General features: G+C 39.8%; 7 protein-coding genes and 1 pseudogene across 9 annotated transcripts in view; 3 read left to right on the top strand and 5 right to left on the bottom strand.

Annotated features, from left to right (window-relative positions):
* Positions 1-14,827: 14,827 nt before the first annotated feature.
* Positions 14,828-16,973, top strand: LOC126601239 (F-box protein SKIP2-like). Its single transcript, XM_050267920.1, has one exon. The coding sequence runs from the start codon at positions 14,969-14,971 to the stop codon at positions 16,571-16,573; it is 1,605 nt and encodes a 534-aa protein (XP_050123877.1). The 5' UTR covers positions 14,828-14,968; the 3' UTR covers positions 16,574-16,973.
* Positions 16,974-18,253: 1,280 nt separating this feature from the next.
* Positions 18,254-23,280, top strand: LOC126601240 (small RNA degrading nuclease 3-like). 2 transcript variants are annotated; one of them, XM_050267923.1, is made up of 12 exons: positions 18,254-18,445; positions 18,724-18,906; positions 18,994-19,083; positions 19,233-19,301; positions 19,794-19,934; positions 20,038-20,154; positions 20,257-20,326; positions 20,494-20,594; positions 20,939-21,073; positions 21,167-21,274; positions 21,499-21,606; positions 22,566-23,280. In XM_050267923.1, the coding sequence occupies exons 1-12, from the start codon at positions 18,413-18,415 to the stop codon at positions 22,959-22,961; spliced, it is 1,551 nt and encodes a 516-aa protein (XP_050123880.1). In that variant the 5' UTR covers positions 18,254-18,412; the 3' UTR covers positions 22,962-23,280. The 2 variants fall into 2 exon arrangements, with proteins under 2 accessions (XP_050123880.1, XP_050123879.1); XM_050267922.1 differs by having other exon boundaries at positions 18,280-18,445; positions 19,188-19,301.
* A 57-nt stretch (positions 23,281-23,337) lies between these two features.
* On the bottom strand, positions 23,338-28,916 carry LOC126601241 (phosphatidylinositol 3,4,5-trisphosphate 3-phosphatase and protein-tyrosine-phosphatase PTEN2A-like). Of its 2 annotated transcripts, none has more exons than XM_050267925.1 (13): positions 28,718-28,916; positions 28,007-28,334; positions 27,104-27,205; positions 26,962-27,018; positions 26,706-26,771; positions 25,944-26,120; positions 25,728-25,814; positions 25,566-25,630; positions 25,197-25,273; positions 24,689-24,735; positions 24,446-24,576; positions 24,140-24,206; positions 23,338-24,001 (listed from the first exon to the last, which is right to left on the bottom strand). In XM_050267925.1, the coding sequence occupies exons 2-13, from the start codon at positions 28,235-28,237 to the stop codon at positions 23,525-23,527; spliced, it is 1,584 nt and encodes a 527-aa protein (XP_050123882.1). In that variant the 5' UTR covers positions 28,238-28,334; positions 28,718-28,916; the 3' UTR covers positions 23,338-23,524. The 2 variants fall into 2 exon arrangements, with proteins under 2 accessions (XP_050123882.1, XP_050123881.1); XM_050267924.1 differs by having other exon boundaries at positions 28,007-28,291.
* A 106-nt stretch (positions 28,917-29,022) lies between these two features.
* On the top strand, positions 29,023-30,471 carry LOC126601243 (protein RER1A-like). The gene is made up of 4 exons (XM_050267927.1): positions 29,023-29,550; positions 29,755-29,935; positions 30,058-30,132; positions 30,226-30,471. The coding sequence occupies exons 1-3, from the start codon at positions 29,156-29,158 to the stop codon at positions 30,121-30,123; spliced, it is 642 nt and encodes a 213-aa protein (XP_050123884.1). The 5' UTR covers positions 29,023-29,155; the 3' UTR covers positions 30,124-30,132; positions 30,226-30,471.
* A 58-nt stretch (positions 30,472-30,529) lies between these two features.
* On the bottom strand, positions 30,530-31,403 carry LOC126602860 (uncharacterized; annotated as a pseudogene).
* A 1,636-nt stretch (positions 31,404-33,039) lies between these two features.
* On the bottom strand, positions 33,040-35,915 carry LOC126601242 (cysteine proteinase COT44-like). The gene is made up of 4 exons (XM_050267926.1): positions 35,400-35,915; positions 33,894-34,129; positions 33,647-33,787; positions 33,040-33,551 (listed from the first exon to the last, which is right to left on the bottom strand). Exons 1-4 carry the CDS (start codon positions 35,842-35,844, stop codon positions 33,273-33,275), a joined length of 1,101 nt encoding a protein of 366 aa, XP_050123883.1. The 5' UTR covers positions 35,845-35,915; the 3' UTR covers positions 33,040-33,272.
* A 5,617-nt stretch (positions 35,916-41,532) lies between these two features.
* On the bottom strand, positions 41,533-46,576 carry LOC126604659 (beta-1,4-xylosyltransferase IRX14-like). Its single transcript, XM_050271944.1, has 3 exons — positions 45,485-46,576; positions 44,671-45,231; positions 41,533-42,187 (listed from the first exon to the last, which is right to left on the bottom strand). The coding sequence occupies exons 1-3, from the start codon at positions 46,216-46,218 to the stop codon at positions 41,950-41,952; spliced, it is 1,533 nt and encodes a 510-aa protein (XP_050127901.1). The 5' UTR covers positions 46,219-46,576; the 3' UTR covers positions 41,533-41,949.
* Positions 46,577-69,969: 23,393 nt separating this feature from the next.
* The window catches only part of LOC126602859 (uncharacterized), a 575-nt gene continuing 12 nt past the window's right edge, over positions 69,970-70,532 (bottom strand). Inside the window, exons 1-2 of the mRNA XM_050269697.1 lie at positions 70,512-70,532; positions 69,970-70,296 (exon numbers count right to left, since the gene is read on the bottom strand). The exon at positions 70,512-70,532 is cut by the window's right edge and continues 12 nt beyond it. Of these exons, the coding sequence (XP_050125654.1) occupies positions 69,970-70,296; positions 70,512-70,532 (348 nt within the window). The remainder of the gene's footprint in view (positions 70,297-70,511) is intronic.

The following is a 70,532-nucleotide window of genomic DNA, read 5'->3' as shown; positions in this document are numbered from 1 at the left end:
TGATGCTCTTGAGCAAACCAAAGCTTAATGAGTCTAGAGAAGTTCAGAGTAAAGCTCGATCTTCATACAATGATGAATATAGTAGGGTCTCAAACCATCACACTGAAAATTACAAGGCTGAATAGTTAGGCTGCAAACAAGAGGCTAAATTCATCTCCACCTAAAAGTACAAGGACAACGTGCTAGGGTTTAACACCGAGTACCAAACCCGGGTGAAATTCAAGGAGTCTGTTTATCCAAACAAGTTTGGATCTTCATCATCCAAGTCCAACTACAACAACAATAAGAATCGCAATTCCTTTTAGAAATTGATGAGACATTCTGTTACCAAAGAGTTTCCAAAGAAAAGCAATTAATGTAAACGAAGTCAACACTAGAAGAATTTGGTGTGAAGCTGATGGTCAAAGGTTAGTGAACTTGACTTGTCGTTAGAATAAGCAAGAAGGTTATAGATAGAACAATCACCGAAGATTCATTCTAAACATTCACACGAATATCCTCAGTGGAAATATGTCCGAGAACATTGATTTGCTCCCACCAACTACCACCTACTGATCGTCGTCACCACCAGCACTTACTCACTTCTTTAGCACGCACTTCAAAAGTTTCGAGTAGTTGTCACTAAGATATGACTCTGCCCGCTATTCTTGGGGAACACATGTTACAGAGTGATATCACCGTTTCAGAACTCTAGTTGGTTTTAACCAATTCGTACCACTAAGATTTTTTTCGTTTCCCAAGATTTCGATATATAGCCAACTCCGCCCGTAATTCTTAGGGAATGCATGTTGCAAAGTAGCATCGCCATTTCGGATCTACAGTTGGTCCTTACTAGACTTCTGCAAACTGAGATCTCTAAAACATGTTGTTTCGAAGTAACACCGACTCTGCCCACCATTCCCGGTGAATGTACGGCGCAGAGTTTCGTCCTATGTTGAAAGTCGTCCAATAAATCAAACACGTCACCAATGAGGCAAAATCCCAACACAAATTCTTGAATTTCAGCCAAAATATGACAATTCAAATAGAGAAAGGTTTGCACAACTGCGCTGAATGACATCAAATCCGAGAGTCATGACAGACACACTACTACAGAGACATAAGATCCTAAGTATGCTCTAAAAAGAACAACGCTCTGATACCAATCTGATACGCCCCGACCCTGGTAGATATTCCCCGAATACCAGGATAGACATGTGTTGGCCGACACCCAAGGGTGACGAAAGCCATTAATTGATACAAAAGCTAAGAATAAGAAATAAATAAGGGTTATGAATTTAAAATACAATGAATTAATAATTTAGGAACGTGTTCAGAGCATACAACTAACTAGAGTTCTAAAAGAATTAATGTAAAATTTAATACATAAAAGGATGCGGGTCCTACACCGAGAGGACTCGAATATGCCAATGTGAAAGCGTTGACGTCGGGATCGTATGCCTCGATTCTAAATCCTGAAAAGGGTGCAAAACAAGGGTGAGTGGACCAAGTTCATATATATATATATGCATAATACGAAAACAGTTATAAACATACTAACCCCCAGGTTTATATATAATGAAAACTACTAGCATAATAAGTGATAGGTTTTCTGAAACTCTAGCATGCCATAAAGCATCTCAATAGGTATAACGCAGAAAAACATCATATAAATCATCGCGTGTATCGTCTCGTAGATCATCTCGTAAGTGCGGTGTACTACTAGTAGGATCACTGAATAATAATACTCCCAGCCCAATGCCTGCACCTAAATCTCTATGCCCGTAGCCAGAGATAACTCCATCCTGGCCCAATGCCTATCACCGTATCCCTCAACCTTTCGTTAAGGATTATTTCTCCCGGCCTAAATGCCAAGACCAGATCCTCGTCCCAAGCGGCATAGTGTCCACTAAGTACGCACAAATAGTTACGTCTCTCAGAAATCCATTTTATAGTATAAAGTCATCAATCATCTGTACTATGAAGAGGGTTTTTCGAAAACATGTTCTAGCATCCTATCGTCATTGATCAGATAGTCTACCAGATCATGGTTTTTATAAAAATACGATATATTAAAATATAGCTCAATATAGGCTAACAATTATTTCCTCATAAAAAATGATGAATGTTAAAGCTATGAAGTTCATGACCATTGAGACACGATCAGTAAAGAAGAAAACAGTCATAGGTAAGTCAACGACTAATCTTCCAGTCCAAAACTTAGGACAAGATGGCTAACCACAGGCACATAATCCTTATGTTGCCGCAACACCTAAAGCCACAAGTGCGACATGCCGAGATACGGAAGTAAATCTCGGCGGTCATCCTCGTGATGTAGAAATCCCCATTAAAATGACAAAAGGAATTTTTGTTGTTGAATTAGTGGAAGATTATGACGAGGACGATGGTTAGGCCTTTGATCCACCGACTAGGTCGTATCTTCGACAACGACTTGAAGAGCAATCTCGACAATTTGAGGAAATGTTCAGTCAAGAGGTGAAAAACATACTGGAAGAGATGCGTGATAATAACTTTATACACAACAGGTTGCTCGAAGTATTGGTTAATAAAGCCCACGAAGAAGGACCTGCCGATCGTTCCAGGCAGCCTCTATTTAAGAACAATCCCCTGCCAATAGTACAAGCCAAGACAAGATCTGCTTGGCTCAAAATGATCGATTTGGAAAAGAGAGGTGTGTCAAGTAGTAGATCAGACAGATTTGACCAAGGAACAGAAACGACATCTATTGATATGGTCGATGTTTAGAGAATGATTAATTTGGCCCAAAAAAATGGGCCGAAGTTTCCAAAATTCATTCACTCATCCAGCCTTTGTAGAAAAGTTCGAGTACCCCAAGAGATTCAAAATTCAGGACTTCAGCCTTTTCGCTGGAGAGTCATCTTTATCGTCGTTAAAGCACGTGGCTCGATTCACTGCCCAATGTAGGGACATTAACTTTGATTTCCATAAGCTTTGACTATTCAACTTCTTATTAACTGGCTTAGAATTCGCATGGTATATAAACCTTCTACCCAACTCTATCCAAAGTTGGGAGGAACTAGTCGAGAAATTTCACGAGCAATTTTATTGACCAGGGATGGACGTGTCAGTATCTTCTCTGGCCATGATGGCTCACGTGTCTGATGAGTCGCCAATAAAATACCTTACGAGGTTTAAGTTGGCCAGAAATTGGTGCCGAGTACCTCTCCCGAAAGTCGAGTTTGTTGGGCTTGCCCTAAACAACCTGGATGTGAAGTATAAAAAGAAATTCTTAGGGGCAAACTTCTGAGATATGTACGAACTGGCTCAACATGTCGAGCAATATGATTATTTACTCCGAGAAGAAAAGATCTTAAAGTCCTCATCCTGAGGAATGATCTATAAGAACCCTACGATCAGTTATGCATCGGTCGAATGCGAAGAATCTCAATATGACAGTATTGACACGGCTAAGATAGTGATCGACAAGCCATACATATGCAAAACATCAACTCATGCTAACTTCAAAGATGCCAAAACTCGCTCGACTTCTGAAAAGGCTACCATCAAAACGTCAAAAGTTTATAATTTTGACATCACCAAGGCCGACGCCATCTTCGACCAGTTGTTGCTCACGAAAATTGTCAAGCTTCGGCTATGGCATAACATTCCCAAGGCCGATGATTTAAAAGGCAAGACATATTGCAAATACCATAATTCGAACAAGCATACGACAAATAATTATGTCGTATTTCGTAATGCCATTCAAAGCTGGATCGACAATGGTAAGCTCAAGTTTCCCAAGAAACAAATAAGCATTGACACCAATCTTTTCCCTACGGTGACAGTAAGCATGGTAGATGCTCATCTACCTAGGGATAAAAGAAAAGGAAAGGCCAAGTTTGTTCCAATGCAATTAGTCCCAAAGCAGAACTCTCGACCACGATTGAAGATTAATTTATTTTCAAACAAGCCACCCAAAGATTTGAGAGGACCAGCTATTGTCGAGTTAATGTCGAACTCCAGTACAGAGGAAACTGACATGCCAATAGTTTTATGTAGTCGATGCAAAATGAGCGTCGTATTAGCTAAGCCAAAGGAAAAGCCACGTCGGATCAAAATACCGTAACAAATGCCCACAGCCGCAGTAGCATCCCAAAAGGTGCTCAGTATAGGCCAACGCCATAAAGTTTTTTATAGGCTTGGCCCTCAAGTACAAGATAACAAGCTATCTTCTGCTAGACGATGCCTTGATTTCGACGCGCTGTTTTACAATGATGATTATTATGCGTGTAACTCTGGCAATCCAAGTTCACCTGCGAACCAGCACACACTCAGACCTCCTAAGCCACACTATCAGCGCTAGTATACCTACAACTCCCCTACCAATACATATATAGCATTGTCTAAATCATAGAAATGTCGGAGCTAAAGAATAGATTGTATGGCCCACCGACGAACAGCTCAGAATACCTCGTCTACCAAATGGCCGGTAATAAAGATGATCGACAACCTCTGGCAATCATGACCGGGCTACTCCAAGGGAATAAGGTAATCGATTGTGACTTTGAAACCACGATCGAAGAATCTGAAAAAATGAATCAAACTCCTTCTTTGACCCAGGGAAATAAAAACTCACCTCGAGCACTTCTGGAAGGAAACCGAGAGCAAACTTCCACTGCTACCTACATAAGAACCGTTGATCAGAGTCAGATGGAATCTCTACCTACCGTCTCTCGATGAAGCTTTAGAATACATACGAGAGTTTCACAAGAAGCATTTGGCAAATGACTTATACGGCTTGCTGAAAGCATGACAAGATACTTTTAATCTCGTTCTAACTTGCCCTGATGCTGAACGGATCATCCAAATGACCTCGGATCCTGGGATGAAAGCCAGGTTCCAGCATATGTGAGGTTCGAGTTCTCAATTTTGAGGTAAATCCATATACTGATATTGACGTTTGCCAACTTCCCTTCTCTCTCGAAGACCTCCAATATTTGCGATACCATTTCGAAGTCTTTCAAACTGTCTCCCTCTTCAGCCTTACGACCGATAAAAAGCAATGCGTAGCACGATTAGATGCTTACCTTGACACGAGAGATGCCCACATTGCATATCAGGAGCAACTTGTATGACGTGTCGAGACCAAAACCCAATTCTAACGCTGAGCAAACCCGAGGTTAACGTGCAAAATGAGAAGGCTTAAGTGGACATACTGTATAAACATACCCCTATGCTAGCCGAAGACGATCAAGCGAATACTGTCCACACACAAGATACCTTGCCCGAAAGTTCAGAGAAAGAAGATCGTGACCCGATAGGTTATTCGGTCCTCGACAACATGGAAATCAGCATGGTCCATGTCTTACCTGCTGAGTTCCAACTAACCATATCTCAACCAAATTTCCTGGATGGCGACGTGGTTGCCGAGGAAGCCATACAAGTTGATTTTGTGGCTGCTGAAGAGATTGAAATGGCAATAAAAGAAGATAAACTCAAAGCAGCTCTTGCCGAATTGTTTCTTCGCTCTTCATAAGTTAATCTCCATCATTTAAAGCCGTTATATGTTACGGCTTATACTTAAAGATATCCGGTCTCTAAAATTTTCTTCGACTATGGAGCAATAGTCAACATCATGCCTGTTGCTTTCATAAAGGCATTACGTCGTTCCAACGACGAACTTATTCCAACAGAGGTCACCATGAGCAGTTTTGTCAGTGACAAATCCTAGACCAAGGGAACACTTTTGTTGAAAGTAAATATCGTAAGTCATAATCACATGATCGTGTTTTTCATAGTCGATTCGAAGATCGTGTATAATGCATTGCTCGATCGTGATTGGATCCATCAAATGAGATGCATCCCCTCATCATTATATCAGGTCCTCATATTCTGAGACGACAAATCGATCATGCTTCATCTGGCCAATAATCAGTCATTCGAAGCTAATATGATTTAGGCCCGCTATTATGACGATCATGTCGGCTACATCACCCTGCAAGGTTTTAACGAAGAATGATGGCCGACTCGAATCTCAGTTTAGAAAGCCATCGAGGTAGGCGCTGAGACTATTCACCAGGATTCAGCAAGACTCAGGTTGGCTGACATGATTTTCGATCCTGACGTCTGATACCAAACAAGACAGAAGCCGGGTCACAGTTTCATCCATCATGGAATGACTGTTGGCCCATTGGTATGCTATTTCCAAGCAACCGAATTCGGGCATGAACTTAGTAGAGTTTCTCATCGATGGAGACAACAATCCAGTTTTATCACTTGACAAGGTTCAAGTTACCCCGACCGAGCTCAAAGACAGTAGGCCCCAAGTCAAGGATCCTTTAGAAGAAATAAATGTTGGAACGGCCAAAGAACTGCGACCTTTATTTATTAATGCTTTGTTACCCTAACCTATGAAAACCGAGCTTTATAATTTACTCAAGGAATTTAAAGATTGTTTTGTTTGGAGTTACCATGAGATGCCTGGTTTAGTCAAAACGCTCGTCAAGCAAGTATTACGCATCAAACCTGGTTGTAAACCGTTCCACCAACCTCCTCGATGATTCTCGACATTAGTACAACTTGGCATAAAAGATGAACTCATTCGACTTTTAAAAGCCGGGTTTATTCAGACAGCTTGATACGTCGAATGGTTGGCGAACATCATTCCAGTTTTAAAGAAAAATGGTGCTCTACATATTTGTATCGACTTTCAAAATTTGAATTTGGCAACCCCTAAAGATGTACAATGCTAATTTCATATTTTCTAATCGACACAGCAGCAAACCACGAGATGTTATCCTTCATGGATGTCCACGCTAGTTACAACCAGATTTTCATTGTTGAGGCCAATGTCCACAAAACTGCTTTTCGTTGCCTGAGGGCACTCGAGACTTACGAATAGGTTGTCATGCTATTCTGCCTTAAAAATGTCGGTGCCATATACAAATGCGCTATGAATATTATTTTTCATGATTTAATTGGTACCATCATCGACGTCTATATCGATGATGTTGTAGTCAAATCGAAACATTGCCGAACACATTTAGATGATCTTCGCCAGGCTTTCCTTCATATGCGCCAACATAACCTTATAATGAATCTTGCCAAATGTGCCTTTTGGTGTATCGGCCGACAACTTCTTAGGTTTCCTTGTACATTATTGTGGCCCGAGGTGGACACAAATAAACCTCAAGCAATCATTGATGCCCCACCCCCGACAACCAAGAAGCAATTACAATCACTCTTGGGTAAAATTAATTTCCTCCGTCGTTTCATTTCTAATTCAGCAGGGAAGATGAAAGCTTTCTCCACATTCTTGAAACTTAAAAATTCTGACAAATTAAAATGGCGTGAGGAGCACCAAGATGCGTTCACACAAATTAAGGTCTCCCTCACTACCCCATATGCCCTTGTGCCACCTCGGTGCAGTAAACCCTTCAAGTTGTATATCTCGGCTGCTGAAAAGTCTGTTGGCTATCTTCTTGCATAAGACAATGACACGGGACGAGAACAGACCATTTTTTATCTTAGCTGGAATCTTGACTTGGCCGAGATAAATTATTCACCCATCAAGAAACTTTGTTTGGCTTTGTTCTTCGCTAAGTCCAAGCTCCGGCATTACATGCTCCCTTCCGTTACGCAGGTCATCGCCTAAGCAGACGTTATTCGATATATGCTTACACGGCTGATAGTGAAATCAGAAAATGGACAATGACATTGTCTGAATTTAGTTTGCAATACGTGCCCTAGAAAGCTGTAAAAGGACAAGTGTTGGCCGATTTCTTAGCTTAACATCCCTCTTCATACGATTTTGGGGGCAACAACGTCGAAATTGGCATGGTGGAAACACGTAAAAATTATTGGACGTTGTATTTTGATGGCTTTAGTACCTCGACCTTAGTTGGCATTGGAATTGTCATCCAATCCCCAAATCACTACTAATGGTATTTTTCTCTCAAGCTGGATTTCAATTGTACGAATAATCAGGCCGAATACGAAGCCCTTATCATAGGCCTTAACGTTCTTCATGACTTGAGGGCAACCTGCATGCTCGTCCTTGGTGATTTAGAACTTGTGATCAACCAACTTAATGGAACTTTTCGTTGTATGAGTTATACTCTGGCGCCCTATCACATGGTTGCCAGCTATCTGGCCGAATCATTTAAAGGCATCACATTCAAGATTCAAGCATATCTCACGAGTTCAAAATATTGACGCAGACAAATTGGCTCACATAGCCTTCGGAGCACAACTCATAGGGGGCGAGCTAGGCTAGGTCATACCATTAGTGCGACAACCACACCCGGCCTTAGTTAATCAGCAAGTTCTCCAACATGACCACGTGATCTGTACACGAGTTATGTCCCTACCTTCGTTGTTAAAATGAGAAGATCTTATAGATGTTTGCACAGTCGAGACATTACTTGACGATTGAAGTAGGTCAATTATGCAATATCTCGATAATCCTAGTGACAACCATTACCACAAGACAATGGTGCATGCCACAAATTACGTAGTGTACCAGAATGAGTTATACTGAAAAGGATGTTATCATTATGTCTCAGCCTGGAAGAGGCAGCCCAAGCGATTACAGAGGTACACGAAGGAATATGTAGGGCGCATCAATCTAGAAGTAAAACGCGTTGGTTGCTTCGCCGACGCGGATATTTCTAGCTGAGTATGTTGAAAGAGTGCATTGAATACGCGCGAGGGTGTGTACAATGTCAAATCCATGGGCCTATACACAGGGTCATGACCGAATTACTTCACTCGGTCACCAAACCAGGGCTGTTCAAAGGATGGGCAATGGATGTAATCGGCAAGATCACGCCATCTTCCGTATCGACAATGCATGCATGAATTCTTTTAGCGATTGACTACTTTACCAAGTGGGTTGAGGTAAAATTTTACGATGAATTAACATCTAAAGAAGTTTGTAATTTTGTGGAAGAAAACATTATGACCAGATTCGACGTACCAGACACAATCATAATGACAATGACATGATATTTACATCCAACAAGTTCAAGGAATACACGGCGAGTCTGAAAATTCGGCTTGACCAGTCTATGCCGTATTACCCACAGGCGAACGGACAAGCCGAAGCAAGTAATAAAGTTTTGATCGATATTCTTGGAAAAATAATAAAAGAAAAGCCCAACATGTGGCATTTGAAATTAAACGAAGTATTATGGGCATATTGAACTTCACATCGATCAACAACAGGGACGACTCCATAAGCTTTAACTTATGGGCACAATGTGATGTTATCGGTCAAGCCAAGCATAAACTCGCTACGAATCATCGAGCAAAGCAGTTTATTCAGCGCTGAATATAGTCAGGCCATGAGGCAAGAATTGGAAGACGAGGAAGCTCAGCTCGATGTCGATAACTTGCTAGTGGCGCAAAAAAAGATTGTTGAACGAGCATATAATCGACGAGTTAGGCAAAAGACGTTCGACAAAGATGAATTAGTGTGGCAAACCGTGTTACCAGTAGGGAATAAAGATCCTAGATTCAGAAAATGGTCGTCGAATTAGGAAGGACCATTTTTCATCCATAAAGTTCTCAGCAAGGAGGCATACCACCTCAGGGACCGAACTGGCTTAGTTCATAAATTACCAATCAATGGAAATTTCTTAAAGAAATATTATCCAATCACTTGGGAAATGCAGGAATAAAGAATTTTTATTGATTTTCAAAGGGCGTACAAGTTATAAGTAGTTAACCATCCTACAACTAGACGGAGTCCTAAGGAGTCGAAGGAAGAAAAACTTCAAGAACGACTTTCAGTTCTATCCACCTTACTTCGCCCATCGTAACCTCGGTTGAGGATTAGTAGTTGGGAGTTCAGCCGGTCGATGGTGCATCACCAATGAGGGTCTTTCGCTCTCGTCCTTCTAGACATAAAGGATGATCAGTTCAGTTGGGAGATAAAAGTTGGAATGAAAGAACATAAAATGAGATTATCAAATCTCTTCTTCCAGGACGATGATTGGATTATTTGGATTATGGGGAGGGGTTCTCTCGGCCATGGTGGACGCCTTCTCCAAGGCAGCAGCTACTAGGTCAACTTTAGGAGCAACGGAAGGCCCCGGAGTTGCAGGGATCCTCGACCAATGGGGCAACGACTAGTTCGACCAAGACTTAAATGGTAGGATGAACTTCAGTCGTCTGATCCATTAGAGGGTTTTGCGGTACTCCCGTCGAGTTCTGGATGATCGAAGAAGATAAAAAGACACTAGGAGTAGTTGCTCTTGTGGTTTGACTTGAAATAACATGTATCTCCCGCTCTCCCTTCTTTGCCTTCTTCTTGATACGCTTTTGGGGCTGGGTAACGGTGCCAATCATTTCTGCATTTGGGTGAGGCCATGTGCTCGGTCTAGTCGATGCGGCAGGGGCTGCTGTTTGAGTTGGTCCTATCGAGGGAGGTGCGATGGCCGCAACCTTCTTGGAAGGAATGGCAAGTTTCTTTTTAATCGCAACCATTACGACCATATCGACTCTTTTTATTAACCGACCACTTAGAAAAACCAAGCTTTAGTTAAAACAAAGTTTAAATAGACAAAATTGAGGAAATGTAACAAAGAAATGAAGAGATGTATACCTTGGACCGTTTCTTTGGATCTTGAGGGAAAAATATTTTGAGGCCGATCGTCAAAAAGCCTCTTTGAAGTTTCCTCGGTCGAATCACCAAACAAATCCTTGATGTAAGCATCCCACCAATCGGCGAAGATGTTGGTACAATGGGTTTCTGGAGTGTTCGACTAAAGGTGGAATTTTATACATCGCTTTTAGAACTCCTTCTTGGCTTCTTCGCACTCCCTCTTCGAAGAGCCACATAGGCGTTCTTGGCTCAAGAGAGAACGAGAAGTAAGGAGTGGTAAATGACAACCCTGAATGAAGCCTAGTTGACGAGCTAGGAAGTTGGGATGATAAACTTCCCAGCTAGCCCGTCGAGCGTCGTAACCAAAAGAAAGGTCGTGAACTAGGGCGAATGACCCCCAAGACCGTCGAAGGTTGGCTTCTTCTGCTTCCTCCCAAGCCAAGGATGGGAGTGTGATAGAAAACAGGTATTTCTGGCAATGGCAAACCAGAAATTCATCATCTGACAGATCTTCGAAGCCGAAGAAATACTTGAAGATTCCTTTGGTCGAGTGAACAAGAAAGGGGCGCGAGGCTAGTTAGAGACCCATCGCTTCAGAAGAATTGAAGTTTAGGATTTCTGGCCTCAATGTTGGAAAATAGACCTGCAGCCAGAGTTGGAAGACCCAGAGTAAGCCGTTCTGGTGCAGGTCGATTTTTCCAACAGAAGCCTCGGCCAAACCAGTTGAGCTTGGCAATGATGGTTTGGCTAAGGGCCAGGACATGAGCACTTGCTAGAGCTTCGGCCACTGACATGTTTTTGGCCAGGCACTTATTTGACTTGGTACAAAGACGAATTTATTATACCAATAAAACAAGAAGGCTTCATGCTTTCATTTCTTAAGAGCTTCTCCCTTCGAGCTGACGAAGTGAGTGATCAAAGTGCTGTAGTTGAAGAATTTCTTGTGCAATTTTTACACGTCTTCTTTTGACAGTCTTTGATTCTTCTCCGACAAAACTTCAACAACCCGTTCGTCAAAAACTGCCTTCAGGTTCAGGTCGAATTCGTACACGAAGATAGCGGCATCAATTGGAAGACCATAGGGAAAAGTGCCAAGTATGACCGTGATGTCTACCACAGTTGGATCGATAAGACCAAGATGAAGGATCATGGTGTTGATGGTTGAACACCAGAAGCTCAGGGCGTCCATCAGAAGTTTTCAGTCCATGGTGATTTCAAAGGTCGAGAGCTTAATGGCATCAAAGATGCCGAGAGTCTTCCACTCGTCACCAAAGTGTGGTTCCATTCAAGTGACCCAAGCAACCCATGTCGTTGTGGTCAAGAGCCAAGCTCCTTAGGGTTTGGCCGATTCCTATTTCAACCAGTCGTAACCTTGAAGCAAGGGTTCTAGGCAATAGGCCTTCAACATATGGGTGATGGTTTATGAGACGTTGTACTTAAAAAGGGGTCCTAGAATTTGGTGGAAAGCGCTCAAGTCATCCTCGGATCTGATAATTTTGATGGCGTTCTGATCGATAATGTCTCGACACTTGTCTCACTTCTCGGCAAGCTTGGTGATATAGGTGTTGGCAACCATTGATGAAGACTTGAAGTTTTTCTGGGTTTCAAAGTTGGGTTGCTTTTCTGGGTTTGAGAGCAAGCAGCAAGGAATTCTGGAGATATGAAAGCATAAAAAGGTCAAGTGAATTTGGATTGAGTATTTATAGGCACTTGGGAAGAAGAACATGTTGACTTTAGAAGAATAAGGGGTAAATTCAACCAAAATATTTCGTAATCATGGTAGATATTTGAGAATCTAGGTGAAAAGGCCGAAAAGCTCGCGGTTTGAGGATGCACGATTACATGTAATGTCAAGTTTATTGGCGAATGGACATTTCAATATCCGCACGATTGCGTTTGATGACGAGTTTAATGGCGAATGAACATTTCAGTGTCTGCACGCCTCAAATGTCATTATTGAGAGACAAATGTACCAAGGAGATGCCACGTGGCATGGAATCTGACAGGGTTAAGATCGTGCAATCACACCTAATAAATGCGCATAGGTGGTTGGGATATTCGAGGTTTTTCAATTTCTTTCAGGAATGTGCTAAGGGTTCATTTAGCTTCTTCAAGGTCGAGGCTCGGCCAGAAGTTATAGGCCGAAGACCTTAGAAGCGAGAGGGCCTAAAATATTATTTTAGGCCGAGCTTAGAGTTATTCTCGACCGAGTAGCATTCATCTAGAATCTTGTTGTGGGTTGTCCAGTAAGGGCGGCCGAATCCTACTGCGAGGATGATTGGTTTAGATAAGGGTGAGATAGTCGAAACCTAGTGCAACAAGGAGTCTTAAGGCTAAGACTGAGGATGCTGAGAATTAGGGGATGAATCTGGTTTGTTAAAGTGCTTGGTTCAAAGTTCTAGTGAAGTTAGGATTGGCCGAGACCTAATCAGATTAGGTAGAGAAGTTCTAATCCGAGTATGATTCTAGCTCGGCCATGAGGGGGTTTGCTACTATAAATAAAGAATGGAGTGCATCATTAAAGGCCTCTAATTCAACACACAAATTGCCCTGCGCAAAGCTTCTCAACAACCTTTGAGATTTTATCCTTTTCCCCCTTTTTCTCACCAACACATTTTCAGTTTAGATAAACAGCACTGTGAAGGCAACTGTCGACATCTTCAGTTTAGATAAACAGCACTGAAGCCGTAGAATCAGCCGATTAAGGAGCACCTTATGTTTCGATAAACAGCACTGCTTCGAGACTGACTGGTTATTTATCCAAGTCTCAGTCGACAAGGGTTTTCGAGTCCTTGTTGGTAGAGGTCATCTCATCAGCCTTCTCGACGAAGTGATGTGTTACACGTTACTAGGCTTGGCACGTTGAACACCGAGTTGTTTTATGATTGGGTATTTATAAATATCTTTTAGAGTTCGGCATTCTGAAGACCGAACCACATTCACCATCAAGACATACATTTATTTTAAGTACTTGTGTTTGTATAGTTTGGTGCCGGTTCAGCGTGCTTATACTTTTACGAATATAATCACCGTGACCGAACCCGACGCCGACAATTCGTGAACTTTGCAAGACTAGCAACCTTGTCTTCATGATCTAGAACCCAAAGGCCAAGACGGGTTCCTTCCTTGGCCGCAATCGGAAAATCAAGAAGTCAGCAGCACGCTCAACGTGACATTAATATATTTTACTCTCCGGCCGAGCTCGGCCGTCGAGTTGGCACGCCCAACACATAACTGAAGGATGTAGTTAGCTCATTAGTTACTCGGTCTGCATGCCACGTAGGCTTGGTAGTTTTTTAGAGTCAACACATGTGTTTAGCAATTTCAAGCATTATTGTTGGTTACAAAAGTTGACATAATAGTATTTGAGTATTATTCTGAAAAGTAGTTCAGTCAAAGCATAACATGGTTTATACACCTCCATCTAATGTGGCCAAAATGCATTTGATATACTAGCACATGACCGCTTCTATCTATGAATATACATATATGCCGAAAACTAACAAAATCATCGAAGTTGGATTCGCCCGTATGGTTTGGTGTATATTTTAATCTACAATAAACATGACATGATTAATAAAAAATCGTGATTACATGAAGAAAATTGACATGATTTAAATCATTTATTTACATATGTCGCTATCAAAGCGATGATTTCAATATTACCATTGTTTGCAAAATACTTTAACATCGATTCCTAACTCCCACTTGTTCCACATCATTCACCATCTTCAAACAACCAACCTTATCTTAGTATCTCATTTCGCTTTTTAGTATGTAGAAATTGTAAAAGTTCTTAATCGATGCAAGATGTTTCTTTAACCACATAGACAATACAACAGTTTGATCTCACCCAAAAATGGAGCAGATTGAACCCCGTCCACCATTAATAACGAAACCAATTTACATTGGTCTACTCCTTGTTAAACACAATTTTAAAAAAGTGCACAAAATTACTTGAGAAGAAAAAACAATGAAGGACCAAGTTGCAATAATCCATAATGTACAGGAGATAAATGATAAAATCTGTAATTTGACCCTGAAAAATTAAGAGTAAAAACAAAACAAAGGGCGCGTATCTGACGGCCAAGCATGAAAAACGATGGTCGGCCGTGGCCCGTGGAGATAGCGAGGACGCCACGGAGCATCCCATTTGACGGGTCACATGAAACGCACTCAACGCCCACTCTCTCTCTCTCTCTCTCTCTCTCTCTCTCTCTCTCTCTCTACGCGCCTATTTCCGAGAGTTCTATTTTATACGCTCACAACTCACAAGAAGAACTGACACGCACACACATACACACACACGCATTTTAAGATAACATTGAAAATACCAACCACCACCTCTCTCTTCCTCTGTCTCTCTTCTGGCGGCGCGTTCAATTCACTTGCAGCAGCGCTATGGGACAGTCCTCTTCGCTTCCTGAGGCTCCGGCGGAGCACAGCCCCAGAGAAATTTCAACGAGCCGACGGTTCAGCTTCAAAACGGTGGCGATTGCTTCATCCTCGACCGACGAAGACTCCGAGTTGTACGGGGAAGTCACTCAGGGCCCTGACTACACGTCTGATCTTCCCGACGAGTGTCTGGCGAGTATTTTCCATTTCCTCTGCGCCGGTGACCGGAAACGGAGCTCGCTCGTCTGCCACCGGTGGCTGAGAGTCGACGGACAGAGCCGGCACCGCCTCTCTCTCAACGCCCAGGCTGGGCTTCTTCCTGTCCTGCCTGCTATCTTCGCCCGCTTCGACTCGGTCACGAAGCTTGCGCTTCGATGCGATCGCAAATCGATCAGCCTGGACGACGACGCTTTGGTCCTGATCTCGATTCGCTGCAAAAACCTCACGCGCCTCAAGCTCCGCGGCTGCCGCGAAATCACCGACCTCGGAATGGCCACGTTTGCGCAGAACTGTAAGGGCCTGAAGAAGCTCTCCTGCGGCTCGTGCATGTTCGGCGCCAAAGCCATGAACGCCGTCTTCGAGCACTGCCCGGCGCTCGAGGAGCTCTCCGTGAAGAGGCTCCGCGGCGTCCACGACGGCTCAGAGCCGATCGGCGACAAAATTGCGTCGTCGTCGCTGAAATCGATAACGTTGAAGGAGATACTGAACGGACAGTGCTTCGGGCCGCTTATCGTAGGTTCCAAGAATCTCAAGACTCTGAAGCTAATCCGCTGTTTGGGGGATTGGGATACGGTTTTGGAAAAGCTTGGAAATGGGAACCGGGGTGTGATTGAAATTCACCTGGAGAGGTTGCAGGTGACCGATTTGGGGCTTTCCGCCATTTCGAAGTGCTCGAATTTGGAGGTTTTGCACATTGTTAAGGCTCCTGAGTGTTCGAATTTTGGGCTTATTTGTGTTGCCGAAAACTGCAAGCTGCTGAGGAAGCTTCACATTGATGGATGGAGGACGAATAGGATTGGGGACGAGGGTTTGATTGCCATATCGAAAGAGTGCCCCAACATACAGGAGCTTGTTCTGATTGGTGTGAATCCCACCTCTTTGAGCCTAACTGCAATTGCTTCCAATTGCCAAAAATTGGAGAGGTTGGCGCTCTGCGGTAGCGGGTCAATTGGAGATGCAGAGTTTGCTTGCATTGCTGCGAAATGCGTGGCGTTGAAGAAGCTGTGTATTAAGGGGTGCCCAATTTCCAATGTCGGGCTCGAAATGCTTGCTTGGGGTTGTCCCAGTTTGTCCAAGATTAAGGTCAAGAAGTGCAGAGGAGTGAGTGGTGAGGCGGCGGAGTGGTTGCGGGAACGAAGAGGATCATTGACTGTGAATTGGGAAGCTGGTGAAATTGGATCAATGGATGCTAGTGGGTGTGCAGGTGGAGCCGTAGAAAGCGATGTGGAGTTTCCGGTTGATCACGTAGCGGTTGCTATTGCTCCAGCAAGTAGCAATAGTCCATTGGCATTGTTGAGAACAAAGTTTGGGGTTTTTTCAGGTAGGAGTTTTGTTCCTTGCACATTCAGAAGGTGGTCAGCTAGTCAGAGTAGTTCCAGTTCAAACTTGTAGGTGATGTTCTCGTGGGCTACAGAAGTTGCCCTCGGGGCCTCAGCTCACGGTGGTACGTTGTTTACAGTGTATTCATGGCCTACTAGGGGCTTTTCGTGATGTCGTATTGAATTTTTGTTCGCAAGAAAATGCATGCAGAGAATTGCTGGCATTCAAGTTGTAATGTCTAGCTCAAATATCCAGAAAACAACTTCATCTTTTGCAGTTTGTTTTCGGAATTTGCTCACATCACGACTTGTTTACTTTTTCCTTGATACCATCGTTCATGTAAGAACTTGAAACCACGTTCTTTTTGATTGCGTTTAATCTGAGCGCAATGGAGTTATGTTCTGCTTCTATGTTGTGTAATCTTACAGTCCAAGTAACTGTGCTCAATCTAATGTGGCGATGTTTCGTGTGATTGCTTTCTTGATATGCCTGGGATGGTGTTGGTCTTTTATGCACGATGCGTTCGATAAGCGGTTTTTGATCATCCAAGGAGAATAGGAATGAGAAGAAAGCGCCTTGCAACGGTAGCGTTTACAAACTTTGCAGGTAGCAGTTACACAAGTATCTCTTGTTTACAAGCCTAGCTATTAAGTTAATGCTTTTGAATTGCCAGCGGTGGTATTGCTTTGCCCGCGTGAAAGACTCTTGAGAATATTGTTGCCAGCTTGTGCACCCGAACCTGACCTCCTTTTTCTTCCTTGAATGTCCCGTACGTTACATGTATTGTTTGTTGCCAGAGGATTGGCATCTTCCTTGCTACCTCCGTTGGAGATGCGTTATTTTCATATGAACTATGTTAATACAACATTGATCACTCGTTTGGACTTACATCACAACATGATTTCAAACGCCACGCTTGCAAAAATTAGTCAAATCAGACTAATTTTCAAATTAGAAATTTAACAATCGAATGTTTTAGTCGTTTTTGGACTAAAACAATCGAATGTTTTAGTAGAAATTTTCAAATTTCTTTATTTGCATCACGGAATCAGAAAGTTACATGGGCCCTAAACAAAATCAGGAATGCCATTGCTGAATTGTAAGGAGTTTGAGGTGGTGTGGATGAAAACGATGAAGCAATTTTCAAACCAAAACAACTCAATCTTACTTAACAAAAATGGAAAAAATAAATAAATAAAAGAATAAGAGAGCTTAAAAATATGAGAAGAAAAGTGAATCAAATCAACTAGTTCCTCCTTGTCAATCTAATTCTTGATTTTAAGTGTTTGATTATGAATTTCAAGAGAAAACTTTTTCCTGTGTGTAATTAGACGTATGGGAAAGTTAAAAAGTGAAATGATTCACTTACTTATATTTTAGTAAACGCATGGAACTTGAGAATTAAATAAATGAAAAACGGAGACCAACAGCTATAGTTTTGTGTAAATCCGTAAGTAATCCAATCCATTTGAATTAGAATAATGAAAAATGGATTTGGGATTATTTTAGCAAGCAAGTCGGATTTGAAGATTGGAGTAAAAAATGAAATGTTCATGCTAACCTTTAGTTTCTATTTGTTGGAATGGATGAAATGAGACTATATGAGAAGAAAATGATAATTTCAGGAAATAAAATGAGAGAAAACTAGCTATAAGAAGTGAAATGCGATTAAATGGCAGTTTCACGAGCAAATCAATTAATAAGCCAAAATATGTTTGGTCTTTTGCCATGGAGTGCACCGGAAAATATCGAAAACACCCTTGAGGATCCTCCTTTGTAAGTAACATAAGCTAAACCCTATAAGCGAAAAACCAAAAACCCTCTCGCTGCCCCCTTTTTCAGCCGCCCGCCACACGAACTTCGCGCCGTTGCTCTTCGCCTTGCATTTGGTCGTCACCGGAAAACGCCCCAATGGATGATTTATTCGCTACTGCAGAGAAAAAGGTTCCCTCTCTCCCTCTCTCTCTCTCTCTCTCTCCCTCTCACAACTTCATACTCTTGGTCTCTAAGCTGAGCTTTCACCTCACAAATTTCTACTCAATTCGAATGCTTTCGTCTGTTCTACTTTCTGGGCTGCCGATAAAACTGATTAAAAGCCAAATTATCAAATTTTAAGTTTAAGCATTATTGGGTTGTAACTTATTTGGTTTAATTGTGAGAAAAGTTGGATGCTTTTGTTTTGTGTGAATTTTGTTGAATTTTTCTGAATTTGTGGTGGATAGGTTCTTGTGGAAATTGTGAAATTGTCCCAAAAGAGAGGGATGAAGGGTGATAAAGGAGACTGGAAGCAGTTTTTAAGTAGTTATGATAAGAAGTTTGGGGCTAGCTTGAGTGATCCCGGTAGGCGGTCCAACGATGTACTGACTGCATTTTTGAAGACTTTGAACAATGAGGATGATTTGAAGGTAATCAGCTGTGTCCAGTTTGTATGTTAATTTGATAGAACAGTTGTTTAATTCGGATGGTGATTGTTGCCCCTTTTGTGTTTTCAGGTTTTGGCTAAAGTTGTCCAATGCCATACAACCCGCCAAGCCGTGGAGCAATTGTTAAAGAATTTTCCGGAAAATGAATCCCCGGAGCAGGTATCTTTTTTTGTTACACGTAGTTATTGGTTTTTGCTGGCCCTGTAATTTTAGAAGGGTATGCTCCCCTAGTTGCTAATTGCCTTTTTATTTTCATTATGCACAGTTTGTTAGATAGTATTAATTTTGTCGTGATGATGGCCATGCAGAAGCTTGTCCGTGCAACTCTTGAGCACCCACAATATCCACTGGATTACTCGTTCGCATCAAATGATCAGGTTTCTTGGCTGTATCTCTGCTTGCATTTTTGTTTTAAAGTTACATTAGTTTGAGTGTGTCTTAACATTCGTATGAATCCTTTGTAGTGAAATTGTTTCTTTAATTTCTGCATTGCTTTAGATTTCTTTATTACTTCGTACACGGGATAGGTATTTTCCTACTCGCCTATGATCCTTTTTAGGATAAGGTGTTTTACGGTGTTGTTTGTCCATGTATATCCTTTCTGTTGGAAAAGGATACCTTCTGTTTTATGGAAGAGATATTTCGTGGCAAACTGTTTTGTCGCTGTAAACTGAATGATAACAAGTAATAGAATTTGATTTCCAATTGTTTTGGCCCTGATTTTACAAAATTGGTTACAAAAACTTTGGCATTTCTACTTTGACTAAATTAAAAGTGATATGCTGTAGAAATCTTAGCTTTTCAAATGGCTGTAAGTTTTACCTGGTCACGTGGTTTCTCCCTGTTAACTTGTATAAATGACGAAGCAGGATTGGGTAGCTACAAAGCTAGGTAAAAAATCCAAGGTGATGACCTCAAATGCAATGTTTGCTGTTGATTGTGAGATGGTTCTATGTGAAGATGGCTCTGAAGCTTTAGTAAAGGTGTGCGTAGTGGATGCCGATTTACAGGTATAGCTGTTCTTCAATGGAGACTAGTTACGTGATTAGTACCTAGGCCTTTTCAAAGTCCCTTTTCTCTGTAACCTTATGAATTTGGACTTTGGCTTTTCAGGTCAAACTGAATGAATTTGTAAACCCTTGCAAAGAAGTTACTGATTACAGATCTGAGATTACAGGAGTTTCAGCATCGGATTTGGATGGAATTACATGCACATTGAAGGATATACAGGTATGAAGTTTATTTACATGATTCAAGGGGTTCTTTTTCAATCTGATTTCAAGGGATTATGCATGACCATTTCTTACCTGAACTTGTTGGTTTATGTTGTAGAAACTCTTGAAGAAGTTGTTGTCAGATGGTACTATTTTAGTCGGGCATAGCTTATGTAATGACCTGCAAGGTAAGTTAACAGTTATTCTATAAGTAGATATTTGGGCCTTTTTGAAACAACTCGTTATATGTTGTTCTCCTTTTCAGTTTCTGCAATTTAAGTATGACTTTGTAGTTCTTTTTTAATTTTTTGCTGTATTGTTCATTGTTCTTAATATTGATCTTTTTTGTTCACAGCACTGAAGTTAGAACATGCCAGGGTGATCGATACTGCATATATCTACAGATACTCTGATGGACCTATTCATAGAAAACCTTCCTTGAACAATTTGTGTAAGGCAAGTTATAAGAAACTGGAATCTATTAATTAGTCTATTGCATGATTCTGCAATTGAGTGTTTGTCCACCTTTAATGAGGGATGACTTGAAATTTTTTTACCTTTAAGTTCTTGATTGTTGCAATGTGGGCAGTTATTTACTAACTTTGGCTATTTAGGATGGTGGTCTACATATTTATTTTTTATTTTTTATTTTTGGCATTGTGTATTATCACTTTGGAGATGCTTTTGGGATCAACTTTTAAAGCTTCTGTTATACTCTAACAAGAACTAAAGCAAAGAAACCATGTGTTGGGATTTTTTTTTGAGATGGACGACTTATTTTTCCATATTATTTTATCCAGTCTGTATTGGGTTATGAAGTCCGGAAGCAAGGTTCTCCACACAATTGTCTGGATGATGCTTGTGCTGCAATGAAACTAGTTCTTGCTAAGATAAAGGGCGAAGTTGGTGTTATTGCCCCCCCAGCTCAGGAGGATGTGAGTTTCTAGTTTTTCATCATCTTTTAAACTCCAAGACAGTAATTCCAGGTACATCATTCATTATTGTCTAAATAAATCCTTCTATTGTAGGTACGTGAAGTTAATATGGCAAAGCTACTTCTGCATAGGATACCAATTACAGTGCCTAGTGAAGAACTGCACAATGTCATTCCTGGGAACTATACAATACAAGTCAAGGTTCGATATATATCCCTACATTTTTAAATTTAGTGGTTCAGTGTGCTATAGAGGTATTATGTTATGGTTTTACTTCCAAAAGACCTTCACACACCACATCATAGATACCAAGGTTTGGCTTTCATTTGGATAAAATGGTCGGGATATCATAACTTTCTTCCTCCCCCCTTCCCGCTTTCTTCCCTGCTTGTTACTGTGAAGTTAATGTAGTTAATCATTTCCAGCAACCATCTGTGAAAGTGCAAGGAGATAAATATTCTGCCTTTGCTATCTTTACGAGTCCACAAGAAGCACATCAGGCATATGAAAAAGTCCAAGGCAGCCGGGAGAAGGTACATACATTTATATATCTTTATACCGTTGACCAGAGGCTTTAAGGGGATCCCCATTTTTTGAAAAAATGGGGATTGATTGTGTGGCCCACACCACATCGAACTCCAAAAATCCAAACCATCTATTTTTCAAGTTGCACTTCGTAGAACATCTTGCAAAATATTAGCCAAAATTGGAAATGTTTGAGGCGTCTAATTGAGTTTAAAGATATTGATGAACACTATGTTCTTAGAAACATGGAATTACCATTAAATGGGTAAATGGTTTCGGATTAAATTGATTTTTTGCAAGGATGATCTATGATTATAGACTTAAAAATTAGACGATTTTGATTGTTGAAGTTCGATGTGAAGTGGGTCCCACAACTAGAAGATATCTTGTTGATGCACAAAACCGGAGGTCTTGGAACAACGTAAATCCAACCCGTGAATCTGCAAGAAATGTAAATAACACAAGTTGTATCGTGGTTCACCCTGAGGTTTGGCTACGTCCACACTGATATTGTATTTATCTGAGAGGTGAGGAAGAGAACCTCTGAATATGAGACGGGATGTGAGAGGGGTGAGAAGGCTTAAGAAATGGCCTCCCCTAACTGTGAGGGTGAGGAGTCCTTTTATAGAATAAGGACTCCTCACTTATTACATATTTGCCCCTTCCTTTCTTACATAATTACATTTAAGTCTCCTGAGTATTTGTACGAGATCTAAATACGGAGGTCCTAAATATGGTATAAACATATCTCATTGACAATGTCGAACACATATATAAGAGATCTTATTGTGTGCATGCTGTTCTTTTTACATGAGTATATTTTTCGGGTTATATATCCGTTGATTTTCATTTGTGTGCTTCATGTGATGGGGTTAGTTGTCATTACAAGGAAATTCTGTCGTCTGTAAGGCACTCGGATTTGTTTGGTTATAAAGAATATAACAATGTTAATCTATTTTTATTATAGGACTCATGTGGACGGCCCCAGAAACTTATTGCATTTAAGCTCAGCACAGGTGTAACTGCTGATTTATTCGTTCGTAAAATGGCAAACGTTGATTCCTCTGCCCAAGTCTCATCAAAGAGAGCTTTAGAAGTTGAAGAGAACTCAGGTGTACATAAAAAACAAAAGACAGGTCAGAAAGCAGAAGAGGAGACAACGGCAGAGCTAAATCAGTGCTGCGATCACCTTAAAGAGATGGAACGTTTGACGGAAGAACAACAAAAGGCCCTAGAGAAGTGTTCTGATCAATTAAAGGAGATTGAAGGACTGAAGCAGCAACTTCAAAATAAAGAGTTTGAAATTTCGACACTGAATAAGATTGTTTCTAAACTCCAAGGGGGCAAGAAAAAAGGGAAGTAGAATTTAGCGTGGCCCCGAGAATTATTCGCGTCTCTGGAGGCACGTCAATGCTCAGCGTGTTGCAACAGCTCGTAGCTCTTTGAATGTGATGGGCAGTTAACATCAGGCTTCATGAAGAAAAATGTCGAAGGTCGAAGGTCTCATTTTTTGGCAATTATGGCTTCCCCGTTGCATCCCTCGAGAAGTACATCAGTTTTGCTGCTGATCAATTTTGACTGGTGGGATTTTCCAAAGATACAGATTTATTTATATGTAACTTTGATTGGTGATACAACATTTGATTCTTTTTTTCGAAAAAAGAAAGAACGATTTCATGTTAGCAATTCTACCTAAATAACGAACTGAGTAGGGTGGATTTTACTGTTAAAAGGATTGCAAAATGGCGAGATTAACGCCCCTTTTCAATTAGCATCTGATACCTCTGTTGAAAACAATGAAGGAAACAATCAACCAACATCTGATTCCTGTGATCCTTCCGAGCTCTGCTATCTATTGTTTGGAATTGTAAATACACAATACAGTGGTGTTTCTTGTACAATGTCAAGTGAAATGGTCAAACTGCTTCATTCACTATCAAAATCGTCATCCCCGAAAGAGAAAACTGAAGCATCCGCGGCTATCGCCCTTATATCATCTGCCCCCGATGAGCTCAACTTGCGGGAGTGGCCCAGGTGAGATTTTTCAGCTCCATCACTAGTCGGTTTTCTGGAAGTTCTCCGCGGGCTATCCACACTTCTGGTGTTAGATGGATGATTGGATGCAGCAATTCCAGCTCTAGAATTAGCTTCCGGTTGCCTGCTCGTTTTATCCCCAGGCTCATCTCCATCACTATCTGAAAATACATCGTCACCATCTTCACGCTGAAAGATTTTACTTTGGTTGGGGTTTCCTGCAACACCACGACTTGAAGCATTGGCGTCACTTGAGCTACCCTCAGGTTTTCTACCGGAAGAATCTGCTTTATCTTTGGTAGGCAAAGCAGTACCATCATAGTCTATCATCACAACTTCAACCTGAAATCCTGGACAAGGGAATTTTCTCTGCAAATCACAACCAAAGGTGTTTCACAAGCAAGCACCACGGAGAAACAGAAATGTAAGGTAGAGAAAGTAAGAGACGATCTAACATTTGACATATATCATATTCATAAGTAATTAGATGAAGGTCAAACCATTAACCTTGTCAAAATCATCGAGGTCATCTGCGGTTAAGATTTTTCTGTTTTCTGTCATTGTATTTAACCAGCTGAAAAAGAGGTGAGAATACAAACGAAATCAATCTGGCAGTCTAGTCTCTTTATATATATTTATTCCATTTCTTGTACCACAATTGCTGAAAGTAAAATTTTGGATATGAGAATAGCAATATTAGAGCAGGTTCCGTGAAACGAAAAGCATGACAGATTCAACATTCGTCATTAAACTAGTAAAGAAAAGTTGCATCATAACATAAACAAGAGTAATATAGGGGAACCGATTACATACCAATAGAAATCTCCATGGCTATCTAGGAAATGGATTTTGAAATCCCCCACTAACTCAGCAAGACCAGGTTCCCCTGGTAGAGCGAAAACCACAATCCCTTTCTTCCGTGCACTGATCCAGAAATCTTCTGGCTAAAAGAATGAGTTAGTGGCCTTAAATCAGAAATTCAATGGATTTCTACGTATGTATAAAAAAAAAATATAGCATGCATATCGAAACCGTTTTACTTTGACAAGCACTTACCATAAGATCTTTTGTTTTTGGATGCTTTCTTGATGAGAACAAAATTCCTGTGCATTAGGATAAACATCCTGATAAGTAGCATAAAACAGCTTCTAAATGTGGAAAGAGTGAAGGCATTTTAAGAAATGAATATGCATGCAGGGCTCTAAAAACACGCACATGCAACAACACACAATGAATCATCACGCAAAGATGCAAACACACACAAAATGTATAATCATCACAACTTCAAGTATTGTACGAGTACTCAACGGCAACTCTGCGAAGCGTTATCTGTAACTCAGTACTAGATTCCCTTATCACAAACGCTAACAAATTCAAGGTTGGACAAGTAACTAGTTCACGAAGTGAACAATATTAGAAAAAGGATCAATATTTAAAAACAAAATTGCCTCTTGGGAATCAAAGAACAGTACAGCATCTTATATACTAATTATAAATATCTATAAAAAGTGTGATGGTTCAGAGCATCACAGAATATTGCAAGGATGATAGCATCAAAGCTTACCTTTATGATCCGAGATTGTAATGGAGGGCCTAATCCAATAAGGGCAATTGTGAAGCCGAAATCCCCTGAGCATGCACCTATAATATCACAACTTTAGTACCTTCTAAAATGGAGTCTTACAGTACAGACACACTAGTACACAAACACACACACAGAGGCAAGCGATCTACGTTGATAACTTTAGATATGGACGATTGAGATGCATCTCACCCACTGTGCACCTTAATAACCTATATCTGATTCAATACCTCAGTTCTCAACTTAGCTCCTCAACCTAGGTCCTCATTACAACACCACTGTAACACTTCGATATATATACAAGTGAATGGTCAGACTGATATATTTTGGAGAACTATATCAAAAGTGTACCTTCGAGGTGGAGGAGTTTCTCCATTGAAGTGTTTTAAGATATGCTCAAAGTATTTGACATATCTCTAGGAAGATAATAGAAAAAATTGTTAATCACAATGATGTAGATAGATAAGGAACATCAAGCTTGAAAAGGAAATCCGAAAATTTTAACCGACTCACAATCTGACTAGGGAGAACCAAAGCCTTTCCATCTATACATCTTTTATGGTTATAGTAATTCATGGCCTCCGCAGCCGTAGGGAAGAACTGCAGAGTCATGGAAAAACAAACAAGAAAAGGTTATGGTCATAAGTGCAAGAAATATAGAGCCAAAAGAAGCACCAATGTTTCCAGCATACAACCCTCAGGTCTTAAGGTGCTGATTATTGATCTCACCTTAAGAAGTAAGAGAAGGCTACAAATCATTACTCCTGTCCTTGCCATACCAGCTTTACAATGGACGACCACAACATTTTCAATGCCCTCCTTTAACCATGAATGAGCACTTCGACAGAAAGATTCTATGAGTTCGATTGGGGGGCAATTATGATCATCAAACGGGAAACTTGCAGCCTTAAAACATTCAGAGAAGCGAAATATAGAAGAAGCTGTTATTCAACATGACTGAAAAACAGAATTGCAGCATTGAAAAGTTAAACTTCTTAATCTTTCTGACAATACTTTCAAGTTTCTTTCCCAATACATTAATGCATACAAAATAGCTCTCCTTAGTCTATCACATCATTCACATAATATCTTATGATATGGCCATTTTGTTGTTTAATCAAGATGTTGAAAAACTTTAATAGCTCCATCAATGATACAGTGTTGCTTAATTTTTTTTGCGTATAAAAAGTCCCAACCCCTTCATCTAGCAGCAATATCATGCCTTATTTTTCTATTTACTAATGAGGTTTCACATTTTTGCAAACGGCAAGAACCAAAAACCTGGGACAGCCTCACAACTTGGTGCACTGACAAGGTAACTGACGGTTGGCCATGGACTTGTATTTAAGCTAATATATATGCCAGAAAAAAAAAAAAGTAAATCCTGCAATTTTTCTACACATTTCTTCACATTTCTTTAAGACGGATTATCAGATTCCTTCACATTTCTTTAAGCCTTCAACACAATGCAAGTGAAGACAAAAAACACACCTTCCCCTCAAATCGCGATGCATCATACAATCTCTCTGAACAAAGATTGTACACTTTATATTTTCCCTGCAAAACAAATGTCAAATTGACAGAGTTTTTTAAACCAGTCATTGGCCGAAAAGAGGAACAGAACCGCAGAGATAACCTAGAAGCACCATGTTCTTTAAGCTCAACAGATATTTTCCTGAACTGTAAATAGATTTTCATGCTCCAAAGTCAAGTATTTATGCCTTCAAATTTGAAAACTGATTCCCACCTTGTGAGTAGTCTCAAGAAATCTGATGACTTCTTCCATGTGGTTTCGGTAAAAACCCTGCATCACATGTTGTAGTTGGTATGTTAAAAACGACACACCCAAGCTTACTGGATTCCAAACAAAAACTATGTAATTTTATTACCTCAACATATCCAAATAGACCTGAGCTTATATCTCCAGCTGGGAAACCCATTGCAATTATATTCTCAGTAATGTATGTCAGATCCAAATCAAAACCCCCCTCCTGCAAATTTAGTGAAGAATAGGTGGCTCTCATAGGCAACATTCTTTGTGGAAAACTCACAATTTTATTTAGGTGAAAACAAAGGTAGGTGCAAAAGGTAACTGACTGCAATGATTAAGAAGTTAACCAAAGAAAAGAAAAATCATATACATGCACATACACCCTAATAATTCCTGAATGCTTAAGTGATGGGTCCCACACACACGAGTCGAATATTGCCGATATTCCCCCACTTTAGCCACCCGGGAGAAACGGGTGTGGGGTCTTACCAAAAGGCCTTGGCAATATGTGTGTGTGGTACCATTGCTTATAAAGTACTACATGACTCTTCTTCTAGCCAATGTGGGACGCAAATGTGGCTTTAATCCAAGCCACCAAACTCCAACAGTTCTCACACAATAGTCCAAAAGGTCAGCATGGCCAAGTAGTACAAGGAAATAAGGACTGGACTTTTGATGCCACTGAAGTTTCTAATACCATAAAAACATTTCTTGTGTACATACTTTGGGTATCAATGGCCACATTCAAATATCTAATGATAAGTTTAATAGTTCGATGGGTTGACTATGAAGGAAAAGTCTGACATCACCTAGTCACCGAATGCCTAAACACCCAAGCCAATCTATCACCATTCACCAGTATGTAATTTTGTTGAATTATTGTCTGAGCAATCTACATCGAAAACCCTATTCGCATTCTATCAAAAATTGAAATGTTAATAAAGTACTTGAATTTGTTGATACACACGGCGTTAATAATCAAGAAACAAAACTGAAGCACCCCTCAACTGTGGTAAGGTACCTGGTATCTTCGTTTGTTTTGAGAGACCAAATGGCGCGCCTTGACCTGCACAGCCTTCACTGCGCTCTGAGATGTGTTAAACAAACCCTTTGTAAATGAAAGAAAAACCCCAGATACCGCTTTTGCATATTGAGTGCTATTATTATCTTGACCAGAGGCAGCAGTAGCATTTTCAACCCCAGAATCTTTAGCAGGAGGTTGAGTTGACGGGTCATTAGCTTTCGACTCCATTCAGGGGAATCAATGGAGGTCCCAACACTGCCCAGGTAGAACTCAATGGAGATCCTAAAACAATACATCAATAGGAACAAACAACCAAGTGAAGTGACTGCATTACAACATAAAGAAATGAATCAAAAGTTATTTAAAAGGAATTCGTGCTTCGAACATAAGCTGAACCGTAAAAACCCAATTGAAAACGAAGATTAACGGTTCGATTAATACATTCCACATACAAAACCAACAATGCAGTCAATCAGAGACATGGGTTTTATTCTAAATCTGTAGTATTCAAGTTCTTGATTAACCACAATGCATCGTACGATTGACACCTCACAAATACACGCAGGAAGATCCGTCAAGATTCATCTTTTACAATGGCAAATGTGAAAATTTCTTGTATCATCACCGATCGAATTGAGAAATTCAAAAGATAAGGTGCCAAATTGTGTAAATATAGGTATAGAGTGGGCAATGTGAGAGAGCGCTTACCGAGATTCTGGATTTGTATGAAGGCGGAGAGCCTTTCAGGCGTTCGTGTTTAATTTGATTGAGATGTTGGATTGAAGCAAAGAAAAGGAGTTGTAATGTTTAGACGTAAATATTACCAGGCAGGAGGAAGATTTGGTGCTGCTGCAATTACAAAGTTTGGAAGTTTGGAATCCAAGGGTCAACTACCTTTTTCACAAAGTTCGCAAAAAAAACAAAAAAATAAAATAAAAACAATCCCATTGAGATCCACTCGTGCCTAACCAAACCGAAATAGATCCGGTCGAACCGGTGACCCATAAAATTGAGGTCACCTCCCTCCCCGACGAAACGGCCCCAAATATAAAATCTCTGAACCACTAATTCCAAGGACAATCGCCCTGAGACAGATTCAGAGAGGGAGAGAGAGAGAAGACCACCACCCAATAAACAAGTCGGGAAATGGACACTGGAGCGGCGGGAGTGGGTCTCGCCGCAGCAGCCGCCGACGATCCGTTCAAGGGATCGCCGTTCGCCGCCGTGTCGGATTGGAGTTACGGCGTTTCGCGGCGCTACCAGCACGTGCTCGATCGCACGACGCCGCACGTGCTGTACCGGTGGCTGGCGTGCCTGGCGGCGGCCTTAATCTACGTCTTACGCGTGTACCTGGTCCAAGGCTTCTACGTGGTGTCGTACGGCTTGGGGATCTACATTCTCAACCTTCTCATCGGGTTTCTCTCTCCTCAGGTCGACCCGGAGATCCACGACCTCTCCTCCTCCGACGGCCCCTCCCTCCCAACCCGCGGATCCGATGAGTTCCGCCCCTTCGTCCGCCGCCTCCCCGAGTTCAAGTTCTGGTAATTTCCCCATCTCACTGTGTAAAGTTGTCGCCTTTGCGTTCAATTCGTGATTGCCGTGTTTGTGTTTGTCGAAATTCCTCAATGACATTGCTTCTCGCCGTCGGTAATCCCATATAGATTATACAATCATTTGCCCGATTGCCCATTTGCCCATTTGGTCATTGTTGAAATTGGTTTGGTTTTTGTGATTGTGTGTGGAAGGTACTCAATCACCAAGGCATTTTGCATCGCTTTTGCGATGACATTCTTCAGTGCGTTTGATGTACCTGTGTTCTGGCCAATACTTCTCTTCTACTGGGTGGTGCTCTTCGTTCTCACCATGAGGAGACAGATTGTACACATGATCAAATACAAATACGTCCCCTTCTCTTTTGGGAAACAGGTTTGCCTTCGCCGCCCAAACGAACCCGAAATAAGTCTTACTTCAACCATTGGTTTGATGGTTTGATCCCCATTGTCCCCATTGCTTCTGTGGATTCATACTCAAATTGTTATTATTTGCAGCGGTACGATGGAAAGAAAGCTCATTCGTCTTCAGTAAAGGCTACAACCCTCCTCCCTAGGGACTGAAACCTTCAGGTGCATTGACTTAAATCTGTTTGTGTTTAAATTAAGCTACCAATTCAACATTTCTCATGGTAACAATTTGTTCTCATGTGTTGTGTTCAACAGCCACGGGAGTTTTTTGGAAGATATGCGGCCTGGAGGAATCATCTTTGGAGCCAATTCACGCGTCTTGTATCTGGACATAACGCGGTTATTCCTCGGCTGAAGGCTGAAATTTGTTGTTTATTTCGATTATGCTTCAAGAATCATACTTCTCAAGCACTTGTATTGAAGATTCGTTTATGTTGTAATTGTGATGGTTATTCGCTTATGGTGAGAATAATGGATTAGCTTACTAGTTTTTTGCCTAAACGCTTGTGTCGGTATTGCCTTCGAGGACAACACGTAAGTTTACACACACAAGTTTCACTTACAGTTTACATAACCTGTTCTTGAACTTGAACTTGATCCCGGCCTCCCTGACCTCCGTAACGCAATGAATTAGCTGCTGCCTCCGTTTATCTGCCACCCGAATCGAGTGTGACCATCTCTTGATCCAAACTCTCGGCACAGTCTGAAGTCCCGTGCGCAATAGACTTCACCTGAACACGTCAAGACAATGAAGGCCACCTTGTTCAGACGGGATCGAAGGTGGTTGCGTATCCAAGCGATGACTGGAGTTTGTTCCTATCGCTCTTTGTCAATGGCTCGTCAGTTGGCATCAATGGATCGAAAACCCCGAGTCTAGCTTAGCTACAAGTCCTTTCTGCTCAGGATCTCCATACTGCAGCACCAATAACCAATAAAGAATGAAAAACGGAAGCTGATTCTCAAGCATGATCATGTCCCTCTGAATCGAATGCATTGTGCCACGCATGGCAAATATGGGATCATTTCGAGGGTAACCTAGTTGCTTAAATCCCTCGGCAGCACCTCGAAACAGCTCGAGCACAAAGCAACCGTCAAGCACCATCTTTTCTACGAACTCGTTGCTGCTGAGCCCCATTGCAACTGGCCCTTCGTAGCAAGCTCGAGCCTTTTCTTCAACTTCTTTTATAGAATCAAGATACAGCTCTATGAACTGGTTTGTCCGCTTAAGCATTAGATGAAGCGACCGCCATTTGTGGCGGTCCATTTGGCGAAGGCGCCTCTTGCCGTGATGGTAGTGACACAATTTCAGGCACAATAGCTTTGTCATCACCTTCCCTCAAGTAGAGTGGGACTCTGTAAATGCAGTGCTTTGCCCACAAACTCGCCACGTTGTCATGGCTGGCCTGATCAAGTTCGTCTTTGACGTTGATCATTCACTCGGATTCCCGCGACTCAGTTCACTCTTCAAATTTCTTGATTACAACCATTTTGGATCACAATTTGGAGTGGCTCAGATGGTAGCTGCTGCTGATGATGAACTTCTTGTTGTGGCAGTTCAACTGATCTGTTTGTGGAAGTAGGAGTTTTTGCGATTCCAGATTCGACGGTTTTTAGGAGTTTGACTGTGATGAGGTACCAGCTCAGGAGCTCCTTATCGCGGTCGGGGCAACCATTTTTTTGTTGGCTCAGAATGCCGTCCTGAGATTGGTATTTGGCTTGAATCCTAAGCAATAAAAAGCACAGCCTGCAAAACAATTTTTCTTGAATACATGCAATCACGCAATGCAGGCACATATTTGATCGTTAAATTTGATACAACAACATAAGCTGAGTGATTGAGGACCGTTGGATTTCGCTTGCAAAGGGTCAACTATCAAGGGGTTGAAGATGATGGGTTGCTAACATCATGATATAAATTGGACCAGATGGTTGTTTTAAATTAAAATTTTAATAGATGTAAACCAAAGGTGCATCCGTCGTGGATCCTTTTTAAGATGACTTTTAGTTGCAATCTTGTAATGTTCTATATTCTTACTCTTATGGTTTATTCTTGTGCCAACCTTCGCCGTTCAATCATCATCGTGGCTCTTAATTTCCACCTTGTAAACAACTGCGGCAAGGAAATTATTTCTGCAATAATAAGACGTGATTTATAAGGTTCGTTTGCTTGCTGCTACAGTTGGGATGAACTTTTTCAAACTCGAGATGGTCACAAGTGCAGTTGAAGGAAGATGCGGTGTTCTTTGGAGGACTCGTGGAACAGTTGCGGATATTCAATGGTTGGCTTCTTTTTACTACATTACATGAAGGCATGTCTATTGAGAGATGAACTTTGTAGCAGATGATGTGATAAATCTAGATCTTTTCCTTCCTAATATGTATGTTTGGGATCGAAAACTCCATGTTCAAGCCACTACGGCTTTCTTATTTGATTGTAACAGATCTTGGTTTTCTCACTTTCTTCAGAAAAATCATTTCTCTCCAAGTTCTAACACTAGAGGTCTCAAGCACAAGTATGATTGTAGACATCGAAATTTCAGTAAATAAATGTTGAAAGTGAGAAAACCAAGATCTAAATCATCTATTGAAACTTGCCGAAGTGAAAGTGGGAATTAAGGGCTAAACTGAAGCAACAGAAGTGGATTAGTGCCCAATAGGCCTTAATTTCTACACTAAAGATTTGAATCCATGAGCAATATTCTGTCTAACAAGCCCCAAAAGCCATATACACCTTGCAATCCAAATTGGATATGAAAGTAAGTAATTAAGGAACTCTAAATTGACCTAATATCCCAAATTATCCCATTAATTACATGACATTTTGATTAATCAAGTGATTCTCAAGTTACTCTTGTAAATAACACAGGTTAGTAGATCCCGGTGACGGATTTTTTTTCGGTTTTTATTCGCATTTAGCTTTTTATTTTCCAAGAGTTTTTTGTTTTTGCAGTCATGTTGTTTGTCTATTTTGATTTACCATTAAAGTTTTCAAAACGTATACGTTTGATTTGGTAGAAAATAAAAATGTTATTCCTATAACGAAAGAAAAAAACAGTAACCCAAGTAATGTACATATAAATAAAAGTAAAACTTTTGATTGAAATAGGAATGGGATTGCACCAATTTATCAGTTTTGCTAGGTGCAATTTCAACATAATTAAAATCTATTTACAAACAATAATTTTATCCCAAATCAATAATACCAATACCCTCCTCATCCTTTTTGTAAAATTAGACCACAAAATGGAACACATTGGGCATATTGTACCGCAATTGACCAAAAGGCCCCCATCATTTCAATTTCATGCACTTGTGACCATCTTGATGTCTTCCTCAGCAAAGAAAGAGCTTGATGGGTACTTTTGGTCCTTCTTTGTTGGGTAAGAAGCCTCCATTGCAATTCCACACTTGCCTGTGTAAGTGCTTGCAACATTTCTCTCCATCTTAAAATATCCACTCTCTCCCCAGTTGGTGCCCCACGAGTTCCTCACCAACCAATAGTCCGTGCCGTTCTCGGTGCCATACCCAACAGCAACGACACCATGGTCCAATGCTGACCCGCACTCACCGGTGAAAACACCCTGAAAAAAAAAATTACCAAAACAAAATAAGTTCTCGAACATGTTATGTTATCAGACAGTTATGTGAGGTAGTGACATATATGAAGTTTGCTTACCGACTCGTAGAGTTGTAGGGCCCTACCGCCGGCTTCAATGGCAACGCTAACGGGTTGGTGTGCAACGGCTTTCTTCAAAGCGTTCTCGTCATAGGACGGAACATCTTCGTACCCGTCAATGCTAACAACCTTATTGTTCTCCTGCAAAATTATAGTGCAACAAAGAAAGATGTTAGGAAAAATAAATGGCAACCCTACGTTAAAAGAGTATAATTAGGGAATTGGCATTTGAAAATTGACGACTCACCAGTGCAACGTTGCATTTTTGGTCATATGCTTTGTAAGGGTAGTCCGATTCAGTGTCCATACCGCCGTTTTGGATGATGAACTCGAACGCGTAATCCATGAGACCGCCATTGCAGCCGGCGTTGTAGGATCTGTCGCAGTCTACGAGCTCTTGCTCTGAGAGAGACACCAACTCTCCTGTGACTATTTGGTTTATGCCCTCCACCGCGGCCACTGTCGAGAAAGCCCAGCAACTTCCTGCACGCAAGAATTTCAAAGGTTTTTGTGAGCAAAAACTTTGTAGCCATGTTTGGGTTTTGAGTGAGCTTGGAGAAACATTTTGGTATTTCATCAACATCAAGTCGCATTACGCAATAATACGAAAAGGACTTTCACATCACACTAATTTTATAACATTCAATACCAATAACACAATATTATGTATAAATATTTTCACATAACATTATGTATCACCCATCACAAGAGTTGTTAATATATCATTTATAAAGTATTTATAATTATTAAAAATATTTTAAAAAGACATTTTTTTTAAAAAGAAAAGTGATGTTGCTATTTTATATTGAGGTGAGGGTAAGGAATCCCAACTTGCAACTGGAAGTCCAAACTACTGGCAAGTAGCAACCATCTGCCACCTTCTCTTTGGATTCTTTTTATGAAAATCTCAAGATTTATAAATCGTGTTCACAATTTTTATCAAAATATTATTTATATTTAATTTTAAATAATTTCTGATCGCATGAAAGAACACAATTTACGAATTTCTAAAATCTTAGTAAAGAGGATATGGAGAGGAACCAAGGTCCCTTTCGTGCATCACTAAAATTCAACAGTGGTGGAGTGCAGAGCAGGGCTTCCCACCATTCAAAGACTTCACCTTTTCCCACCGACAAAAGCACTCTTTTTTTCCTTTCTTCTTTACAAAAATAAAAGATTAAAAAAAAATTACTAAATATCATGAGGCCTTTTCTCATACCCATGGAGATGGAGATGCCTTGTCCCTTCGAGAAGAAAGGCTACACAAACTACTGAGATTAAATTCATATAAAATAACAAAACTAGTAGTTGAGGTTTTTGTTTGTTATGGATTTGACTTATTTGAGTCACATTAAAAATCAATCCGCACATTTGATCAGCAACATGACATGAAATAATTAGACTTATCAATGTAAACATGACACGATTAATTAAATTTATCAAAAGTTTAGTTCTAAATACAAAGAATCTGACTTTAATATGATAAATCTGTTTAATTGAATTGTGCAGAGGACTGAGTGACGAGTTTAATTTGGGTCACACCGATAACCAATTTGAACATGAATTTTGATACACACATCAAGAATCAATTTGAACATAAAGACACAATTAATCAGACTGATAGAATTATCAATCAACATGTTAGGGGACCATCTTTGCAGAAAGAACTTGTAAACCGATGAATTAAGTTCCTTCATCCAACAAAAAGAAAAACTTGACAAAAAGTGAGTACTGAAAAAAAATAATTACTCACCGCAACTTCCTTGATTTTTTATGGGATTCACGGCACCCTTGACTCTCCAATCCACAGATTCCGGCAGCGTTTCACCTGCGCGAAAAGCGTACCTCAGGCTCGGCTTCTTGGCTTTCATGACCCTGCGCTTAGGGTCACTCCTGGTGCCCAAAAACTTGGCACGGTACTCTTGGTTGGTCAGGTCAGCAAAAGCGTTCAGACCGACCTTGTACGGACGGTCCTGTGCATTATGCTCGTCGATGAACTTCATGTTGTCCTTGAAGATCTCGAACCTCCTCTCCTCCTCCCCGATGCCGTTGTACGTCTTTTGGTGCTTCACGAGCCACTCTTGGTATATGGCTTTGACGTCGGCCTCGCTCCGAGAGTCGACGATCGGGGAGGAGTATGAGAGGGTGAAGGAGAGGAAGAGGATGGTGAATACGGCGAGAGACATGGTTGATGCCATGGTTTTTGGGGGAGAATGGTGTCTGTGTTTTCTCTAAAGGGGAGGTGTGTGGAAAAAGGGTGGAGACGCTATGGGTTTATAAAGAAAAAATAAAGGAGTTTAATATACCAAGGTATCGATGTCCATAAGTTTTCTTGTGGAAGTTGTACTGGGAGATAGAGATGTGTACAAGAGTAAATTGCATAAATGATTTTTTAACTTTAATCAAATTATGTAATGGTTTTTCAATTAAAAATTTATTATTATTGGTTCATCAACTCATCAAAATATGTAGTTACGGTTATTTTCGTTAATTTCGTCAGAATTTTGTCAAAATAAGTTATGTTATAAAGATCATTGCTACAATTAGATTAAAGTTGATGAACTATTTTTTCAATTTGATTAAAGTTGAGGACTCAATGGTAATTAAATTTTAGTTGAGGAATCATTACTCCAATTAAGTTAAAATTAAGAGACCAGTACTATAATTTACTTTTGTTATAATATGAATATTAGTATGAGCCACACTTATTTATTTATAATGATATTATGTTTAAATACATAAATTTATTTATTATTTACAACTGAAGGGAGAAAACTTTTGCAATCTAGAGAGCACAACTAAATACATAAACAATGCCAAGATTAAAAGTCAAAAGAAAATAAATTAGAGAGTTGTAGATTAAGAGACGAATACCTTCTAATATGCAAAACCCTAGAATTGTACAAAAGAATAAGCATTTGAGCAGATTACACTTTATTTAAATGTTGAATTTATGAGTTTGTTTGCTCTTATGCACTGTTCTAAAAATCTCCGCCTCGCACCGCCTAGGCCCCGCCTAGGCGTTAGGCCCCAGCCTACCGCCCCGATTAATGCCTAGGCGTTTGAAAATTAAGAAAGGGCGCATAGATCTGCTGAGGCACCCGCCTAGACCGTCTAAGCACCCGCCTAGACCGGCCTAGGTTGCAACTCACTTAGACATAAAATAGATAACTTTCATTTTGCACTTTGTTTTTTTTCCAATAAATTATAAGAGACTTGTTGTATACTTAAATGAATACACATTATATCCTTATTTCACATGTTTTCATTATGTTTCAATACTTCATGATATATATGCATTCTATTTTGTAGTTTATGATGAAATTATATATATTTCAAGTATAAGCAGACACTTATTTACACGAAATATGATAGATTTACTTAAATCCGCCTAGTCCGCCTAGGCGCTAGGCCCCAGCCTACCGCCCGACTAGCGCCTAACGACTTTTACAACCTTGCTCTTATGTTTTTGTTTGTAATGAACAACTAAGATTAGAACTAGCTCATAGGCTAGATGTATGACAACTATTACAGCATATGTGTGTCTTAATTTGGCTATACACATGATGTGCGCACAAGTTGAGTCATGTTTCAGGCGTGAGTGGGTTTGCAACGGTTATCTTGCTGAGTAATCGAATCCAAGAGAAGCCGTACTCCATCTTCTCTCTTCGTTCATTAGCTAAATCAATTCATCATTGATTTTTAGTTTTTAATTTATAAATTCAAAACCTAATTCAAATACAAAACACTAACATCATTTGGTGGCAACCCTATTGCAAAAATCAAGATGACAAGATTTTGAGTTTGAATGTTAATTTGATAATTCGTGAAAAAAAATTGCCGTTAAATAACTAATGAGAAGAAGAAAGAAAATCTAAAGTTAAAATATTTTAAAAAAAAAAGAAACGCTGTTCATTTACTAATTTTCTTAAAAGAGGAGTACACCTGTTTTTTTTTTTTTTTAAATATATATCGTGGAGGGATGGTGCACGTAGAGAGAAAAATGCTCATGCGAGCGCTAAATAATTCAGAAAATAAAGAAGAGAGAGACCCAACAAGGGATTAAAAGGGTAAGTTCGTAGAAAGCGAGATCATTGAGGGTTGGAGATAAAACTTGTTCATACACCACCATGTGGATGACAGTTTGTGAACGCAGAATCCAGAAAGGGAGCAGTAGCACGCAAGCTGCAACCAATAATTGTGGGATTGGAACTTGGAATTTGCCAACTTGAAGGAACTGGTATGGACTCTGGTCTGCTTTCTCTCCCTGCAAATTGCGGCAAATGGTTTTGTGCCACGTTTGATGCCTTTACTGGTTAACTTGGGAGGTAAGGTTTCCTCCTCTCTCTCTCACTCTCTCCGAACTACGAGAGATTTTTCAATGTGATTGAAACACGAATTGGTATATCACGTGTCTTCATACAAATAATAAAATATGTATGTTAAAAAAATTAATAACTTAAAAATACAATTTTTCATCATTTATATAGAAATATATGATGTATTATCCGTGTTCCGATCATAAGAAAAAATTTCTCCCCAACTACCAGTCAAAGTGCTCGAACTGTGCGAGAGGGTTAAAGCAGCTTTTTTTTTTTGGAAGACGGGTTAAAGCAGCTTTGGTAGATGAAGAATACCAAACAAAACATAAAGATTCATGTGCTCACGCAGGAGCATGACAACATCTACTTTTGAATATTGATGAATCTATATTTTGATTTCAATTTCTTTGTTCTTTCTTTTTAATTTAGTAACAACATGAGGAGCATGCGACTGCAGACATGGTTAGATTCATAGAAAAACTAATGAAAAATACTTGAAAATTTTGAGTTTTAACACTAAAGACAAAATAAAGAGTAAAGTGAATAGTACCAAAATTAACTTTTGAGTATAAAAATGTAGTTTTTCGTTAAAATGAACAATATCAGAAGTTTTTCGTTAAAGTTCCATAGATTCATTATCCAATTCATTGTTATGTCTCCAAGACTCCAACTATATATCAAAATATTGGTGTCTAGGTTTAGATTATCTTCTTGTCACCATAAGGAAATTGTGCTAAGCTACCTTTTAGTTCATTGTGCTTTTGTGATCAAGATTTTGTTCAGTTTTATTGTCATATTTTATATTCTAAAATTCAATCAAAGTGAAAATCGTTAAATTACTTAACAATTTTGATTAAGTAAATTTTTAACCGAGAGACGACTTTATTTGGTTGACCTATCATTTGAACGGCTTCAAATATGAAATCCTTGATAGTTGAATCTTTGGTTGCATAAATAACCAACTATTCATTCATTTGGTGTATGTCATACACTAGAGCATACCAAAGTTTTCGAAAGTCCCGATAGGCAAAAAATATTATGAAGGCAGCTAGTATTCTAGATCTCAAACCCTTCTTAATAATAATAATAATAATAATAATAATAATAATAATAATTAGTTTGAGATATTTGAATCCTATTAATTATAACAAGCTTCTTCATACTCAAGTATTTTTACAAAAAGTTAGAAAAAAAAAAGTATTTTTACAAAATAATAAAAAAGAAATTATCTTCAAGGATAAGAGAACTTGAACAAGAAGATAATGTATGGCATGTTCTCCATTATCTAGTGTAAACTGGGATAAAATGGAATAAAAAATCATATTGCATGCAGACATAGGTGAAGGGTCAACTTACATGGTTATATTGTCTTTCACTTGGACTGTTAGGTCACGTTATTAATTAATACATGATACGATACGAATACAAATACGATATCCAAGTAACAGTCGATGTGACACAGTCACACAGAGCAAATGGATCAACTACCTTCCACCCATACCCAATCTCTCTCCCTAATAACTATATAGCAGCAGCCATACATTAATTTGGCCCATATCGCCGGTTATGGAGTTTGGGAAAAACCCTAGCTAGCTATAAGAATGATTTAACCTTCCAAGAGCCGACTCCTACATGCATATCTAACTCACCAATACCCTAAATGTCAAGTACGGTTGTATTCTATCTAGGCATATTTATCGATTTGCTCCTAAATTTGTGTAGAGTTGTCATTTTCTTCCCTAAACTTTAATTTAGCTGATTATCTCTCCTGAACTTTTATAATTAGCTAATTTTTTCTTGAACTTTAATTTCAGTCGATTACCCCTATACTTTCACAAATAGCCAATTTTTTGCTTGACGCTAGATTTAAAAAATTCATCTAATTTTCCATCCATTTTGATCACGGAGACAATACATGACAACTGTATGAAGCCAAAAAAGAATAGGAAATTAGATGGATGAAAATTTTAAAATCTAACGTTGGAGGAATTGGCTATTTATAAAATTTTAGAGGGTAATCGGCTAAAGTTAAAGTTCAGGGGAAATTTTTTAATTTTTTTGTCAAACGATAAATTTTGTTATATTAGCCACCAACGAGGTTCGAACTCACGTCGTTATGCAATAACTCAACACATTTTCACCATTGTGGTAAAATGCCACTTGCTGAAGGAAAGAATTAGCAGCTCTATACAAGTTCAGATGACAAACCGACAAATACCTCTTGTATCTAATGAAACAAGAGAGAACATTCTCGAGTCGAATTTCATATATTGTGTTCAAAGTTCCGTATTTACATAAATATGAATATAGAAAACTATTATTGGTACTTTAAAATAGGTAAGTACATTCTTTGTGAAAGAAAATGAAACGCACAAGACGTGGATAGCGATCGTGATCATGAAAAGTGAAAACATGTCCATTTTCACGAAGGAAGTCTCGAGGAAGGCTCCCTCTGTGCGGCAAGGCAACACAGAGGATAAGAACTCTTGTACATGGATCGCACTCGGACTAACACCTCTTGTGAGTGAGCCAGCGGCCCAGCGCCCACATAAAATAACACTACGCTCCGACAGAATAAAGGTGGGGGCTTTTGCATTTGTGTTTCACCGTCCTAACCTCAGCTTGGACTTACCTACACTTTAGGAATGTCGTGTGGCATCCCATAATAATAATATTAATTGGAGAACAAATTTCGTACACTTACTTTTTCACTTGTTGTACACTACTTTTTTTTTAGTCGTTAAATTGAACAAATTAACCTAAATGTGTACAAAAGGTGAACAAGTTCTTTTCTTCTTTAATAGTTTGTAATACTGATTGGTATGAAAAATAAATTACTAAGATTGAAAAAATAATAATCAAATCTAACAACTAAAAGAAAATCAACTTAACAACTAAAAGAAAATCATCTTAACAATTAAAACATTTACAACATTGAATGCTACGTAAATTTTCCACTAAATTTGCTCTCATTTTAACTTTCTCACGTAAATTTGTAAATGACCTCATTGGCCCTAAGGCATGCGGCACCCCCCAGAGGTGTGGGGCAGTGTCGCCTCAGCTGCCCTCATCCACGACCTTTTCCTTTAATATTAGCCTATTTATCCAAAAAAATGGACCCCAAACCGACGGTTTTGCTCACCTTGTCGTCTTTGGGCCATTCTTCTAGATTCCCGACCCCACAAGCTTCCATCAGGGTTTACTGTTAACGATATATTCAGCGGAAACTCTGGAATCTTATGATCGGCTCGCTGGAGCCACAAGATGCTCCTCGTATCTTTTAATTTATTTATTTTTATTTATTTTTATTCAATTTAAATGTCATAAATAAACAAGAGCATGCCGCATGCATGCGCATTAACGGAGTGTGCGAAGGTCATTTTTTCAGGTTCCAAATTGCATCGGCCCGAAACCTGACTTTTTCTCCACAAATTTATAATGGGCAGTAAGGGCAATTGCTCGGTCAGGTATGGCTTCAACTAAAATTACAAAGGGCAGTGTTGGGGAAATGAATGGGGAAGTTGTTATTATATTTTGTATCGTTTCATTTCTACGCAATCCAACTGAACACAACTCTATGATTTCTATTTAGAAGAATATGTAACATTTTGGAGCATATAAAATACAACTTCCTGCAAGGCAGAAGATGCAGCAGACTCAATTGGTCACGACGACGACCTACATTTTGCATGAGGCCAGAAAATCAAGCACCCACATCCCAAAAAATAAAAATAAAAATAAAAATAAAAATAAAAATAAAAGAAAAAATTTGTGAAACTAAGGTAAGAATCAAACTCGAATGCACAATCAACTAGCCCCCGTAATAAAGGTACCTCACTGTACGTGCCTGCTGACAGCATACACTTCTCGGCCTCTTCAACTAAGTTTTCGATGCATCTTCATATAATTTTTCCCAATGCTGAAGACTGAAGCCTCAAATTCACACAGCACTACATATTTTGAGCGTTGATGGCAAGTGTTTCAGTCCTGTTCAGTATGCCTTGCAGAAGCCTGCATGTCAATCGTTTTTGTCTCGTGCTTCCTCTTGCTTCGAGAACTTCTCTTCGTTCTGGGTGCACGGATTTTTATAGGACGCTTCACTGTGTGCTCTTCAACTGCAGTTTCTGTTTTTTCATTAGATGGGAGTTCAGGTGGAGCATCAGGCCATGGTGTACGTTTTGATGGTACAGTGATTTCCAAAGGTGGGTTGATAGTCCATCTGTACAAGAAAAATTCAAACTAATGATCAAACAGAGAGCAGAGGAATCATGCTAACGTGATAAAAAGCTGAGTGCATGGAGAATCAAATGTAACCATACACTAAATACGATCGCTGATGTCTCACACAACACAAATAATAAGATAGACTCATGGACACCCAATATATTATTCATTTCTTGTGAGGTAAAATTTCACTATTAACTATCAGATCACAAAGAAATGATAAACAATGTCCCATGGGAGCATACAAACACAAACACAAAATACTACGTGCGGTTTGTACAAGTTCATAAAGGCAGGTCAAGTTTCCAATCAGAATTGCCCTCACGAGGAGTTAATGGAATCAAGTCTTCGCACACACGTAACGGGGGACTTAGATCACTTCTTCCTGGGTGAACCTAGAATACCCTTTAGCCCAAAGAGAAAAAAAAGGAGAGGAAAGACTTATAACGATGCAATAAACAAAAGGGAACTTATAAATTACACAACCTGCTTTATTAAGAAACGAAAAGATGGGACTGATATACTTGGGACTGGAAACAATACTCTAAGCTGCATCATAAAATATGAGGACATCGTGATAACATGAAAAAGAATGCGACTTCACAAAGGCATGGACACCAAATAAAAAATGCGGGACAACAATTATGTTTTGAACACTCAAAAACCCTCTTGAGTGGACCTTCCATATTATAGAATCTATGATACAAAAGGATATATTTTTCAACTGTTAGGATGTGAGACAGCAATTACATACAGCACATATGTGATACATTATACTTCACATATCCAACATAAATTGGTATGAAACAACAACCGCCATCAGCTATGCACATAAACCAGAAATTTCTGAAATCTCGGTCACCCCTTCAAAATGCTACAGCACTTAATTGAATCAGGATTAATTAATAAATGGGAAGGAACGGGAATATTATATTCCCATTAAAATGCTAATTAATTCTCTATAATTAGAATGAGAATAAGACTGATTACCATTGCAATGTCTACTAACTTTGGGTACCAAAATGCCTTTCTACAAAATAATTTTTCTCACATACTGACCGACAAACATTTCAAATGCCATATTTTTCTAGTTGCTACTGATAATAAGACTATCGCAAAACCTAGAAGAATAAAATGATAACTATTTCATCTTTTTGTTATCTACATACATTATAGTTTAAAATGCTAGAAAATTTACTAATCAGAAAATTAGTTTCTCCAAAACAATTTACATTTTCAAAATCATTTTGCAAATTAATTTCCTTCAACCGTAGTAATTGTTTTACTATACTGAAAAAACATACTAAAGGGTAGTAGTTGTGGTATTACAAAAAATTACAGGTACACTTATGGTATTACAACAAAAAGACATGTTTATTCCCAGTGATATTAATTAAGGTCATTCTTTACCAAAAAGAAACACAAATGATATTACCAATTTATATATAGAGCCTACAAGGTCCTACTTTCTCTAGGATAGATAAAGGCTGGAACAGGAAATAATGAGAAAGGGAATCAAGTAGGTATATATGTTAATTACATAAAGAGGTGTTAAATAGGGATCATATAAATCTCATCCACGAAATTTGATCATTTTTTTCCCTGTCAATAGAAATTCTATCACGTGGTTATTGAGAAGTCACATCTTATTTCAACTTGGGTCAATTCAAGTCCAATACTAGCATGTCTTTTTCAGATTGTGAGATGAGAACTTGCATGCAAATGTAATGCGTTGGCTCATCAAATCCTGCTCTAAATTCTCATATCAACCAACATAAGACACTAAGCACAAATGGATATGCCATATGTGCCATGAATCTGAATCTTATAATAGACTGGATCAGTTGGGATAAATCGCAAGTGTCGCTAATACTTGAATTGATTTCTAGATACAATATGACTAATGACTAGGGGGAGAAGTTATTTTTAGTCAAGTCCTAATATAATGTAGTGGCATTTACACTAGTACATATAACCACTTAGCCATTTTTTGGCTACAGGTAGTAGGAAAAGGACTAAATGATAAAGTCTCCCATTAATACATTGGATCAAGAAAAATTGTAATATTTGTGGATATTTTAGGTGGAAATGGGCACAGGATTTGGGATATAGAGACTCCACAGCACCATAGCACCAACAGTCATGAGACACACTATAAAGATCATGCTGAATGTGTTGTAAAGGAAAAGTTCATCTAGGCACAGGACTTGAGTGTTAGACACGAGAAATATCCTAAATTGGCTGGCAAATGTCTACCTAAGTCCACAAAAATTTTCTAAAATTATCATGTAGTTTTCCGGTGTTGTATATGATAACATATACATCACCCACTGGGGTTCATAAGATACAAAAAAGCAAATAAGGAAGCACCCCCACACCTAGCTTGTGGATCATCAACAGGTCAAAAATGAACAACCAAACTGCGTTGAATCAATAGGAATAGTGTTGAATACAATAAGCAAAATATGAAAGACTCACCTGGGAGGAAATTTACTATCAAAACGAGCTTCAACACGGAGCCACCAGAGCAAAACTTGGCGTCCACAATTTCCAAGTGGCTCAACCAAAGACAAGTCCTTCAACAAGAATAGAGGGCTCACTATCAGCTCATCAGCCCCACCAATACCATCTAGATCATTAACCCACTCTGGTTTATCTTCAGCTTCACTCCAAAGCAACCGTGAATTCAATACAAACCCAGCCCACTCCAGCTTATTGGGTAGTACAGGTGCTCGATCATCAATGTAATTTGCGCTCTTTCCCTCATAGGGCAAGGTGTCAAAGGTGTGCCAACCAATCAACTTATTGGAAGAGTTACAAGCAGGACCTTGAATTGGCATTGACAGGTTCTCCCCTTCTTCCTTTTTCTGAACTGTGGACTCAGACGATTCATCTGTATTCTCTGAATGAGCAAGTATTCCCACCGAAACAGCACCAAACCATTTCACATTCTGCAACTCATCAAAAAGCTCCATACTGTGCATATTACTATCGTCCGCAAACATCACTATCCCGTCCAGCTTCTGCTCTCTCACAATTCTGCTCCATTGCACACAAAGTCAAACTCGTAAACTAAATGCAACCCACATTTTACAAACTAAACACATCTTCAATTGCTTTAATTCTGACAAATAATAATAACTACAGAATTATCAGTGTAATTAGAATATCCACAATCATTTGGTTAAGCTTCATTTTTCATCTTCCATGAAATTTAACCGCAATTTTCGAAGAATAACTGATTAACAGAAGTAAACAAATGAATATAAAACATTAAAAACTGAGAATTCACCTCAAAGCACGAAGCCGCATCCGAGCCTCCAGCAGGTGGCGGCCATCCCAAGTATTAGGAATCCGTTGATCAAACCCCTTGTGGATGATCCGGAGCCCCGACTTGGACACAATCGAGGCCGTCTCCTTGGTGACCCCGCCGGCCTCGATGACGATCCAGACGACGTCGTACGGCACCAGCATCAGCGAGTGCATAACGCCAGTCAAATGCAGCGCCTGGAAGGTCCGAGCGTAGGTGGGCGTGACGGCGATGACCGTTTTGGGGTTGCTGACTCCGAACTGCCTCCTCTGCTCCCTCTGAACCGTCTCAATTATGCGGTGCGCCTTCATGGTCTCGGTCGGGTTCGGGTGCGGCCACGGCCGGATTCGGATCCCATGCCGCCCGACGATGACCCGGCTGCTGGAGCTGGCGGTGGTGGCGTTCCTGTTGAGATTAAACTCGAGATTCTGGACCGGGTTCGCGGGGAGCTCTAGATTTCTGACGGTGAGATCAGCAACTGACCGAAACGGCGCCGGATAGAGATTGGAAGCGGAGGTGGAGAAGAGGAAGAAGAAGACGAGGCGAGAGAAGCGGAAGCCGAGGACGAGGCTGACGAGGCAGCAGAGGCCATGGAGTAGGAGCCAGGACAGCGTCGGCGGCGACTTGCCGTCAGATGAGGAGTCCAAAGGCGCCGATCCCCTGAAGCTGTTGCTCCGCCGGGTGAGGTAGCTCTGGTGCAAAGCAGAGAGCTTCATAATCTCTCTCTCACACACAAATCCTAGAGAGAGAGAGCAGAGGTCAAGAGTTGGAGAGGTGGGTTCGTTTGTTGTGTTGGTCTTTGGAGCACTATATCCCTTGAGTTCCTTTGACGTTAGTTGAGCTTCTGTAGAGAGAGAAAGAAAGGAGAGAGAGAGAGAGGTTGGGGATGGTGGGGATGATTAAGACGTAATTAAAATGTGATTTGTTAATTTTAATCAGAGATTTCTTCGAATTTAAGAATGAAATTCGAACTTGTTAGAATTGGTTGGTTTTTCAGTTTTATTCTCAGCATTTCTTTGTCCACTTTCAAACAGAGGAGAGAGAAAGGCGCAGACGGGCTTTGTGCGATTTCGGACAGGGAAGGCTTTGGTTTTAATGCACGCAACAATATTCGATTTTAATTTTCCAAATTAATTAAATTAATAGTTTATTTATTTAATATATATATATATATATTTATTTTTTTTGTATAGAACAACCAATATTATTTTTACTAAGGGATGTGGGAGTAGATTAAGCAATAGTCGGGTTTAACAAACACCAGTAAAATCTCTCACTTATAATTGATGAGGAATATCATTAGACTGTACTATCAAATGGTAATAAAATAAATAGTTAATTATGAGGCATTGTAGTTGACGGTGGGAGAGTGACGTTTGATTATGTAGGAGGTCAACTTAATAGTTGATGGAGTGAGACCTAAACAAGGAGAGAGCGACGGGGACGGGCCAACCCGATTAATTTTTGGGGCTTAAAAAGTTTGGATTTTTTTGTTTTGTTGGGGGGGGAGGGGGTTTGGCCTGCAATTTCAACAAAATATATTTCTTGTTTAGGAAGTTAATTAATGGAAATTTGCCCCCTAAACCCTAAACTAAATCTTGATTTTTGACCCGTTTCGAAAAACATTTTGTGGGAAATCAGATTTTTTTTGGGGTGCTTTTTTGGCGCCAATAACAATTTTATTTGGATGCCTAATTAGCAAAAATAGTCATAAAAGGAGTGGTGGGGTTTTGTTACATTTACCAGGTTAGGGTGGGTCCCACAAAATGATAGAATCCTGTTTTTTATTAGAACAATTTGATAGAACCTGGACCCAATTAGACTCTAAATCCGAATTAAAACCGAGTTAATTAATCTTTTGTTCGGCTAGAAACGCATGGCCCAAAGTGCCCAAATAAAGATCAGAGAAATAGAGAGGCCCAGAAACAGGAGAAGAGCGCAACCCACCAAGCAAAAACACAAACAAATATTGAACCATGATATTACAACTAAATATTAACGTCATGTTTACGACGTTCATTTTTTTAGTAAATAATGTTGATATGAGCTCGATATTTAATCAATATTTTGTAATAGTGCATTGACATCTGTTTACAATATTACCGTTCCAGTCGCTCCGGACCTTTTAAAAGTAAACCAACCAAATGAAACACAAAACTCTCCATCAACTTCACGTTTTGCTTTGGAAAAGAAATCTGCGTGAAATTTAGGATGAATCTAGCAAAAAGCTGAATCTTCTAACTAAATAGATATGAGGAGAAAAACATAATAACATTACCTCTAATTTAAATTATTGATTAGATCATAGGTCGTGTCGAAAAACATTGATTTGTGTCAAATCTAATTCTTAAAAACATACTTAATTACCCCTAATGTCAGTCGTAAAACATTGGCTTGTGTCAAATCTAATTCTCAGGTGAATAATTTCGATTTGTATGTGATATGGCTTCAGATCGGTTCATAACTTGAGAAATGTCAAGCCAAACTATTCTGGCACAAGGCTTTGTTTTGTTTTTTTGTACAATGATAGATTTGAACACAAAACTTATATACAAAGACAAACGTTCTTCATTGTGTAAGCAACAAATCATCTGTACTAATAGACCGTTTTACGACATTTAGAAATGTGAAAGCTTGGGTTTGTATCATAAACCAATTAATTGAGTTAATATATGGGCTGTGTTATTCACACATCCATTTTTACCTTTCACACACTCTTAGTCTTAGATCAAATGAATTGAGGAATATTAAAAGATAAAAATTAACAAAAAATATGTACGAAGTAAAAATAAGTATATGAATATAACCACTCTAATATAATACCAAAGGCAAAGAAATTAACGGGAGACCAAATCAACACCGCCGCAATAGGTAGAGTACATATCAATGGTCTTGAATGAGTTTGGTGGCTGGTTAAAATTGCTACCGCACCTGAATCAGTTTGTTTTCTTCAGACTGGGGCGATCAATCTCTCTCAGCCTTAAAACGATTAAGGGAAAGTTTGGCTACAAAGAAAAAAGCAACTAAAGGAAGAATGATATTACGTGGATAACACACCTTTGAAAAAATGGAACTTTAATTAAAAGTTTCCAGTACTATTTACTTTAACGAAAAACTAGAAGAGATGCATGCATTGTGCCATGTTGCTCAGCTAAAAAGCCGTAAAGCCATTTTACTATAAAAGCACTTCAACCAAAAGCTTCACTTCCAAATTAAGCTTACAGAAACGTTCTCTAATTAAAATGCCATTTCACTTGCACCACTTAATTTATGATCACTTGCACAACTTAACTTATGATCACTTTTTCAGAGTTCAAACACAAATGAACAATACTTGGTTACGCAAAGTTTTAAAGAAAGTCCGGCCCGATTCACATATTAAATAATACTTTGGCTTCATGAACAAACAATCATTTTTTATAGAGTGATTTGTAATACGATTGGTTTTGATCATAAGCATAAAATTCTATGAATTGTCCACGAGGTGTTTTGAGGAGTACTTCCCTTAAAACCTTGAGAGCATTTTCAGCCATTCAGTGGATTTGGGTCTAAGAGTGGACTTGAGGCAGTTACTATTGATTTAAATAGTAAATTGTCTTGGCTTCCTTTTACCACTCTCCACCCATTGTGAATGATAACTGTCATGGTAGTTACTATTCACCAATTATTCAATTGATGAGAATAAATTAGAATAGGTTGCTATGGTTATGCTACTCTTCATCCATTGTGAATAGTAATTACAATGGATTTGGACTTAAGGTTACAATCGACATGGTTGCTACCAAGGCTCCATCATCCATGGCTTGAAGAAATGGGTAAAGGTGAATGCTGAATTGGATTTGGGATCTAGCCATGGCAAAAAATCATGGACGAACTTGTTATGAGGAACTAAGTATTATTCAACACAACAAATTTATAATGCTATAATATCTTATACTATGAAGTCTTTAGCTGTTAAAATCTTGGTAATTGTCCCTATGGAAATAAAATATCTCAACCAATAGGAGTACGCCACGTAACTTATCAAATATGACAACTCTGCCCTTGACCGAATGCGTAGACCGTTAGTAAAATCCTAACCGGCGAACAAGCCCCGGGGCTTAATTTATCGCAAACGGTCCAAGCTGATTGCTGCACAACCTGCACAAATTACCCTCATATGTAATTTTCTTGTCTATTGGTCTCTTAGCATGGCAAGACTCTCCGAAGTGTATTCCAGGAATCTTAGAGAAATATTATTCCATCGGTGTGTAGACCACGTAACACTCGACTAATAGGTTTAACGAACCTGGAGCTAGGGTTAACTCCTCAATTTTTTTTTTTTTATAAAGGGTGGTGCTATTCACACACCTTTTTTTTTATCTTCCACACACCCTTATTAATTTTCAACATTTGGATCGAAAAATGATCAAATGACAGAAATTAACAAAGTGTGTGTTAATGGTAAAAAATAGTGTGTAGATAGGAGCATCTTTCTATAAATAGCTAAGGTCAGCCACTTTATTCCAGTAATCAATAACTCTCACCATACTATTACTTTCTATGTTAATGTAGAGTCCTTTCAGACCCTTAAAATGATAAAGTTTTGGAAAAGGCCCAAAGAAGGAAAAGAAGACTAAGTCATATGGGCTTATAAGTCATCCCAATAAAACCAAATGAAGGCTGCTTGACCACTCTAAATGATCGCTTACTGGTCGGGATTAACTATCAGCAAATAAGCTGAGTATCAAGCAAGAAAGCTACTTTATGATCGCTCGACACAAGTTGGACCAAGAAACATTGAAACTAAACTTGAGCAAACTTCATTTCCACATGTTCCTTGGATAGTGGAGGAATAATTGGTAGGTAAGGTCTATGTGTTCAAACCATTTGATGCAAGGACAGTGGAATAATCAAGTTTTAGGATTTCTGGCTCACCAAAGGCCTACATAAAGAGGAACAAGTATCTCTTCTAAGGGTCGGACAAAAAAAGAAAGAAAAGGATTACACTATTACTGAGCATCATAGTGAATGTAGCCCAGTTTTAAGGGTAAATCACTTAAAATCTTTTCCATTACCTTATATCATTGCCCCGTGCACACCAAGGCCTGACCATACTGGTGTTTGTTGATATCTCAATTTCGAGCTTTAACATCCTACAGTCTTTCTGACTTAGGTCTCAAAGGCCATTCGGCCAACAGCGCACCAATGTTAGTTTAACTCTATTTGTCTTTTTTTTTCTTTGTGTGTAAGTTTTCGTCAATTCAATCCACAATGAAAATTTGCTCCTACAAATTAGTGATTTCATTAAGAGTTCTTGAAAAACACTCATGATTGCTCATTCAATTGAACGAAAGTAAAATCCTAAAGACAAAACTTCCTTCCCCAATTTCTTCTTCAATTCAAGAATGGTGAAAGCAAGAAGATCGTCAAGTAGGAACACTAGAGTTGCGGTAACACTAGCAACAACACCACCGAAGATTTCGGTGCCATACATCAACGTGTGAGAACCGCTCCCCGCGGCCCAACCTTCAGGTTCCATCTCGCCACCACCATCGACCGCACGCCACACCGCAAGGAACGACGACTCCCGAGCCGTCTCCACCGCAAGAGAAATGACGGCTTGAACTACACTGCAACACCCACCACCAATGTACTCCCAAGTGTGGTGTTACACCACACTCTAAATACGAGGAAACCCTAGCCAACGCCGCACCTCAATCGTTCTGGCTAACCATGAAGCACTCACTAATCGATTGATTATGCAAGGGCAAACCTCACGATGTCAACTGCATCTAGGCCCTATGACTTAACAAGGACACAAGGATCAAAGGCACCAAGCTTTTCGACTCTCGGGCACAACCGACCAGCCGGAGGACATCTACTCACAAGTCGCCCATCTTTCGGAGAAGATTAATAGGCAAATTACCTTGATCGACCTACTGCTTAGATGAGTCGGTGGATTACCTAAATTCGACCAAGGCAGTTAGCTTAAGTTAGCTGATCAACTCACTGTTAATGAGCTGGAAAATGGCCTGCCACAAGTGTGCATTTATACTTAGGTCATGGGGCTGACATTCATCCCAGGCTAGGACCACTGACCAACAAAAACTCCTTACCTAGACCATGAGAAAGTTTCTTTTTTCACCTAGAGCATTTCAAAACCAGGCTAGGTCGGTAAGGCAACATACACTCAGGGCTTGAATCTTGCGAAGCACTTCCCAAATACCAACAGTAGGCCATGCATGAAGAGCCATCACAAGACGACAACTTAGAAGAAAACCCGACCAATCTTCTAAACAACTATGAGGAGGAACAATTGCTACCCATTAAGGTCATCCAGTCACCACTTCCCAAATGCCCATGACGAGTCGATGGCCAGCGGAATGAGCATAAGCCATTTTGAGCCAGCCATATGCTTCGATTAGTCGACAAATGTCTTTGTAACCTTTGTCTGCTCGAATATAAAATATCTTGATCAATGGGAACAAACCATGTGTATAATATGACTACTTTTCCCTTGACGAAATATGCAAATTGTTAGTCAAACCCTAATTGGCCAACGGTCCACATTCTCTACAAAAGCCCTAGAAGCTCACAATTAACATGTCATCGGGCCTAATTCATCACAAATGGTTCAAGTTGATCGTCACACTGCATGCGAAGATTACCTCGATATGTAATGGGCTTGTCCATCAGTCTCTTAGTATGGCATGACTCTCTGAAGCATATTCTAGAAATTATAATACATCACCATTTCGGAAAAGGCCCAATATCATTGGTGTCGGTGATGATCAGAGAAAAGGCCCCAAACAACAAATGAAGGTGGGATGTTCCATTCCATCACCATTCCGGCAAGTCAAAGAAAGTATTTCTGCATGAAATTATAATCCAAGCAAAGCATTTAAATAAAATGTTGACCTAACGTGCCTGTCGTGTTTTGCGATCAAACGCAGCTTCATTAGACTTTTTTTCTAATTTCTAATTTTTATTTGGATATTACATCGGTAATTCATGACCTTAATTTCTAAATTTTGTAGAAATTTCTTTTGTTCCCATATTTTGGTAACAAATTAATTAGTAAATATTGACCGTGATATATGATATAATGATGTAAAGACACCAACCAACTTCAAAACAACTTTTATTTTATTTAAGATTGAATATAATTATTAAACCTTAAAATGAAACATTCTTTTTTTTTTTTTTTTAAATTATCACATGTTGCTTAAATTTATAGTAACAATTAAGAGTTGGTGAGCCCAGCAAAAAAACAAATACTAATTTGAGATTTGTGAACTTTTATATGTAGATTCAACATATATGTTATCTTGGTCACTAGATAATTAAGGAATATATCACTTACTTTTAAATTGATATTAATGGCGAAAAGTAAATGAATATATTTTTATGTTTTAATTTTAATTTTTTTACATCAAATTTAAATATAAATGGCCTCAAATTGTCGGTCACCAAGTAATCAAGAGAGCATGATAGTTGATCCAATAGTTTTCTTTATTTTATTGAGGGTTTGGGAATCTTGCAATTTCTAAGGTGTGGACAAAGCTTTCCGGATGATGAGTGCGGATGGAATGTGGACAGTAGGATTAAATTTGAATAGATGAAAATGAATCCATTAGAAATGACTTAGTGTGAAACCGGGTTGAGAAAGACCCATAAGTTAATGAAAACGGTACCCGCAAGAATTTAAAAAATATGGAATTAAACTCTCTCTTCCACGATAGCTACAATTCAAACCAGAAGCAACAGTTGAAACCATAAAATTTTCTCCTCCTCTCAAAAATCACCTTCTAACTCTGAGATCATGCTCATTCAAAACTTTGGTAGTGTTCAAAATCTTCGTTTCCACTTTGAAATCCAGTTAAAGTATTGGTGTGGTTGTTGTCTCCGAGCTCAGTGCAGTTCAACATTCAGCCATATTTGGTTTGAGGGTTAGCAGTTATTTACATGGGAAAAATCCAGTGGTTCCTTGATTGGAGTGGATTCAGAGTGGTTGTTTCCGCGAAAGTCGATGGCAAACTTGATTCTGGAAACTAAATTTGAAATTTGGAACCCTAGAAAATAATTTTCTTACTTATGTAAAATTGTGTATATTTTTTAGGGTTTATGGTTAATTATGCAACTGGGTTGATAAAATTAGTTGATGTGGAAGTCATCGGAAAATTTACTGAGATGTAAGTTTATGAATTGTGGTTGACAGGTTGTGTACAAGATATATGTGCTTCAGTTTGTTTTGTTGAATTTATATTGTTCACTTGGGAATGATTTTTATCGATGAATCTTTGTTAATTTTATGAATTAATATATTATTTCTTAACTCATGAAAGTAAGTTCATAGTAGATGTATAGCTATACGAATTTGTTGACATGATGTGTCAAGTAGATGATGCACAAGTTTAATGATGCACAACTTTCTGAATTTAGGGCCTTATGCTTTGGACACTTAGAGAGTGTCGATAGATTAGCCTTTAGTGGGCAACTGATGCATGAATTATTCAATCTGTATAGTGGCAAATCAAGAGGTGAATGACCTAGAGGGACTCACATATTTAATAGGCTGTGAGGTCACCCGGTTCACGAAAAAGGATTTTTACCTCGTTACGGGGCTTCGTTGTGACGAACCCTATGATCTAGAGGTTGAGCCTTCCAACATTAGGCTGTTGACTAAGTATTTTCCTCAGAAGTTTGGTTTTGTTGGAGAGAGTAGCAAGGGTAAGGGTAAGGGTAAGGGTAAGGTTGTGTTCTACTACTATGCTCTCGAATCCCAAACCCTGCTGCAAGTGCATAATTGTTGTAAAACATATGCCCTTCATCTAATGAATCACACTCCATGCTCAATTTTGGTTTCAACTCTTCATCTACTCTTGGAACCACAAATTCAACCATTCCTACACCTAGTTCATCTCCCTTCTGTCGACAACAATTTTTTCTACTTTTACCTCACCCCCATCGAATTATACTTCAATGTCTACTTGCAACAAAGTCACACAAGCACAACACAACTTATCACAAGCCATCACAAGGTTTACACCTATATATCTAAAATCCACTTTCATGATTTCAACCAAATCCATTGATAACCTCTGACCATTATGGATTCAAATCCCAAGTTTTGAAAAAAAACCACACTTCAATGGAAATGCATTATAACATAGGTTCTGCAATTATTCAAACACTCACCTTCAAAATCTGGGTTTCTTTTGAGGTTGTGGATGAACCAACCATGTCAACTCCAATCCAATCACAACTTCAATCCTCTATAAATCGAGCGCACACACACCCTTCAACACTTCCCTCTCTCTATCCCTCTTTCTCGGTGGAGAAAACCCTAATCTACCCTCCCTCGCTGTCACAAGCACACCTAGTGAACAAAAAAAAAAAATTAAAGTTATGGAATTACCGGGTCGCAGCTGCAACCCAGCTTCGATCCACCACAAATTCATTCCAAACTCTAGCTCCCTATGTCTGCCTCTCTTCCCCTCTTTTTCGTTCTTCAACGTGCGCAACAGCCAACCCCTAATTCCCGCTTACCTGTTGTTTCCCTCCGTCAGACAAAAACATGTCAATTGAATAAAAAATATTAAAATTTTCTAAATGCACCAGGTTATAACGACTTGGTTCTATTCGTGAGCTCGTCTATTTTTAGCCGTTAGATCTTTGTCCCCATGGATTGTTTGCACGCTTTGTTCGCACCTTAGACACGCCCTTGGGAATCTTGAGTTATGTTTGAGAGTAAATTATATTTTACCACCTCAACTTTAGGTCAAATAACAAACTCATACCTCACCTTTTAAACATTACAATGTCATTCATCAACTTACGACTTCGTTGCAATATCATACCTCGGTTAGTCAATCCGTTAATTTGATTGTTAAATGATGATGTGTCAATTGTGGATCCCATATTTTAAGTAATGTAAGGTCAAATATGTGCCACATGGACACAACAAATTAAAATTATATGAAATTTTGAAAATGGTATGACAGGGCAGCAACAAGTTCCATGATTCCTTGAGGTGGTGAAACATGTATGGCATCGGGCCAAGATGCTGTTGTTTCATGAAAATGGGATCCGGGTATGATGGTGCAACAACTTTGATAGCTTTCAGACGGGCGACAAATGGTGATGGTCTGGTGATTGGTGGTGGGTAAAATCGCGGTGGTGTTGGGGTAAGAGAAAGTAGTGGTGGTGGTCTTTTGAATTTAATTTAAAAGTTGTATTTTATTTTCATAATTCTACATAATTTTAATTGGTTGGTTGTCCACGTGGCACAAATTTGACATCACATTAGTAAAAATGTGGGATCCACATTTGACACATCATTGTTTAACGGTTAAATTAAATGCATTGACTAACAGAGGTCTGATATTACAAAAAATTTGGAAGTTAATGTATGACATTGCAATATTCAAAAAATGGTTTTTATCACAAATTGTCCTTGAAATTAACCCACCCCATCAAGATGGTCCCTAAAATTAAAAATCAATCAATGTAGTCCTTGAAAATGGGTGTTGCCAATCAATGTGGTCATTCCGTTACCATTTCGTCAAAAAATCTGTTATATGCTGACGTGGTGCATAATTGGGTCCCACAAATATAATTAAATATTTTCCATATACATTAAAAATATTTAAATAATAGAAAACAATTTTTATTTTAATATAATTAAAAACGCGAAAGAATCGATCATCCAGAAGACAATTGAGGGGCACAACGCGAAACGATCGATCAGAGGAACACGAAGTGGAAAAGCTCACAAAAGCTTTTTGAGTTGAAGGACGCATAAGTAAATTGTGTGGCGGTGGGGAGCTGGCCCGAGATTCCAGGTCTATGAGGTGTATTTATGGGGAAAACTCGAGGGGATGAGAAGCGAGTCGAACAATCAGCTCAACAGGATGGTGTATTTGTACCAAGGGAAGAAAGGCAGGAGGAGCATTGATGTGGAGAATAGCTTGCAGGCTCCAATGCTGGCGAAGCTGGAGCAAGATAAGGGTTAATAAAATTTGTTTTTTTTTTTATTATTTAAGCATTAATTTAAGGAAAACTGGTGAAAATGGTTTGAAAACTTTGAGTTCTAACGATAAGGACAAAATAAATGGTAAAGTGAATAGTACAAGGATTGACTTTTTAGTGTAAAAATGTTTCGTTAAAGTGAATAATATCATGAGCTTTTTGTTAAAATTCCCTTTAATCTATATGGGGCCACATTAGCATATAACATATTTTTTGACAGAATAGTAACGGAAGGACCACATTGATTTGCGACATCCATTTTCAACAACTACATTGGTTGATTTTCAATTTTAGGGACTATTTTGATAGTGTGTGTCAATTTCAGGAATCATTTATGATAAAAACCCTTCAAAAAATGAAGTACAAGTTTGTTTTGTAACCTAAAGTTAAAAATGCAAAATGCAATTTATCCTATGTTTGATCATGATTTACCCTAAGCCCATATCAAATCAGGCCTAACGTAATGAGTAAAGCCCAAGTGAGAGTAGTGGACTTGGGTTTTGAGTCTTCAACTAGCAGTCACATTTGTTGAATTCGGACCGACTTAATCATCCAATTAATTACTGGGCCAGGTTAAAGACCCAAAAGAATGGAAAGATACTCTAATGCTAACAATTAAGCACAAGCGAAGAATCGCACATTGATCAACAACTGTAATGCCATCTTAATCGTACGAATTCTCTACAATATTAATGCAAGTTAGCATACAATGGAAACAAGTTTGTAGCAATTATATTTACGAGAATGACTTCCTTACAAAGATAATGTCATATGAGAAAACTAAAAAATTGTGATATTATATATTTAAGATATTGTCATATTAGTATCCTCGTGTTGAGTAAGTTCGTCTTTAGAATTAAATGAAAGTTGCAGGTATTTTGTTGGATACCACGGTCATAAGAAGGCTCCACGAACAAGTTGTGTTTAGGGTTGCAATCATAATGTCGATACCTTTGATTGCAAGAATTCAAGTATATGTAGCTTCTTACTGGTATGAAAGTCACAGGTGCTCACCCGTGAACTGTTGAACAATGCGATCTTACATTGAAAGCCTTATATGATAAATACGATATATTACTCTTTATGTACAAATAGTTCTACTGCTAATAACACTTGAGCCCTTTGTGATAGAATTCAACATCTGTTAGGCTGTGCATGTGATGAATTTGAAAGAATATTTATATGATTAGTACTCGACGGCTATGAGCTATTGTTTTAGGGGTGTAATATCTATACATCCCATTTTACTTCTCACATACCTTTTTAATTTTTGGCCTTCGGATCGGATGAATTAAAGAAGATCAACGGACAGAAATCATCAAGAGGTGTGTGAGAAGTAAAATGGGGTGTGTGGATAGCACACCCCTTGTTTTATATCAAACTGAGCTATATTCCCCTGCCTTCTGCTTGCTATGGCTACAAGCCAGTTTTCTTAGTTGTCGTGGCCCGTGGGGGGCTAATATGTATGTATGGCCTTTTAGTCATCTTGAAGGGCTTGTCTATTGTCAAAACTTGACTTTCATACAATATGATAAGAGTATGTGTGAGGTAAAAATAAATATGTGAATAATATAACTTATTATAATAGTCTCACCCTAGGTATCCATACTGTTTGATATAAAAAATTTATATAGATAGATCGTGAATTTAGATTATTATCCGTTTTATTCTCACTAAAATTGTGGTTCATGATCACAGTCGGTTATAAAGTATTTGAGCAGCAAAAGCAATATACTCAGAAAACGTTAGCTTGTCCACTCTTCTCTAAAATAATAAAGGTGAAAAAACTTCAATTCAAATGCAATACAGTGATGGTTAATTTGTCTATATTCATTTGAAATAGGTCTTTTCATAGTGGTACATCTGTATTTAATATTAGTTGTAGAGAGAGAGTTTATGTATTGTCATTAAATACTAGTCTAATGTTAATTTTTCCTCATTTGTGAGTAAAAGGTCATTCGAGTCTCATGATGATGAGTTTGATATTAATTTATTCCTTTAACATTTACCGTAAATATATCTTGTATTAAGGACAAGAAGGAAGGTCTGAACTCAAAACGTAACTGGTTATATAACAAATGACGCATTACCGCAATGACCAATTGCAATCATGCCTATGAACTCTTGTGACGGGCTTGTTCCTCACCAAATGTTCTATCCACGAAGGCAAATAGGCAATCCATGTAATTATATTATTAGAAAACTAGATTGTAATCCTTAAATAGGATGAAGTTTATGTGGAGCAAAAAATAATCAAAAAAAATATGGAGGCGACACTTGGATTTTTGGGTAAAAAAGACAAAATTATCCTTGAGGCACATCGAGACTCCCACGTGCATGCAACAGACAATAACGGCTCAATCGAGGTCAAAAGTGATCAAAATGGTATTCTTTTCAACCCTCTTATCACTCCTCATCAAATCTTCACCCACAAGGTAACTCCTAATTATTCTTTTCAAATTGGGATTAATTACCAAAATTAATGGATTAATTTCCTATTTAATTGATTAATTTTCTAATTAATTTCCTAATTGATTGCAATATATTATTTGACATAATATCTTACAATTAGAGCCAAGAAACCACCATAAGTGGCCGGTCCAACCAGGCAGCTAACCCATATTGAGCAGGCCATGTCCCAAAAGGCGCAAACTTTGAAGGCAGCCCATCTTGTTGCCATTTCAGCAGCCCAGGCCCAAGAGCAAGCCTAGGCCTATACATTAGCAGTCGAAGCCTGGCGCACCCAGGCCCACACCATGGAAAAATGCCAAGCCCAGGCCCGCGCCGCACAGCAGTCGGCCCAAGCAGCACCGAGGAGGAAGCAATCTCAGCCTTCACGCAAGTGGCCCAACCCACGCCAACGGCCTGACCCGCTCCAGCGATCCGACCCGCTTCCACAGTCCAATTCGAGATCCAACCCACTCCCATGGCCCAACCTACTCTCGTGGCCTTCTAAGCGATCCAAATCGATCCAAGACATGTTTAACCGTCCCGACTTCAGATTTCTGGATTGACAATTGAACCGGAGGTATTTTCACCTCAATTTTTCACAGATTTGACATATCCCAACTTAAATCTTGCACCCAGAGTCCATTACACTTTCACTACTCAAGGTGACACATATCGTCTAAGCTCTTCTAACCCAAATAGCGAACAACACTTGTCTTGACAAGTCATAGGGTTGACAAGCGCCCTCGCACAACAGATGACCTTGGTGAATCAACTATTACAGCGCACCGAGATGCAACGTGCCCCAGATGAGGTGTCCCAAAGTAGGACAAAGGCAGACGATGAACCTCTCCAACAACATCCCGACAAGCTCCCCCTTGACCAGCCACAGTTCGAGCATTCTAGCAATGTACACTCCCGACTGGGCCCCAAGATTACCTATACTCCCGTCTTAGTGTGAGGATGAACGTGTACTCTCGGTTGGGCCCACGAACGAGGATACATTTAAGGTTGGGGCCACATTCCGATAATTAACATGAGCAACCTTTTAGGCTCGGAATGAGCATCATCCACCTCACATCAGAGTAGACAGCACGACAGATAGAGAGAAGTAGTCACACAATCCGGCTCAAGTTCAACCGGCAGCCGATGAGTAATTCGCTCGCTTGCTAGGAACGTACCACATGCACCGCAACTGCGACTAAACGAGCCGAACACATAGAAGAGCAGCCTAGACCAATAAGTCACGATCGGGGGCAGCTGAAAGCTTCACTAGCCCAACAAAGGCAAAATTCATGAAGAAGTAAAGAGGCTCCTGACCGAGCGATTGTGTGATTTCCAACGCAACAAAGTCATTGAGGAGGCACTATGACTAGACATAACCAACATAAGCAGATCACCCTTCACGGACGAGATCAAGCAGGCAGAGCTTGCACGCAAGTTCAACATGCTACATTTCACATCTTTCAAAGGAGATGGAGACCCGGAGAAGCAAGTACCATAGCGCAATGATCCTTTATCTGAATAACGACGGTTTCATGTGCAAAATATTCGCCACCACTTTACAAGGCGAGGCGCAATATTAGTTCCACACCCTGCCACCATAATTCATCCAGAATTTTGATGAGCTTTCTTTGATTTTCGCCAAGGAGTATTCATTATGTTGCTCAATCAAGAAGAAGTCCGATCACTTGTTCAATGTGAAGAAAAACCCAAAGGAGTCGTTCGCGACTATGTAAAAAGGTTCAAAGTAAAGAAGGCAAAGATAGTCGGATGCAACGACTCGATAACTAGTGCAACCTTTCAAAAAGGACTCCCAGCAGACCACCTGTTGTTTGGAGAATTGATCATGAAAGAAGATCAAACTATAGTAGACTCTTTCGCTCTAGCAGAGAAGCATGTACTTTGGGACGAGGGTTTCCAATGCACATTCAAGGCAAATATGAGCAATCTTTAATATGAAAACCCCCACTACTATGAAGAAGATTCAAGGTCTGACCAGATGATGACCTATTTACATGTTTGACAGTATCTGAAGCAACAACAAGCCCTACCCTCATACGAGAAGGGCTACCTGTAATCCACAATTCAAAAACTCTCATTGATGCAGAAACTAACAACCAAAAATTCAAAATCTAACTTTGGCGACAGTTGTTGCAACCCAGAAGCTCAAGTTATACCTTCAGACGTACACAGTCATCCTCATGACGCACTATTCTGCCCAATCCAGACGCGTAATTATAAAAGAGCATACGCTGGTGGATGCAAAGTTTTTTTACGAACACAACAACTTAGCTCAAAAAGGGCGCCAAAGGCAGACGAACACTATAAGGACACACTCGGAGGTAAGTTTTGTCCCTAAAAGATTCTACATAGGAGGAACATGTACCGACAATTGAGCATCACCTTCTGGTGCGCGTCACATGGTCCTAGCTTACTCTTGCTCCATAATTCAGCTCTAGAGTGGCTCAATACCAGCAGTTGAGCATCTCCTGCTGTGTGTAACATGGCCTTAGCTCCACGACCCCCTACCGTGTCTTCACGCCTAGACTAGGTTATGCAACAAAGTGACTCAACAACGTCTCGGAGGCAACCGAGCACGCCCTAGCCATATCTGCTTCACCCGATGAAGACTTCTGGCATTTGAATGACGACGACACATCTAACTATAAAGGATTGGAAGCAGGTGTGGTCATTAAGACCTAAACGGTTCAATGCTCGAGTAGGCAATCATTCTAGGCTTCAAAGCATCCAACAATGAAACAGAGTAAGAGGCCCTACTAGCGGGCCTCCGAATGGAAAAAGACTTAGCGGTGAAAAACTTGCAATTCATTCTGATTCCCTGTTAATCACCAGCCGGACTACTGGGGAGTACACGGCAAAACATCCAAAGATGGCGCAATACCTAGAGAATGTATGAAAACAACTAGAGGAGTTTCATACTTACACCCTCACTCAAGTTCCACGAGCAGACAATGCACACGTGGATACATTAGCTGGCATAGGCTTTGCCCTCGATCACCAACTCAAACGCTCTATTCCGGTAGAGAATCTAGACAAGCCAAGCATAGAGGTGGAGCCAGAAGCTGAGGTGTCACAGGTTAGTACAACTCCAAACTGGCATGATTCCATTATAGACTACCTAGTTAATGGCACACTCATCACGGAAAGATTGGAGTCTAAAAAGCTCCAAACAAATGCAGCACGTTATTATATGTGGAACGACATTATCGTTTGAAGATCCTACACTGGACCACATTTTCGCTGCTTAGCGTATCCCGATGACCTAAAGGTTCTAATTTCAATCCATGAAGATGTTTGTGTAAATCACTCCGAAGGTCGATCCTTAGCATAGAAGTGCAACCACTGCCAACGCTACAAACTGGTACCAGCACTGCCTACCAGCGAGCTACACCCGCAGACGAGTCCTAGGCCAATCATGTAGTGGGCAATCGACTTGGTAGGGCCAATGCCGCTCACCATTGGAGGCACATGCATGCTAATCGTGGCAACTAACTACTTCACCGAGTAGGTGGAAGCAAAGCCTATTACGACTATAACTCAAATGGACATAGAGCGCTTCATATAGAAGAACATCATTTGTCGATTTGGCATTCCTCAATCTATCGTCACAGACAATGGCCCGCAATTCGTAGACAAAGATTTGGAGAAGTTCGTCCAAAAATATGGCATCAAGCAACATATGTCCACGTCGAGGTATCTCCAAGGTAATAGGCAGGTCGAAGTATCCAACAAGACGATTCTCGACTACCTCAAGAACTCCTTCTCCGACAAGAAGGAAAAATGGCCAGACGAACTTCCCAGATGTCTATGGGTGTATCACACAACCAAACGACAAGCAATCAACGAGACTCATTTCTTTTTGGCATTTGGTTCAGAAGCAATCATTCCTTATAATGTCATCCTGCCAAGTATCAGCACTCTACTGCCAAGCATCGAACAAAACAGAAATGAGATGGCCACAAACTTAGATATGGTAGAGGAGAAAAGTGAGAAGGTCATCACCCGCATCGCAGTCTACCAACATCAGCTCATCTCTAGCTATAACAAAAGGGCCAAGATCCTGCAGTTCCAGCTTAGAGATTTAGTCCTAAGAAAAGCCTTTATCACTGCCTGCAGAAAAGACTTTAAAAAGATGGATCCTATATAGGAAAGTTCGTACAAGATCAGCAAAGTGGGTGGCATGGATAGTTACACCCTCGCCACCCTAAACGGAAAAGAGATAGAAAAGTAGTGGAACACCTACAATCTGAGGAAGTACCATGCGTGACCTCCCGTTACATTAAAGCCTGAAGACTCAAGTAGCTCGATGGGCACCATCGCAAGCCGAGGACTATTCAGTTGTTATGCAGTTCCTGCCTTACAGCTAAGTTTTCGTTTGTTTCACTTGTTTTTCAATGAGGAATTCAGATGTAATCTACAACTTGGCTTGGCTACAGGCTTACAACAACTGATCACTCTTGCACTTCAAAAGAAGACCGCGCCCTTCTTAGGGATTTATTGCAAGGATTGCACCCCCTAGGGACCAACCATGCTCTCCAGTGCGAGAGGGTAAACCAATTCCTTGACACCTATTTGGGTCTGTTCTCCAATACAAGAGGATAAACTAATTGCTCTCTAGTACGAGAGGGTAAACCAATTCCCCGACACCCACATGGGTTTGCTCTCCAAGGCGGAATGATCAACTTTACACTCCGAGTATCCAGACGTGGATGAGTCGGGCTGCCCTGGTGTAACTAGATGCATAATGGCTTGTGCCGGGATTCCTAGAAGTAGCCACAATGGTCTTTTTCAAGGCTTAGCTAATTGATGGATTTTGCGTCTCTTGGCCTAATCTGTTAGGAACTGGGCATCAAAGACGGAAAAGGCACCTTATGTAGTACGCCCTATGAACGACTGCCCTAGAACCCTAATGCTGTTACCGAGTGCACTAAGGTAGCTTACGGTTTCCAGAAGACTGCCTACGACTTGCCCTTCGAGCAATAAGCCGCACTAAACTTATACAACCGCACATTTTTGTGAAGAGTTAAACAAGTTAGCGTGCATATACGAAGCTTTATCCATTGTCGACATGTTACGTTGTCGATAAGCTTCACCTCTGCCAACCGCGGAATGATCATTTAGATCTACACTAATTCCTCAAGTGTTGTGATACTTGTGACACAACCCATATAATTGGTTACATAAAGAGCAAGGAGTTCTCTCGACATTTGCTTACAAAAATTCCATACAACCACGTACTTTTGATATGAAAGGTTAACGAATTTCATAACCCAAAAATCTTTAGTATGTTGTGATGCAGGCCACATAGCTCAAAGGATTGAAGAAAACCAAGGTTAACAACCAAGTGGTCACGCGGACTCATCTGCTTCTGTAAGTAAGGCGTCCGGTTGTTGACCCTATGACTAACAACTTTGCAAAGGCTGAAGGTTGGGCATAAGCAAAAGAAGCGAAGATTGGGCATAAATAAAAGAAGTGAAGGTTAGGCGTAAACTAAAGAAGTGAAGATGAAGAAAAGCGAAGGAAGCAAGTTTATTAAAATTTCTAGCAAAATTGATAAACAAATAACAAAGGCCGAATGAGCTCAAGTAAAGCAAAAAGCAGCAAGGGAAACAAAGAAAATCCTAAAGGCTACCTAGAAAGCTACTCTTCAGCAGCTTGGACATCTAATGACTACTCGGTCTCCACACCTTCAGCAGCTGTGACGCTTTAAGCAGCGGCATCATCTAGCGCTTTACCCCTGGCTGCCTCAACCTGGGCACCAACTTCTCCGACTACTTCACCAATGGAAGCCTAAAAAGTAAAGGCAAGCAAGTCTTCCGAAGAAATAGAAAAGGTTTCGAAGTCTTTCCCAGCAAACTCAAAGTCAGACGACCTACCAAAGAGATGATCTACATAACCCAGCTTATAGAAATAGGCCTGACTATGAATAAGCGAAGCATCGAGCCCAACCTTCTCACCCTTCAGCTACTCGTTTCCCTCGAGTAGACCAATATGGACGCGCTGCAACTCATCCATTTCATTCTTCAGACTTTCGTTGATCTTCAGTGCACCTTGAAGTTCCAACACTTGGGGGTTAAAGCCTATTGACAATCTTCTTGAAGTGGATCACTTCATTATATATAGTAATCAACTCGTCATCGTTTGCGTAAGTAGTGGAACGAAGCTCAGAAACGGCACACTCAAGATCTTGAATCTAAGGTATTTAACATCCAATCTCCTTTCTTGCGCTTTACTTAACTTGGATCATGTCAAGCCTAGTCTTCAAGTTAACGAACTTTTGGCGAGCGTTCTCAAGCTGCAGAGAAGTGGGGGCAGAGATATTAGACCCTTTTAAAGTAACGAGCTCAGACTCCAACCTCTTGATCTTCTCGGCAAAGGAATAAACTTCAGTTGCCATAGTCTTTGCCACCTCTTTGGCAGCCTTGGGTATCCTTTTGGTCAAGGAGCATAGACTCGACTGCCAGAATCGCTGTTTTCTACATCATAGTAAGCATAACAGTCTTTCTATATTTGGTTGCATGCTTCGCAAAGGAACTTGGGCAAATAACCCATCTAACGTCGTCAACAAGCTTGGCACAAGCATCCATGTCTTCAAGAAGATTTGGCTTCAAGAGCGCACAAATCTCAGCAGCCTCTCCAGAAACAGGCTTAGTGGTGCCCATGTGAGCAGTCTCTTCTTTCTCATAAGGCGAATCAATCTTAACAACAAAGGAAATGGGTTTTGGTGCCAGTTTAGCAACAGAGTTCACCTTATTGCTCTTCATAGTGGCAAGCCTCTTTAAATGTGAACCAGACTTAGCTCTCGACGGACATCTTGGTAAAGACTTCGACACTAGGGGCATGACGAACCACTACGCTAAGTAATCTTACCAGAAATCGTACTAGCCATTTTCATTATGGCAGATGTCACAAGCTCAGATCTAGCAGCCTTATTTTTCTTTCCATTGGAAAAAGTTAAGTTAATCACAAGCCTCTCGACAATAGGCGGACCTTCACAAGCAGTGGAGGAAGTTTTCGGTTTTTCTCAACCAGCATCTTTTGAGCAGGCTGGGAAGATCTATTCTTTCCACTTTCATTCATATTAGGTTCCATGACGGCGATCAGACGAGCCAATGCATCCACCTTGATCGTCTTTATCTCATCTCTAGGGAACAACCCACCTTTCTCTCGATGAAGAGGACTATGCAGCCAACACCATTCACGGTACTCAGCAGGGGAGCTTAACCCATACTAGCTTTTCCTTTATTTTTTTTCTCTCGAACCAGCAGGCAGGAAGCCTACATGCCCAACATTTCAACAGCCTATGAGGCCTGTGACCTCCTCATTTCTCTTAATTGCTGCCTTGGCCCGCGTCAGGTCAAAGAGCACTAGTGCCTTAATCCGCGACCCCAACCGCATAACTGCCATTGACTCTAGCCAAGCTGAGCAGCCTAAATTGTGATCCCTACCACAACACTCCTTAGCCCATGCCGAGCCGACTCATGGCCTCTGCCAGTTGACCTGCCGCACCACCCCGACGGCTGCCCTACGACAACACTATCCAAGAAAAAGATAAGGAAAATTTACCTCGGTGCAGTGCGGAGAAGACGAAGAAAGCAATGAAAGACGGTCATCTGCATGGGCAAGTGTAGAAGATTGCTAGGGGAGAGGGAACAAATATCCTCTAGCTTTCTCTCTCTTATATGGTAGAATAAATTACTCTCTGAAGTTGATTTAATAATCTACTTAAGGTAGACTTAAATAGACTTTAGAAGTAATTTATTTCCCTTCCCTAGAAGGATCTAATTTCCAATTAAAGAGGGAATATGTGTCAATATAGAAAACAATCATATGTTTCCTATAGAGAATGTCTTTACACCTGCTGCCCTTTCCTGCGAGCACCCCAACAGGTGTGGGGGCATTTGTGGAGAAAAAATAATCAAGAAAAATATGGAGGCGACACGTGGACTTTTGGGTGAAAAGGACAAAATTACCCTTGAGGCACACCGGGACTCCCACGTGCATGCAACAGACAATAACGGCTCAATCGAGGTCAAAAGTGATCAAAATGGTAATCTTTTAAACCCTATCATCACTCCTCATCAAATATTCACCCACAAGGTAACTCCTAATTATTCTTTTCAAATTGGGATTAATTACCAAAATTAATTGATTAATTTCCTAATTAATTGATTAATTTTCTAATTAATTTCCTAATTCATTGCAAGATATTATTTGACATAATATCTTGCAATTAGAGCCAAGAAACCACTGTAAGTGGTTGGTCCCCTTTTCTCCAAATAGGGTCGGCCACACCTCTGTATATAGCCACTCATTTTCTCCAAAACCTAGGGCCAATTCTCTTTTAAAATTCTCTAAACACTTTCTCTCTCAAATTCTAGCTTTGGCATCAGAGGTTCTTCTGCCAAAGTCCTCCCCCCCTAATTCATCATGGGCATGTGAGGCTCTTGGCCTTGACCTTAGGTGTTAATTGTTTTGCAGGTGCATTTTTATCCAAGAAGAAGAAGGCGGAAATTTGCATCCATAGTTTAGGTAAATGACACACCCCGACATGAGTCGAGATGTGCTGGCCGTCACGTGAGGGTGACGTAGCCAAGTGCACAACAGAAGTGATACTAATAAGTGAAATGTGAATAAATAAAAACCAAAACTAAACTAATTTAACTAGAGATAATATGTAAGTGTGTGAAAGTGATCAAGTATAAGATACACACATATTAGAGCATAGGTAAAATGAAAGTGCAATCAAACTAACTAAGTACTAATTATACAAACAAGGAGAAGATCCCTACTTTTTTTTAGTAGAACGTTAGAACCGCCGAGTAGACCTCGTGAGCCACCAAAGATATAGCTACCTAGAACCTGGAGGGGCACAAAACAGAAGGGTGAGTGGGCAAAAACAGAGCGTTTGAAAATGTATTTATCTTTATGAACATAATCACCCCTCTCCGTAAAACCCGTATAATTTCCAGAAAAATACTACGTAGGTATGAAAACCAATGCACAAGACTAGCGAGAACTGAGATATGCCATGTCATAATATTTCAACACTAAAATATGTAAACTAGATGTGCAACTAATATTAAATAGTATGCCAGTCGGAGTTACCTTGCGTGACCTGTACTACTGGATCTATAGCTCATCAATCTAGGCTAGCACACGAGTCGGAGTCACCTAGTGTGACTTGTACGACAGGCTGAATATAAATATGTACGCTCAAGTGCTACGATCATGTGAAGGATGTGCGATAAATCATGGGTCACCTACCAGTTGGAACCATCTATTGTGGTTTGCATGATAGGTTGGCACCAGACTTGGATCCAAAGTGAGCGTGCGGTGCGGGAGGTGAACAATCACGTAAAGGCTGACCCTGACCCCGGACGAGAGCATTAATACCGGGGTGCAGCCATGATGAGCTCTAAATAAATGTATGCATACCAATGTAATACAACCTATTCAATCACATAATACTCACCAGAAGCTTACCTGAGTCTCCTCAGCATCACACAATACAATTCACAAGTGTAACAATGCAATATTTAAAATGTAACTTATTTACGACATGGAAAGCAAAGCATAATTCCATATAAAAACGTTTCTGGAAACCGTATATGTATATATATATATATATAGAAAAACAAATGCCCACTCACTGATAAGTAGTAGGATCGTAGACCCATAGCTTCGCTTGTCTAAGCTCGTCCTCGGGGTATGTCTCACCTATATACGATACAACTATTTTTACGTTAATTAATTAGCACATATACGAAATCCAAAAATAACTCCTCATAGTTTGCTCAAATGTGAGGTTTGAATATACGAACATGATCTACTCGATAATACAAACCCACAACAATTTTGGACACCGGATGAACCCTCACATGTTAGCCACAAGCAGGCACGTGCACAACACACTGATGGAAACCCTAACAGCGTTAGTAATATTCCGTCAAAATAGACGGAACATTCCATTAAATGGTAACGAGATTACCTAACGCCGTTAGAATATTCCATTAAAGTTAACGGAATATACCTTATTCTTCTCCAGTTACCCGTCGGCCGCCGTCTACATTCGCCGATTTCTAGAAAATTTTGAAAGCTTTATATCTACTTCATTTCTTAACCAAAATCCATGAAATTTATATGGATTTGAAGGCCTCGAAGAGTGGAACACGTTCGTACCTATTAGAAATCCAAAATCCAACGAAAAACAATAGGAAAATTCCTTGGAAAATCCGGCCAACTCTGCAACTCTTCCAACTTACCTATTCCAACGTCTACTCCACTCCAAATCCACTCTAAAGTGCTAGGGAAGTTGCATAGAGACCATCCCGAGCCTCAAACCCTTGTAAATTGTCCGTGATCGTGCCGGAGCAAACTAACTCTTGGTCAGAGCTTTTGGTTTCCAAGCTAAAACTCACCAAAATGGAAAACTAAGGGTATGATGGTGATCGTGTGGTCGAAAGGAGGATGGTGGTGGTTTCCAAAAGTTCGATCCGTGTGAGTTTGATGATGGTTGTCTATGTGGGGTGTCTCGGGTGTACGGAGGGAGAATAGTCGAGAATGAGAGAGAAAAGGAAGAGTGAATGTGTGTGTTTTGATTGGCTAAGAGATAGAGATAGCTAATTTTAATTGGCCCAAAGGAAGAAAAAAAAAATTATCTGATTGGGCTAAAAGAAATAGGAGCCCATATAATTGGTCCACAATTTGCCCATTTACGCACCTAAATAATTGTAACTTTTTAGTTACGGCACCAATTCGATTCTAACTCACTTCAACGCACTCGAGACGTCGAGCATGATTTAATTACGACATCAGAAATAATAATTTAAAATTGCATATACACATCCACGTCACTTAGCCAACAAAGGCATATTCGTCACTTTACATGCTTGAGGAGAAAATTATATAATAAATTGGGATGGGTCGTCACAGTCTACCCCCCTTAAGAAAATTTGATCCCTGAAATTTCACATAACAAATCAATAATCAAAGAACAGACGTAGGTATAAGTCCTGCATACGATCTTCCATTTCCCAAGTAGCTTCCTCGATTGAGTGGTTCTTCCATAAAACTTTCACCATGTGAATGGTCTTGTTCAGGAGAATCTTGTCTTTCCAATCCAAAATCATCACCGGCTCCTCATCGTAAGTCAAGTATGGGTTAATCTCCAATGGCTGAGGAGGAATTACGTGCGACGGATCAGAGACATATTTAATAAGCATAGACACGTGAAATACGTTATGCACCTTTGATAATTCTAGAGGTAGCTCAAGCCGATAGGCAACTTCACCAACTCGCTCGGTGATCTGATAAGGTCCAATATAGCGAGGACTTAACTTACCTTTCTTTTCAAACCGTACCACGTCTCTCCATGGTGACAACTTCAAAAATTTTATGTGAAATAATATCTTGCAATTAATCAATTAATTTTGGTAATTAATCCCAATTTGAAAAGAATAATTAGAAGTTACCTTATGGGTGAGGATTTGATGAGGAGTGATGAGAAGGTTTAAAAGAATACCATTTTGATCACATTTGACCT

This window comes from Malus sylvestris, chromosome 15, assembly GCF_916048215.2.
Source record: "Malus sylvestris chromosome 15, drMalSylv7.2, whole genome shotgun sequence".
NCBI classification, from domain to species: Eukaryota; Viridiplantae; Streptophyta; class Magnoliopsida; order Rosales; family Rosaceae; genus Malus; species Malus sylvestris.
The sequence above is the reverse complement of the archived record's forward strand: the minus strand, read 5'-3'. Positions and strand labels throughout refer to the sequence as shown.

What these genes read in the sequence shown, in the direction of transcription:
- LOC126601239 (XM_050267920.1), top strand. Translation starts at nt 14,969, where the DNA reads ATGGGACAGTCCTCTTCGCTTCCTGAGGCTCCGGCGGAGCACAGCCCC.
- LOC126601240 (XM_050267922.1), top strand. Translation starts at nt 18,413, where the DNA reads ATGGATGATTTATTCGCTACTGCAGAGAAAAAG. An exon ending in CCTTGAACAATTTGTGTAAG is followed by an intron (nt 20,595 to 20,938) that starts GCAAGTTATAAG and finishes TATTTTATCCAG; the next exon opens with TCTGTATTGGGTTATGAAGT. An exon ending in CCCCCCCAGCTCAGGAGGAT is followed by an intron (nt 21,074 to 21,166) that starts GTGAGTTTCTAG and finishes CTTCTATTGTAG; the next exon opens with GTACGTGAAGTTAATATGGC.
- LOC126601241 (XM_050267925.1), bottom strand. Translation starts at nt 28,237, where the DNA reads ATGGAGTCGAAAGCTAATGACCCGTCAACTCAACCTCCTGCTAAAGAT. An exon ending in CAAAAACAAAAGATCTTATG is followed by an intron (nt 24,577 to 24,688) that starts GTAAGTGCTTGT and finishes TCATTCTTTTAG; the next exon opens with CCAGAAGATTTCTGGATCAG. An exon ending in AGCCATGGAGATTTCTATTG is followed by an intron (nt 24,207 to 24,445) that starts GTATGTAATCGG and finishes CCTCTTTTTCAG; the next exon opens with CTGGTTAAATACAATGACAG.
- LOC126601243 (XM_050267927.1), top strand. Translation starts at nt 29,156, where the DNA reads ATGGACACTGGAGCGGCGGGAGTGGGTCTCGCCGCAGCAGCCGCCGAC. An exon ending in CTCCCCGAGTTCAAGTTCTG is followed by an intron (nt 29,551 to 29,754) that starts GTAATTTCCCCA and finishes TGTGTGTGGAAG; the next exon opens with GTACTCAATCACCAAGGCAT. An exon ending in CCTTCTCTTTTGGGAAACAG is followed by an intron (nt 29,936 to 30,057) that starts GTTTGCCTTCGC and finishes TATTATTTGCAG; the next exon opens with CGGTACGATGGAAAGAAAGC.
- LOC126601242 (XM_050267926.1), bottom strand. Translation starts at nt 35,844, where the DNA reads ATGGCATCAACCATGTCTCTCGCCGTATTCACCATCCTCTTCCTCTCC. An exon ending in AAAAATGCAACGTTGCACTG is followed by an intron (nt 33,788 to 33,893) that starts GTGAGTCGTCAA and finishes ATAATTTTGCAG; the next exon opens with GAGAACAATAAGGTTGTTAG. An exon ending in CCCTACAACTCTACGAGTCG is followed by an intron (nt 33,552 to 33,646) that starts GTAAGCAAACTT and finishes TTTTTTTTTCAG; the next exon opens with GGTGTTTTCACCGGTGAGTG.
- LOC126604659 (XM_050271944.1), bottom strand. Translation starts at nt 46,218, where the DNA reads ATGAAGCTCTCTGCTTTGCACCAGAGCTACCTCACCCGGCGGAGCAAC. An exon ending in ATGCGGCTTCGTGCTTTGAG is followed by an intron (nt 45,232 to 45,484) that starts GTGAATTCTCAG and finishes GCAATGGAGCAG; the next exon opens with AATTGTGAGAGAGCAGAAGC. An exon ending in GATAGTAAATTTCCTCCCAG is followed by an intron (nt 42,188 to 44,670) that starts GTGAGTCTTTCA and finishes TTTCTTGTACAG; the next exon opens with ATGGACTATCAACCCACCTT.